The sequence below is a fragment of the Ruditapes philippinarum genome, unplaced genomic scaffold (assembly GCF_026571515.1).
Source record: "Ruditapes philippinarum isolate M1 unplaced genomic scaffold, ASM2657151v2 ctg535_1_1_1_1, whole genome shotgun sequence".
Lineage (NCBI taxonomy): Eukaryota > Metazoa > Mollusca > Bivalvia > Venerida > Veneridae > Ruditapes > Ruditapes philippinarum.
The window spans coordinates 317,571-371,045 of record NW_026852088.1 but is presented as its reverse complement, the minus strand read 5'-3'; the positions used below and the strand labels follow the sequence as shown (position 1 = coordinate 371,045).

Below are 53,475 nucleotides of genomic sequence, written 5' to 3'. Positions count from 1 at the left end.
GGGGTTATTAGGTGGGAAAAGGAAAATCCGTCAGATGCTGATTGGACAAGCTGAATGTAGAATCAGCACACATATTTTGGAGATAATTTACTGGAGACAATGGTACAAAAAAATCACTTAACTGACTTTTAGCAATTTATTTTTATATCCAGGATTTTTATGGTGAGTGGGGAAAGCAGACACAGACAGCAAACAAAGGATCTGCAAGAACAACAACAGGAGAAAGGTCTAATCAACATACTTATTTGGAGACAATTTACTGGAGAAAATGGGACTAAATAATTTCACTATCTGACTTGAAATGCAGTTTATATTTTTATTGATAACTTTTAAAACTATTTCTGGAAGTGGGGAGGGGTGTCACACAAAGTGAAAGTATGTTTATAAAATTTTGCATGATATGTTCATGCAGAACATTTTTTTTCTCTCTTCTTCATTGATGTAATATAAGTTTTCAAAATCCTTTTGTTTATTTAAGAGATTTTGGGTATTATATTATGTCTGTATTTGAAAAGACAGGCCTTTAATTTACTCCAATTTATTTCTTTCAGGTGTCCAAGTTTTGTGTCAGTTTACCCCCAGTGATCTCATGTCTAGCATGGTCTTTTTCCTCCTTTATATTTTGCTAAATAATTACCAATTCTAGGACAAGTATTAGTATACATTTGGCATTATATAGGTCACTAATGAACATAGTAGACATTTGTTATTCAATGAAGCACATTATTTTATTGGAATCTGACAACTGTCTGGTCTTTCCCAAGGGTTATTAAACTTGATCTTTGTTTATCATAGAATTTACAATATTTTATATTTTTAACTGACGGTATTTGAAGACATACCTCAAATGTTTTCATGATCAAATTGACTTTTTATAATTTTTTCTATTCATTATCATTTATATGTTTTTTATAGTTTTTTTTTGGTTTGTTTAGAGAATTATTCTAAAGGACAAGCGCCTGTAAACCAAATTCACTGGTTGCAATGAAATTCACTGGTTACTAAGGAAGTAAATGGTTGTTTAGAGAAGACTAAGGTTGCTATACTATAGAACTCAAAAGTCAACAAGAGCTGTTGGAGAAAAGTGATGGTTGTCATCAAGTTTAATAATGCTTACCTATATGAATACATATCACTGTCCCAAAAAGGTACATAAGCTTGTTATTTAGATGTTTTTAAGTAAAACACTGCTTGATTAATGCATAGCATTGTCAAGCATGTGAAATTTCCAAGCCAAATTAAAATAAGAGTTATAGGCCTTAAGCCAAGCATGTTAGATAATCACAGAGAACATGTGTTCGAAGTTTCAATCCATTAACTTCAGTAGTTATGGAGATACCAGCTTATACCTAAAAACTTAACCACAGGGACGCTGATGCCAACAAATGGGTGACTGCATTAGCTGGAGTATTCTGGGAATAGTAGAGCTAAAAACTGAGCAACAGGTTACGGACTATTAGGCCTAGCCAATGACACACCATCTGAAAAAGATCTTTAACTTTTGTTTCCTAATTTATGTTTCAACTCTTTATTTTTATTCTTTTCCTTACTCCCCAACCTCCACTCTTCTTCAATATTGCTTTTATCTCTGTTATTCTTTTTTGGCATTTTAATATTTTTCTTTCTTTTTTAAAGTTAATACATAATTTAGCACTCACCTATTCTTTATGACAAATGCTTCATGATAGTGATTGCTATAGAAGTATCTGGGTAACAAGGGTAAATCTTAATGCCCGCCACTAAAGTGGGGGCACAAAAAAATGATCCCTCAGAAGCACTAAAAACAGCAAAATTACATGAAAATGAGTGTGGAGTTTGTCACTTGTTGTCAAACAAAGCCAATGGTTGCGTTTAAGAGGAAGTAAATTGTTCTTCTGACACTGACCTCGATTACAGACATAAGTCTTGATCTAAATCATCTGATTGAGTTGATCATTCAACATTTTTCATTATTCATTGTTTGTTCAATTTCTATTTATTTAGTATTTTACTATGTTTTCATTTCTTTTTATATTTCTATTACTCCTACCTCTTTCTCAGCCTCTCTCTCTCTTTCAGAGAATATTGCAGTTTTCGTATCCTGCAGAACAAGTGGCTGCAGGACAATGGTTGCTATAGAAGTCACTTGTTGTTAAAGAGAGCCAATGGCTCAAGTGGAAGTCAGTGGTTGCTAAGGAAAGCCAATAGTTACTATGGAAGTTACTTGTGGAAGTTATTTGGATGAGATATTTTCTATCTAGCTTTAGAAAAGATCAATCAAGGAGTACTATAAAATTTTTATGATCAAACACTCAAAATACACATCAGTTCTTCACTTCCTCAGGTTTCCTAATAAGACTGGCATATAATGTTTGCATTAATATAAAATTGATAAAAATGGTAAATAAAAATATTAATATCCAGCCGACACATTATCAATTTAGTTCAACAATTTATGGGGAAAGTACAAGTATTGGGATTACTGAGATGTAAATGTGAAAAAAAAACAATATCATTTCAGTTCTTAATTACAATCTGGTCATTAAGAAGTTCTGTCACCAGGTTCAAATTTTGTAACTGCTTCATTTTATAACAAGAGAGCCAAGATGGCCCTAGATCACTCACATGACCCATTGAACTCATCAAGCAATTACCTGGACAAGCATCCTGATCAAGTCCCAATATTTGAGCAGTTTGACCTAGTTTTTTTGATCCAAGGTGACCATCTGAGCAATTACCTAGACAAGCATCCTGACCAAGCCTGATGGCAACAGAGTCAAAAATGTGACCACTAGAGCGTTAACAAGGTTTTTCTATATTAGGGCAGTTTGACCTAGTTTTTGACTCCAGGTGACTCATATTCAAACTTGACTTAGAAATCATCAAAACAAACTTTCAAACCAATTTCCAGGATATTTAGATCAAAACAGTAGCCACTAGAGTGTTAACCAAATTTTTCTATTTTTTCGCTCCTGTGACCTAGTTTTTCATCCGAGATAACCCATTTTCAAACTCATCCGAGCAATTACCTAGAAACACATCCTGACAAAATTTGATGATTGAGTCAAAAATGTGACCACTGGAATGTTAACATGGTTTTTTCACATTTGGGCGGTGTGACCTAGTTTTCCATTCCAGATGACCCATGTTCAAATTCATCCAAGCAATTACCTAGACAAGCATACTGACCAAGTTTCATGATGATTGAGTCAAAATTCTGAACACTAGGGTGTAAACAAGGTTTTTCCATATGTGGGCAATATTTGGGCCATATTCAAACTTGACCTAGAAATCTGTCAGACCAATTTCCAGGATAGGATATTTGGATCAAAACAGTAGCCATTAGAGTGTTAACAAGATTTTTCTATTTTTAGCTCCTGTGACCTAGTTTTTCATTCAAGATGACCCATGTTTGAACTCATCCAAGCAATTACCTAGACAAGCACCCTGACCAAGTCAAGACAATTGAGTCAAAAATGTGACCACTAGTGTTAACAAGGATTTTCCATATTAGGGCTTATGACCTAGTTATTGACCCAAGGTAACCCATATTCAAACTTGACCTAGAAATTATCAAAAATAAATTTCAGACCAATTTTCAGGATATTTGGATCAAAACAGTAGACACTAGTCTTAAAAATATTTTTCTATTTTTAGCTCCTGTGACCTAGTTTTTCATCCGAGATGACCCATGTTCGAAATCAACTGAGCAATTACCTAGACAAGCACTCTGACAAAGTCTGAAGACAATTGAGTCAAAATTGTGACCACTAGAGTGTTAACAAGGTTTTTCCATATTAGGGCAGCGTGACATATTTTTTGACCCAAGGTAACCAATATTCAAACCTGACCTAGAAACCATCAAAATAAACTTTCAGACCAATTTTCAGGATATTTGGATCAAAACAGTAGCCACTGAGTGTTCATAATTCTTATTCATTTTTAGCTCCTGTGACCTAGTTTTTCGTCTGAGATGACCTATGTTCAAACTCATCCGAGCTATTACCTAGACAAGCATCCTGACAAAGTTTGATGATGATTGAGTCAAAATTGTGGCTGCTAGAGTGTTAATGAACAAATGTGGATGGACGACATTCAATGATGAGCTAAAAATGTTGCACTTTGTATTGACTGAAGATCCAAAACACCACTCAATTTATTTTATATCTTTATTGCAGCCAGGCACATCAGGCTTGCTTTAATTTCAGATATGTTGTCCACTGTACAATACGGTCAGTAAATTGGTCAGTGTATACTGCATGAATTTCAAACTGAAATATCTCGGTCATTTTATATGCAATTGGATGACACAAACCATTATATTAGCTAAAATTAGCTACTGAACTATTCAATTTGCTATTCAACTGCAATAAGGCATTTTAAAATACTTTGACTAACGAGGATAAAACTATGGAGACCTATAAGTGACATAACTCACTATATCATTACAATGCGATAAAAATGTGCTAGATAATCAAACTCCCAGAAGCTATAAATTCCCTTGATCAAGTGCAGAGTGTTGATGCATAGAAATTTTGTGAGAGTTGGCTTATTGCTTATGCTCACATTAATGACATTAGGTTTCTGGCAGGTTGCTTTGGTATTGAAAAGTAAAGTAGACTGCACAATTTCAAAACAACAATTAGATATGATCTGGTGATATAAATCACCTATCAAAAAAAAAGGAACGTAAATGCAACAGGGTTCTCGGGGACGCTTATTTCGGCGTCCCGGTACACATGTTTATTGCAGCTGGACGCAAATATTTCAGAGCAAGGATTCCACGTACGCTTAATTTTGCCCGGGGACGCATAAACATTACCGATTGTTTACAACCACAAATACACAAATGCGTCAGCGCGTGTCAGTCTATAGGTAGGCGGTCCTATGAAGCAATTAGCCAATCAGCAATTTAGTGATCAGACTAATGTATACACGCGCTGTACAGTACATGTAATTACCAGATATATCACGAGGTGATAATTTTATATCTTTGATCAACAGTTGATTGGAAATTAGCAAATTTTACCGACAAAGGGATAAAATTATCGACTATTTACGCCGCAAGTTTAAAGACTGTTTTCTCAAATTACAATTGAGTGTAATTTTGAATGATTGTCGAATATTTTCGGCAATAATGATTGTCCAATATTTTCGGCATTTTCTAGGCACAATTTTGCTTTAGTTTCATTCTTGCAAAAACTTTCTATAAGAGTAATAAGAATTTAAGATATTGTGCCGAAATGCCAGGTACACATACGCTTTTCTCTATCCGAAAATTGATCCCGAACATCGGCGATTTCACGTTCGCCAGAAACCCTAAAATTTCGCAAAAATTCTCGGTTTCCAAGCCAAACATGCGAATGAATTGTTTCTTTATTATTTAATCAACATTTAATCTTTAAATGCCGATCTTTAATTTGCTCCCTTTTGAAGATATTTGCTAAAATAATCGTTGATCGGATGAATCTCTTACACACTGAGGGAATCTGTACACGATTTTCCTATACATTCCGCTAAACGCTGCCTATATACATTTACGTTTTTTTTTAACAAATACAAACTTTTTGTCTTAAGAGTGGACTTATTTAACCAGAGAAAAATTTGATTTGGTATAAAAGTGAAAAAAAAAAGATTTCCATGGGTTGATGCATTATAATGAAATAATTTCATAATAAATATTACAACAAAACAATAATTATACTATGTAGTTCAGAGTTTCTTTTGAATAACTATTTACTTTGGAAGTCTCTTGAACATTCAAAATATCAGCAATGCTATTGTGAACATTGAATGACTAATCTGTAAACATTAATTGCGACGCGCTTTTGGACTCCAACTTTTCAGGGTTTGGAGTCCATGGACTCCATGTTTTAAAGTCCTAGTGAGAACCCTGTGCATATTGCACAGAATGATATGCCCCTCTTTACCACTAGGTAATACCTTGACCTTTAACTTACTGTCATGAAACTACGTATGTCTCCTAATGGTGAATATTTCTTGTTCAATGCATGCTTCTTTCTCTCTAACCAAGTCAAGGGCAATAACTCTACAAATACTGAATAAATCAAAACTTAAACCCTATGTGCACAACTACAAATTGGTAACCAAGATTTGTGTAAAGTGTCATAACTTAGGTCAATTACTTTAGGACTTCAATCAATAGAAGTAAAAAATAGCAAATTTATACTAAGTCAAGGGCAATATTTCTTGCAAAACTGAAAAAATCCACATGAAATACCAAAAGTGCACAGCTTCACATACCAGTCTTAATCAACATTCCTGATGGACAACTTTACATGCTGACAAACATTTCTGCAAATTAAATATTTTTGGCTAAATGCAACACAAGTTGAAAACTGCAAACATTTACTACATCAAGTGCAATAACTCAAATAATCTATAACTCCACAAACAAAACCCAAGATGACTCCAGGTTAAATCCTTTTTTGCTGCACGCAACACAAGTTGAAAATAACAAATTTGTACTAAGTCAGGTGCAATTACTAAAACAAATTCACAAGAAATCCATAAGTAAATCCCCAAGATGCAAAACTATATTTGCTAACCTAAATTTCTATTTCTATAAAGTTTCATGAATAAGTTAAATGCATTTTGAGCTACGCGCAACATAACTTGAAAATTCTGCAAATTTTTACTAAGTCAAAAGCAATAACTCAAATAACTACAAATTCTATTTAAATCCACAAGCAAACATCAAGGTGCATAACTACATATGCTGGCCAACGTTCCTAAAAGTTTCATGAGCCTTGGCTAAATGCTTTTAGAGCTATGCATGACACAAATTGAAAACATTGATTTAATGCAAATTTTATTCAAAAGATATACCAAGTGAAAATTATAATGTATATGAAGCATGTCACACCAATTCCACTTCCAACTTCTCTTTTATAATAATTTCTGTCACATACATTTACATGTTTCTCCAGCACATTCATACAAAGTTGAGATAAACAATGGGCCATGATGGTCCTGAAATTGCTCACCTGTATATAGGGCCCTGGCAGGGCCAATTTTAACCCAGGGGCTTTTATTTGAACAAACTTGGTAGACAGCCATTAGAAGATGTTTCATGATAAATATCTAAGCTCTAGCTCACTAGACACAAACTCACTAGAAGATATTTCATACTTAGTATTTAAACTCTAGCTCTTAAAACAATATCTTTAAAGTTTTTACTACACACGTATAAGGAAAATCAATGATCCCCCTCGGGTGGGGCCAAGTTTTAACCCCAGGGCCCTTATTTGAACAAACTTGGTAGTCACCCATTAGAAGATGTTTCATGCTAAATATCTTAGCTCTAGCTAGGTTTTATTCGGTTGCCAGGGCAACCAGAGTTCTATATGGAATTAAATTTTTTGAAGAATTTTTGAAGTTGACTACCAAAGGACGTTACATTCCTGTGAAGTTTGGATGAAATTGGCTTAGCAGTTTATGAGGAGATGTCGTTTAAAGTATAAGTTTACAGACAGACGGACGAAAGATGGACGGACCGTTGCCAGAAGAAAAGTGATCACAAAAGCTCAACATGTCACTTTGTGACAGGTGAGCTAAAAAAAGCCTAACAGCATCAATAAATTATTTGGTACATAAAATGCTGTGGTAGTTGGTATTACCATCACATGTTAGCAGTCAGATACGAAACAGAAGTCCTTAAACGGTATAAATCTATATCTTATAAAACATTTTAATAAAATTTATCAAGAGTAAAATTATATTGGTTCCATTATTATATGGTTGATTCCCGAAAAGGTTGTAACATAGAATGTCTCTGTAATTTAATAAACCTGAATATTGTACATAAACAGAATAAAATGTTCCGGAACAAAAAATTATTTTGCTATTTCAAATTGGGTTTTCATCCATTTAATAGCAATGATTTTGTGCATGCACCATTCGCTTTTTAGGCAATAAAATACCATATTTATTTCATTCAAGCATTTTTAAAGTATACTTTTTTAAAATTCAAACAATAATTTTTGCATCAGATACATATCTTTATACACTTTAATATGTGAAATAGAGAAAATAAGAATCCCCAAATACCAAAACAAAAAAAATCGAAAAAATTACAGGCTTGGTTTGCTGAGCCTATTAATGGACAGCACTGTCAAGTGCAAACAACCGTCCACACCCACTAGAACCGTTCTAGGCAAAATTCAACATTTAAACATAAAAACGGTGAAATTTTGAATTTAGAAATGTGTTTATACGACAGTTATCATGGAACCTTCAATGCGACATTTTTGTGCCATTCCATGAAAAGCAGCTTTATAAATGGTCTTCAAGGTGTATGCCCTTAACAAGAAAACAATGGGCAGAACTTAACAAATCGAATTCTGAAAGGAAATCACAGGTTAAAGAGTCTGCATATCGTAGATAGGACGTCAAAATTGTAAGAGATAAAAAAAATACTACCAACACAACAATAATGTCATGTTGAACAATCTGTAAGGATTATAGTTAATAAAATATGTAAGCCTATTCTCCATAAATAACTGTCACAGGGATCGAAAAACGAAAAAACATGAGTCACTTCAACCATTGGTGGAGAAAAAATGAATGGCCTTGGGAATACCATCTTTAATCAAAAACATGTCACAAAAAACCTGCAGCCCAATATTCAAATTCAACACACCCAAACCCAAACCCTTAACCCCATAAAAATCCCTGTTGAGCTTACAGAACAAAGCACATTCCTTATACATATACATAAATATGATACTCAATATTATACATGTATATAAACAATAAAAAATTAGTATAAACTCAAAAATATAAATTCTTGCATAAAAGCTAGCCACTGATATGTACATTAAATGTAAAAAAAAACATGCAATAACAGATAAAATCATGCACTGTTATTGCACGCTTTTTAAAACATTGGTTTGGTAATTTAAACTAGAACTGCCACTATCATGGCGTGAATACCCCCGCATACCACTTTGTCAGAATCAACAGTGGCCATTTAGAGCTCAAGGACAACCTCCCTGCCAAATCTGAGGTTACTAAGCCAGTGCATTGCTAAGTTATGTATTCTACATGCTTCAAATGTGAAAATGTCAAAATCAATACATTGCGGACAGGACATTCTTTAGCAATTGAGAAGAAAAGCTTTTTTTTTTGTCAAGGTCCCTGTGACCTTGACCTTTGACCCAGTGACCTCAAAATCAATAGGGGTCACCTTATAGTCATGATCAACATCCATGCCAAATATGAAGACTGTGGATCAAAGGAATCTTAAGTTAATGGGTGGACAAACTTTTTGAAGTCAAAGTCCCTATGACCTTGACCTTTGATCCAGTGACCTCAAAATCAAAAGGGGTCATCTACTAATCATGATCAACATCCATGCCAAATATGAAGACTGTGGGTCAAAGGAATCTAAAGTTATTGGGCAGACAAACTTTTTGAAGTCAAAGTCCCTGTGACCTTAACCTTTGACCTGGTGACCTCAAAATCAATAGGGGTCATCTACTAATCATGACTAACCTCCATTCCAAATATGAAGACTGTGGGTCAAAGGAATCTTAAGTTATTGGGCGGACAAGCTTTTTGAAGTCAAGGCCCCTGTGACCTTGACCTTTGACCTTTGACCTCAAAATCAATAAGGGTCATCTACTAATCATGACTTACCTCCATGCCAAATATGAAGACTGTGGGTCAAAGGAATCTTAAGTTATTGGGCGGACAAGCTTTTTGAAGTCAAGGCCCCTGTGACCTTGACCTTTGACCTGGTGACCTCAAAATCAATAGGGGTCATCTACTAATCATGACTTACCTCCATGCCAAATATGAAGACTGTGGGTCAATGGAATCTTAAGTTATTGGGCGGACAAGCTTTTTGAAGTCAAGGCCCCTGTGACCTTGACCTTTGACCTAGTGACCTCAAAATCAATAGGGGTCATCTACTAATCATGACTAACCTCCATGCCAAATATGAAGACTAAGGGTCAAAGGAATCTTAAGTTATTGGGCGGACAAGAAAAAACCGACGGACGGCCGGACGGACAAGCTGATTCCAGTATACCCCCCTTACAACTTTGTTGTGCGGGGGTATAAAAAACTCCACTGAGGTTAAACTCCTGAAAACTTGAAAGATGAAATTTATAAATATATAAACTGGTGTACAATATTAACTGCAACTGCCAATGTCATGGCGTGAATACCCCCGCATACCAATTTGTCAGAATCAACAGTAGTCCTTTAGAGCTCAAGGACAACTTTCCAGCCAAATCTGAGGGAAGTAAGACAGTGCATTGCTAAGTTTTGTATTCTACATGTTTTAAGTGGAAAAGATCAAAGTGACCTTTACCTATGACCTACTGACCTCAAAACTGAAACAGCCATTGAATGACTTCAATAACCCCCCACCCCCACCCCATTCATGCAGCCTTGCCTGGAGGTGTTTTATGATGAATTTATGAGACCATTTGAGCAGGCAAGCTTATTCAAATAAAAAGCCCCCCAAGACCTTTGACCCAGTGACCACAAAATCAATAGGGGTCATTTAATAATCTTGACTAACCTCCATGCCAAATATGAAGACTGTGAGTCAGAGGATTTTAAGGTAATTGGGCGGACAAGCTTTGATAAGTGAAGTCTGCTGTGACCTTGACCTTTGAATTGGTGACCTCAAAATATATAGGGGTCATATACTAATCATGACTAACCTCCATGCCAAATATGAAGACTGTGAGTCGAAGGATTCTTAAGTTATTGGGCGGAAAAGCTTTCTTCAGTCAAGGCCTGTGACCATGACCTTTGACCTGGTGACCTCAAAGTCAAAAGGGGTCATCTACTTATCATGACTAATCTCCATGCCAAATATGAAGACTGCGGGTCAAAGGATTCTTAAGTTATTGGGCGGACAATATTTTTCAATCAAGGCCCCTGTGACCTTGACCTTTGACCTGGTGACCTCAAAATCAAAAGGGGTCATCTACTAATCATGACTAATCTCCATGCCAAATATGAAGACTGTGTGTCAAAGGAATCTCAAGTTATTGGACAGATAAGAAAAAAACCGCCGGCCGGCCAGACAGCCGGACGGACAAGCTGATTCTAGTATACAACTTTGTTGTGCGGGGGTATAAAAACATATGGAGTAAAATAAAAAAGAATAGAAAAAAATTATTTAAGTCCTATCCTAAGCCTGATTTGAGTAAAAAAGCACTGGAACAATTTATTTTTAAGTCAATTTTCATAATAAGAATAATTTTCTGGAAAAACAGAGTAATGATCTGAAATGATATCAAATGGAACATTAAATCTCAAAACATTATATCCATTTTTGTTATAAAACCTCAATGGAGTCCCTAAAAAGACGTTAATAGACAAAATTGGAACTATTCAATAGAATTTTTTAAACTTGACATATTGTAACATTAAAAAAATATATGTGATCACCATTTTTGTTTTTGAGTTATGTGCCCCTTGAATTGGCATTTTTTTTCTTACCTAACCTTTTTCTAATTTTCATGTTGCTTAATAACTTCTGTATATCAGTCAAAGTGCAAAATTTCAAGAATGAGGCTGAATTGATTGTATCCCCTTTTTCTTTAAACCTGTGCCTTTTTAGTCCCTTTATTTGAAATAAAAATTGTAACAGAAATGATATAAATTATGGAATGTTATCATGAATTGTCATCAACAATTAAAAGAAAAACATATTCTAGGAGAAACTAGAAATTATCACAAGTCCCGAATACCCCAAACACACACTTGTCAGAAAACATGATTTTTAGTTTATAATTTTGCACACAAGGAGAATGCAGTAGTTTATAGATTTTTTTCAAATGTTTTTGAATAATTTGTCCTACATCAATAAGATAATTTGAAATTTGGATTTTAGGTTTTCAGGACTTCTTTTAAGGGCAAAACCTTTTTCTCCCTGAGATTTCTGCACTTTTACTCATTGAGATCTATCTACTACGAAAGACCGGTAGGGCCATTTCAACTTCATGAATTCACGATTTCATTTTCATGAATTCACAATTTAAACTTCGTGCATTCTCGTTTTCAAAATACAGAATTCACATATTCAGGATTCAGCTTCATGAATTCACGACTTCAACTTCACGAATTCACAATTTCAACTTCACGAATTCACAATTTCAACTTCATGACTTCACGATTTCAACTTCATGAATTTACGATTTCAACTTCACGAATTCACGAATTCAACTTCACGAATTCAACTTCTTGAATTCATGATTTCAACTTCACAATTCACGATTTCAACTTCATGAAGTTGAAATCGTGATTTCGTGAAGTTGAAATAGTGAATTCATGAAGTTGAAATCGAGAATCCATGAAGCTAAAATTGGGAATTCTTGAAGTTGAAATGTCCCCACCGGTCTTTCGTAATCTACCTACATAGTTTCATGTTGATATCATTCATAGTTCTCAAGTTATGTTCTGGACAAAGTTCAAAGCGTAAAAATGAACAAAGGGCAATAACTCCAAAATTAGGGTTAGGAGGGTAACCGTTCTTTTGCACTGCACTTTTACTCAGTACTATCTATCTTCCTGCAAAGTTTCTTATTAATACCCCTTGTCATTTAAAAGTTATGTCTAGGATAAAGTTCAAAGTTTAAAATAAACAAAGAGCAATTACTCCAAAATCAGACAAGGCAGAGTTATGTTTCTTTTGCATTGCACTTTTACTCATTGAGATCTATCTACCTACAAAGTTTCATGTTGATATCCCTTATAGTTTAAGAGTTATGTCCTGAACAATGTTCAAAGAGTTAAATAAACAAAGGGAAATTACTCTAAAATTAGGCAATTCAGAGTTATGGTTCTTTTGCACTGCACTTCTACTCCGTAATATCTATCTACCTACAAAGTTTCAAGTTTATACCTTTTATAGTTCTCAAGTTATGTCCCAGAGATAGTTTAAAGTGTAAAAATGAAATAACTCCAAAATAAGGGAAGATAGCATTATGATTCTTTTGCACTGCACTTTAACTAAATGAGATCTATCTTCCTACAAAGTTTCTTGCTAATACCCCTTGTCATTTAAGAGTTATGTCCCGGACAAAGTTCTAGTCTAAAATAAACAAAGAGCAATTACTCAAAAATTAGATATGGCTGAGTTTAAAATGGTTCTTTTGAACTGCACTATAACTCAATGAGATCAATCTACCTACAAAATTTGAAGTTGATATCTCTTGTACATTTTGAGTAATGTCCTAGACAAGAAATCTGCAACAGACCGACAAACCACCAGCCCCCTTAATTTTTGTTTGTCAGGGAGATAAAAAAAAATTTAATGTACAAAATTATGTGTAACTTATCTGTTTGGAATCAGAATTATTTACTCATTTCAAGGGCAGATACATAATTGTAAGCTTATTACTCAAAAGTGAGATTGGTAACAATTAACTTTTGTTCACTCAAAATGTTTCTATCAACATGCCAAATTTAAAGAAATTCTATGCCCCAGTTGACTAACTACACAAATGTATATGTCTTAATGAAAACTCCCAAAAATGTCTTAAACAATTTTACAAAACTGTTAATCTTTTTCAGACTCACCCATTTAAAGCATTACAAAACAAATGACAAAATGAAATATAAAATATATTCCAATCAATAGCATCCTTTTATGCAAGAATAGTGATAATGCACCTTTTTAGAGCATTAAAATTTGCAGAAGCCCTCAGACTTTTTCAATTCTAACCTTCTTGGGCTTTAAATGCTTCCTTGTGCTTCTGCAGATGTTAATGCAGGATAAAAGGTGTATTAACACTCTTGTAAACAATAAAATTGATGAAACAAGAGCCCGGTTTGAACCGGGTGATGCTCTCCGAATAGGTTTTTGACACAGGAAAGTACACCTCTTGTAGTTTTAGAGTTGTGTCCCTGGACAAAGTTCAAAGTGAGATAGTTCAAGAATTACGCAAGGCAGAGTTACTGTTCTTTGCAATAGACTTCTGATAAAATGTAAAAATGAAGAAAGAGCAATAACTCCAAAATGAGCCACAGTATAAGTTCATTTGTTGTGCACTGCACATCTACCCATTAAGATCTATATTCCTACAAAGTTTCATGTTGATATCTCTTATAGTTTTAGAGTTATGTCCCAGACAAGATTTTTCTAAAAGGGGAGATAATTCAAAAATGGAGCTTAACAGAGTTATGGTTCTTTTGCAATGTATTTCTACCCAATGATGTCTATCTACCTACAAAGCTTCATGTTGATATCTCTAATAATCAAAGAGTTATGTTCCGGACATAGTTCAGTGTTAAAATGAACAAAGGGCAATAACTCCAAAATTAGGCAAAAAGAGTTATGGTCCTTGTGCAAGGCACATCTACCATTTAAGATCTATATACCTACAAAGTTTTATGTTGATATCTCTTATAGTTTTAGAGTTATGTCATGGACAAGATTTTTCTAAAAGGGGAGATAATTCAAAAACGGTGCAAAATTGAGTTATGGTTTTTTGACACTGCACTCCACCTCATGCCCTCTACCACTGTGAAGTTTAAACAAATTATCTCCAAGGGTTTTCAAGTTATGCTACGGACAAGACAATGGATGGACATACGGACAGAAGGACAAGGTGGCGACTATATGCTCTCCCTTTGGGGAGCATAAATTTTTTTTAAGTTTGGTCTCAAATTATCAATAATTACAACTATAGGCGGAAAATATTTCAGTTTTCTGGTTTGGAATGACAATACAGGCTTGTCTATGCTACTAGTATAGAGCCAGGCCAGCCTGTCATTAGTAGCTTCTGACAATATTTTATACTGTTAGCTATTAAAGTTTTATTTACATGAAGAATTCATTGACAGACATAGACCTTCTATCACTATTAAAAAGAAGTCATCAGAAGCTGTATAAGTGATGTATTAAGCTACTTGTATAACAAATAAATATACCGGTAAACAAATAAATCTGCTACAGCTGTTTAAATGTCTAAACAATATTGAAAAAAAAAAATAATCCGCAAAACTTACAGTTCACCTTGAATCTTGAAATCCCAAGCTTATAATTTAATTCATTACTACACAAAAGAAAAAAAACTGATAAAATTTTTTTTTTTAAGTTGAGTATTTAACATAAAAATAGAACAATTGTACAAACAATACCCATCCTTCTATTATCCTCCTGAGAGAAAAATATCTCCTAATAAATTATCCTAATAGAGAAAAATAAAGATACAAGTTCCATGCAAGTATTATAAGGAAAAGAGCTGTCCATAAGACAGCATACTCAACTATTATAAGTTCTTGCCTTGAAGCTGAGGACACTCAGGTCACTAACAAGATTTTAAAGTATCAAAGCAAAATTTACAAAAACATAGGAAATAAGTAGGGTGGTGCAAAAAACTTAGCCAAAATTCTTAGATGAAAAAGGGTCATAATTTTGTCATTACCCTTGATAATGTATGTCTTCTTGTTTGGAAGAATACAAAGTTTTAAAGCAATACCTCAAAGGGTATAAGAAATAAGTGGATGGTAAAAAATTTAACGATGTGTGCCTGAAGCCAATGCCCCGGGGAGTAGGATTATTAAAACTTTCCCTATTATAAAAGTCAAGCTCAAAGGAATGAATATCCAAATATTAAAAATATTTATGATTTAAAGGCACATTATACCTCAGACATGAATTTTTTAATTCTTTAGAAAATTTAATGTCAAATATGTGTTTAGAAATAGATTAAGTGCATGTTAGATGTTTTACAACTAAAAAAAGTGGCGCTCATAACATTCAGTTATGTGTCGTAAATGTAGCAAAATGTCAACAAAGTAGTATTTTGACTTCCATACAAAATACTAATTCACTATAATTCACTATAATTATACCAACTCCCAACAGAACTAAAGATGTGAAAGATAATTCATGTATATTTGCTATGAGAATGCTTTTGTAACTGAAATATGAACAGTTTTTGAGATATAAGATTTGAAAGCATTTCTGAGGCATAATGGGCCTTTAAGTAGGAAATGAAAACCACAAACCTTTTTTGCTGAAGTGCTGTACTGGAATAGTTCAATCTTGCTGTCTAACTAACACTGTGTCTGAAATTAATATAAATTACAAAGCTATTAATTTTATAGCTAAATTATACTACAAAATCACAAGTTTGCTCTGAATGTCTAAATTCTGCAAAAACAGATCAAATAAATGGAAACAGATTATGATAATGTACAACTCATGATAATCTTCTTGTGCATTCAGAAAGTTTTACATTGTGGCTATGAATACTGACATAAGCCATATAAAAAAGTTAATAATACTGCATGTTTGAAACATCTTTTTCATCAGATAATTATAATGTTTATATAGAGGATATTTGTTTAGTTCAGTGCGAGATCAGAGTATATTACCAAAGGTATATTTCACGAGTGGTGCAGCCACAAGTGAAATATGAACTTTTGGTATTCACAAGGTGAAATATATTTCGCTCTTACACTAAACTAAACAAAGTTCCTTTTTATTATAATGCAAAGACACGTTTAAAAAGACATTTTAACCTAATACTAGATTAAAAGCACGCCAAATAATAATACAACATGACGTCATTTACGACATCATGTCATTAAGCTGGTTTCAAGTACTGTTAACGCTGGTTTTTCACTAAATAACGTAAGGGGCTTAAATTCAAAACAGTGAAATTATCAATTGATAATTTCACTGCTTGAAATAGTGAAATTATCAGTTTTATATTTCACTGATATATTTCTATAAACCACCGAAAAGCATGTAATAAATAATCTATATACATGGCTGCAGTGAATTTATTAATTTAATTAATTTCATTTTTTCTCTAATAAAGAAAGTTTGCAGTATTACAAATTTATATATAATGTTATGAAGACTCTTTAACATGTTATATGGTCATTTATAAATTGTCTTTTTTTTTTCAATTTAATCTGAACTGTTAACATATACAAACATTTTTTATAAGTGGCATATGACCTGTAAAAAATCTTTATAGCTAATAAAATAGAAACTGTTGGCAGCATCAAATCTGCATCAAAGAATTAATGTTTACAAGTCAAAACAAGTTACTGGTTGCTATCATAAAATACAGAAGTGATTTGTTGCAATGAAAGCACTTAATATTAAATTCATGATAAAGGTAACAAAATATAAAAATGACTCCATTATACAAAATACTAAACCTGACTGACAGTAAAAACTTATTTCAGTTTTTCTTTCTTTTTTTTCCCCAATTTTCAAAAAACTTGCCATAATGCAGTAGTGTCTAGTGACTGGGTAGTGTCTAGTGACTGGGTTTCAGGGTAATATTTCAGCATTTCAAATAAAATACAATGCACAGATGAGTGGCCATAGTATAGTAATTTATTCAAAATCAAAATTTTCTTCATGTGATGATGATAAAAATTTTGATACTAACTGTATTACATAGCTGTATAAAACTTTGAAATGCAGTGAACAATACTAATAAAGTATTATTTTTCATTGTATTTACTTTGTTTGCCAATATTGACCAGAGAAATTTAAATATTTAATGACCTTTTATCGGTAATTGTCAGATTCCAAAGTAAATCAAACAAATTTTAAAGAATAGCATAATGGTATCACTTATGTATAACATAAAGTTATCGAAACAACACTTGCCTAAATAGCCTCGGTGATAAGGTGTTAATAGACTCTCACTTTAAAATTGAAGGTTGTAAGTTCAAATCTTAATGAAAAATTATTTTTATGTTTGTTTTTCTTTTTTAATTTTTTGTTTTTGCAAAACTTGACTACTACCAAGTTTTTGTCCATGCAAATCACCAATTATAGGACTGTATAAATTGAAATTATAACAAGAGCTGTCGGAGGACAGCGACGCTCGACTATTTGAAAAAGTTGTCACAAGGGTGTTTCATCGAGTATAATAATGCTTACCTATATGAATACATAAATGTGTCCGAAAAGGTACAAGACGTGTTATTAAGATGTTTTATCGAGTCAATCACTGCTTGATTATTATGAATGCATAAAATTGTCACAAGAAAAGGCACAAACCCTCCATTATTATGGAGATACCAGCTTACACGCAACTTAACCAAGAATTTCTAAGTCGAAAAAGGGGCATAAATATAAAAAAAGCAAATCAGAGTTATGGGACTTGTGTCAATCATGTTAGATAATTTCAGAAAACAAGTGTGTGAAATTTCAATCCATTCCCTTCAGTAGTTATGGAGATACCAGCTTACACGCAAAAACTTAACCAAGAATTTCTAAATTGAAAAAAGGGGCATAATTATGCAAAAAGCAAATAAGAGTTATGGGACTTGTGCCAATCATGTAAGATAATCAAAAAGAACAAGTTTGAAGTTTCAATCCATTTCCTTCACGATTTATGGAGATACCAGCTTACACCCAAAACTTAACCACAGGGACGCCAACACCAACAAATGGGTGACAGCATTATCTTGATTATTCTGCGAATAGTCGAGCTAAAAATTTACATCAACATCTAAATATCAAAGTTATGATTTCTTAAAGAAAAGACACAAAAAATTAAAGAAATGATTCATCCACTAATGTTGCATTATAATAAAAAAAAAAATCATTAAAGAAATCTGAAAAAATAGTTTGTTGAAATAGTTTGTTGAGGGTTAAACTTGAGACTTCGCCATTGCTCTGTTATTATACTTACTACTAGGCCATCGGGACATTGATATAAAATAAATTATCGTGAACTTTTCTATCAATAAAAATCAATTTGTAAATCATAATAAATTACGGAAACTGACAAAAAAGCTTCCGAAAATTAATGAGTCTCGACAGGTCAATATTGCCAAACAAAACTTAATACTGTTAACACTGTGACTTACTTTGATCAAATTTTGTGGTATCAACAGCCTCTGTGGAGCAATAACCTGTGGAAACAAAGAGTTTGGTTGTTGCTCAGAGTTGTCTTGTTGTATGTCGTTGGCTTCTCTCTCCAGAGTTGTCTTGTTGTATGTCGTTGGCTTCTCTCTCCAGAGTTGTCTTGTTGTATGTCGTTGGCTTCTCTCTCCAGAGTTGTCTTGTTGTATGCCGTTGGCTTCTCTCTCCAGAGTTGTCTTGTTGTATGTCGTTGGCTTCTCTCTCCAGAGTTGTCTTGTTGTATGTCGTTGGCTTCTCTCTCTTATATTTGTCTTCTGTAGCCACCATCCATCTGAAAATAGCAGAAACTTTGCTATAAATGTTGTGCAGATATAATTTGTGTTTAAAAATTTAACTTTAAATAAACCACTTGGAAATAAAACATTACAGGAACAATACCTAAAATTTACAATAAAGTTGTTTTGATGAACATTCTTATAATGTTTCTCCATGAACAAAATAGGCTACTTACATGTAAAGCATTTGTAAAGAACTAAATTCAAAATGTTTTTGGTCAGTTGTACTTAATATTAAATGTACTTGGCATTAACCGTTATCTTGTGAGTGTGTGAAAAAATAAGATCATGTGACCCTGCATTTTGTCACATTAGGAGAAGTCTGTTGTGATAGGGGCAATACTTTAGATGCGATCCCTTAACAATTATAAATCAATTGACCATCTTTACCAGTCATCTATTGACAGGTAAAAATGGATTAAGGGATTATTGCAAAAACATGACAATAGAGCTAAGACAGTCTGCACAGGTCTGACCAGAATCAATATTTTAATTGCTTTATCAAACTTTAATTTTCATCTTGATATCCCCAAATATTTCAGAAATTTAGCAGCTGCCATAAGATTTAAAGAAATGTTTGATAGAATGGAAACAGTAATTCACTGGTAACACTATGTAACTACAAATAAAGGGGTTGCAAGTTTGAGTCCCTGCTATCCAAACTATAATGAACAAGGGCGATCAGTGATCACATGTGTTGCCTCATGATAGCCAATTGCATGTTGCAGCAACTGTGTAGCAGGAGTCACAAAAATCATTTACAGGGTAAAAAACATGTTTTATATCAGCCAAAAATCATTGAAATAGAAAGCCTGTGTAATATGAGCAAGAACTTGCCAATCAATCCTGTAAAGTCATTAGTAATCCGGACAAACTGTAAAAAAATATTAATTATTCAAGGGCCATAACTTAACGCTACATTTAGTAAATTTCATAAAAACAGAAATAGCAACATTTCATTAACAAATTGGGTTTTATATCGACTCCAATGAGTTTTATAAGCATAAAAAGGTGCAACCTCATTGTGGCGAAATTGGAAGTACAATTTCAGTTTGCATGAGAAACTCCGCCTTCGGATCATCTGTACATCAATATCAAATCAACAAATATGACTGTAAGTAGCAGTCCTAATTTAACGGTAATTTTCAAATTTAACCTTTCTTATGAGATGATTACTTTTTTTCTGAACCCCAGGCCTAGTGCACCGTGAAGCTAAAACGGTTAAAGCATGTTTGCACAAGAAAATCTCATATTCAATGCTGTGTTCCGGATAGCAACTATAACACCGTGACGTAGCGCATACACAAGCTGATTATAATCTTCATTTGCATATTAAAATTCATATACGAACTTTAGTGTTACTGTAGAGTTTTCCATTTAAAATCCTAGTTTATGAATAATATTTGATGAGATTTACAACATTATATAGTTCAAAAGGTTAATGAAACTGTAGAATGCTTGGTTTTTAGCCCGACGGCAAAATAATTTTACATAATTATTTACTTAATGTAGCTTTAATGTAGCCAGATGTGGTGTTTTGTCCATTTTTAAATTTTGAGGTGTGGTGTTTTGACGTGTGGGGTTTTGTCCACTCTATCATAAATATTTTGAGGTGTGGGGTTTTGTCCACTCTAAACTTTTAGGTGTGGTGTTTTGATGTGTGGGATTTTGAAATTGTCTGAGTCAGTGTACCCGGTGTCATACACTTTTTTAATGAAAAATAAGAAAATTATTTTATAGTTAAAAAATTTTCTTTAAATTAATATTAATTTAAAAATTACATCCTTTGCCCATAAAAACTTATGACCAAAACGTTTCTATCTTAAGTAGGTCATACTTCTAGGCGCACTTGATTTTAAGCATCAGGAATGGGGCAAATAGAATAAATAGTGGACTCGGTTCCGCACACAAGGCCATTTTTATACTGGAAGGTTATTATACATCCTAACATGTTTTATAAATTATTAATATCTCTAAGTCCAGATAAGATATGTTTTTTTGCAAATTTTCAGGACTTCAAATAAATTTAATGCACATTCTTACTACAGTATACAAACATTTATTTCCAAGCATAGTAGCACACATGTAACAGGAATGGAAACATACTTTTTTACCACTTGTAGGTAGTAAACACAGACATAAAAAATTATTATTGAAAGATTTTTCATCTATCTAGATGATTAAGAATTTGGTATTATTTTAAACAAAAGAATCAAGGTGAACTGACTTGACATTTGGTAGGGAGAAGTTAATTCATGTGCATATATGTCATAACTAACAGCAAATTTGCCATAACAAAAACATACATATCTATTTTATAATAATCTTAACACTAAAATAGAAATTAGCATGGTTTACTTGCTGAATAAGTTGTTTTTATGTGTGACCTACACGGCCACATACATTTATTTACATTTTCGTCTGCACTCTCCAGGAGAGGCTGGGGTGCAAGATCTCAAATGATGTCATATCCTGTTGAAAACATGCCAGTTAAGTGAAACACAAATGAAAACTGAATAAAATTCATTTGAATTTTCAAAAAAAAATGAAAAATTGGAAAGTGTGCGGGACCGCAGTGTTCAACACTAACGGGATCCCGGGATTCCGAGGATCCCAAAAAGTCGGGAGGAATCTCTGTGATTCCTAGCTGGGGATTCCGTTGGGATCCCTGAAAAATTGCTGTGTAAACTTTTGAAATTGTCTGAATTAATATCATTGAATCACAAATATTTCAAAAAGTGTCAATAAAGACTGGCACAACTGCAAGGTTCAAGAAAGAAAAGAAAAATCCCGCCAGTAAAATCTACGCTCTTGAAATTGAATCATGTACGCTAGTTTTCCTTTGTGCAGTGACTGCTATCAACCTGGAACATACGATACGTATAGTACATCCCAGTATCAACTCATTTGCAATATATAATGAAAAATATTTTGGCTAAAGCAACATTCTTGAATAATTTTATATCATGCATTGACTTCATAATATTAAGTTGTGAAAATTCAAAAAAGAAATTTAATTATCATATAATTATAACACAAGCGGTGTGTACTTCAAATATGTGCTGATCGGCGTTGCCAGCGGTAGCTACAAAGTAAACAAGTGGTTGTTGTTTTTTGGGTTTTTTTGTGCCAAAATTTGGCATTTGCGATCATTGTAAATTTTCGTAAAAAATAGTGGAAAAAAAAGATTACTGATGTATTTTTTTTCTCACTGCAGTACAGCAAAAGTATAACTAATAAACATAATAAAAATAATCAATACTTTTCAGTTTAAAATCCTTTTTGAAACTCTACAGCCTTAAATGCTAAAAAATAGTGTGTAAACTAAAGTCTGAAGTGTTCTAAGGTCATTCAAGGTCACGCATAATTTACCGACAAAAAAAAGAAAAATCCTTAGGTGAAACATACACCAAATGACGTATATTTCATCTGACAGTTCTTTGCTGAAAAAAAAATTTGCTGAACTACATGACTGCTATATGTATGCGGTGAGTGCCTTTGATTTGACAGATGTCAAAACTTAAAAAAGTCAATACACACAGGGAGGAAAAGTGAATCGGACATTTTAGTGTAAAAAAATGAGAATTACAAATCCTGTCATGGATTTGGAGCAACTTTTTACTTTTAAAAATGAAATCATTTAAAGGTACCCTACTTGTAATGCAAACAAAACTTTTTTCTTGATATTTTAGCTTTAGTAAAAAATTATCAAAATATCAGGGATTAAATCTCAGGGATTCCTATGGGATCCCTTGTAAAAACAGTTAGTGTCGAACCCTGCTCGGGTCCTGTGCGGAACCGGGTACACTGACTCTACATGTCAAAATAACCTACCTCTACACGGCAATGTCCACTACAACAACAACAACAAAAGCTGGGACTGTCAAATAAAGAGTTTATAAATACATTGTCAAGATATTAAAGATAAAGACTGATATTATTTAGATTTTTATTTGGATTGTTTAAAGTCATTTTACCGCCATTTTGTAATAGGCTTTAGTCGCCAAATGTTAATTAAATAATTACGAATAAACTATAAAAGAATTGCTATCAACAGTAGATCAAAAACATACCTTATTACAAATATTTAATCCATTAACAATTTGATGAAAAAACTGGAAGAAATAAATTAATCTTTTTCAACGCACTTCAAAACCCTCCAAATCTTAAAACGAGCACAACCAGGTGCCTCAACCAATGAAAAACAGGAATTTAAAAAATATCGATTCAGAATGAGGCAGTTTCTAGGAATGGTAAGATAACGGTGTCACCGTCAAGCTATTTAGTAAAGCGTAACATGAGTGCACGATTATTTCGTGCAGTATATCGGTCTCAGCTTTTTCCTGACTTGAATATATATTTCAAGAGATTGACAGTTATAATGGATGATTTGTTGATTGACCAAAAGGTGATCTTGGTCAATGTTCAGGATAATAAAATGTAAAAAAAACTGCCCCACACTTTTAATAAATTAAACGTTACAGTTACATCTCGATTGCTATTTACATAATTTTCCATGTGCCACGTCACGCCCGGCAAACTGTCGCTCCACTTCAAAATTGTGGTGTACGGTAAAACGAGCGAACGGCATTTCCGAGGTAGAGCGGAAGGCCGATTTAAACGCCTAATTGTAGGTATTGTTTATGTTTTTGTCTCGTTATTCATTTAAGTTGTATTTTTTCGTAAAACGGAAAATGTGGTTCCGTGTAGGATTGACTTAGGCTTCCAATTATCTAAGCTGTTACAAAAAGAAAATTATATTAAGCCCGGGAGAACTTTTCTCCCTGACGAAGCGAACGATGATTTGTAGAATATTGAACTTCCCAACCATAGAAATGCCATACCTTTCGGATTTCTTGAAAAAGTGTATTAGTAAATTATCGACCCGTAATAAGAACTTGTCCTTCGTGCAAAATAAATTACTCCTGAAGGATTTCTTAAATTTGGAAATCGATATTTTTCGAAAGTAGTGGAGCGAAAGGGCAAGAGATGGAGCAAAAGGTTCGATGTTGAGCGCAAGGCGATATTAATTTGACGTATTAGGAGGAGCGTAGGCTATGATTTTTTTACATATAAAAGCTATAGAAGTTAAAATAGACGTAATCGAGTGTTCAGACTGATATATTTATATACCTTTTGAAGACAACTAATAAAGTGTGATATCCTTTCAACGACTATAGCGGACTATAGCGTAATAAATGTAATCGCGAAGGTGTCACCTATGGCTTCTGTGTAGATTTCTTTATTTATGTTCGAATTTTGGACGAGGCCCGACCATTGAATCATACACATGTATGCATGGCATAATACAGGATGCCACTTATTCGAGGTCAATCATGATTTTTGACACGGTTATGTACATTTAAAAACGTGTGTCCGTGCAAATGCGACAAAATCGAATATTTTTATTTCTACCGCGAACACATGTTTCCTAGCAGGTACGTGTAACTCGATTGTTCATGCCAAAATGTTATGTTTTTCGAAAGTTAGATATTCAAGGTGCAGAACAGAAACAAAATTATGCAATGCATGGAACACATTAAATTAAATGGATCACTACTACCGAGTTCAGTTCACAATGACTTTCTGTAATTAATAGCTCTAACGTACCTGTTCTGAGCAAAAACACAAATAAGCCACGTTTTCATGAATTTGTAAGGTGGGGAATCGCTATGAAAATGGTTGACAAGGTGTCAGTCGTTATAAGGATATAACACGTGTTCCAGTTATGTTTCAAGATACTTCCTCCCTTATTTAGCATTGTTGTTTAGTTTATTATTTTCGTCTGAAAGTGTAAATAGAAATTTCTACTATAACTAGGTCTATTATATTATTGATAATTTTAGTCTGTACACCGACTGAGTTCTGCCTCACTTTGAGAGGAAAATAATAAACTAAACCATTTAATTTAATGTGTTCCATGCATTGCATAATTTTGTTTCTGTTCTGCACCTTGAATATCTAACTTTTCGAAAAACATAACATTTTGGCGTAAACAATCGAGTTACACGTACCTGCTCGGAAACATTTGTTCGCGGTAGAACTAAAAATATTCGACTTTGTCGCATTTGCACGGACACACGTTTTTAAATGTAAATAACCGTGTCAAAAATCATGATTGACCTCGAATAAGTGGCATCCTGTATTATGCCATGCATTAATGTGTATGATTAAATGGTCGGGCCTCTCCAAATAATCCAAATTTCGAACATAAATAATGGAATCTACACGGCAGCCATAGGTGACACCTTCGCGATTACATTTATTACGCTACAGTCGTTGAAAGGATATCACACTTTATTAGTTCTCTTTAAAGGTATATATATCTCGTTCTTAACACTTGACCATGTCTATCTTATTGTCTATAGCTTTTATTTATAAAAATCATTGACTACGCTCCTCCTAATACGTCAAATTAATATCGCCTTGCGCTCAACATCGAACCTTTTGCTCCATCTCTCGCCCTTTCGCTCCACTACTTTCGAAAAATATCGATTTCCAAATTTAAGAAATCCTTCAGGAGTAATTTATTTTGCACGAAGGACAAGTTCTTATTACGGGTTGATAATTTACTAATACACTTTTTTAAGAAATCCGAAAGGTATGGCTTTTCTATGGTTGGGAAGTTCAATTTTCTACAAATCATCGTTCGCTTCGTCAGGGAGAAAAGTTCTCCCGGGCTTAATATAATTTTCTTTTTGTAACAGCTTAGATCATTGGAAGCCTAAATCAATCCTACACGGAACTACATTTTCGTTTTTCGAAAAAATACAACTTAAATAAATAACGAGACAAAAACATAAACAATACTTACAATTAGGCGTTTAAATCGGCCTTCCGCTCTATCTCGGAAATGCCGTTCGCTCGTTTTACCGTACACCACAATTTTGAAGTGGAGCGACAGTTTGCCGGGCGTGCACGTGAGTGCCAAGAAAATAATAAAACTGAATGGAATTATGGCACAAAATATAAACTGTTTTTGACATTCGTCATACTCGGAGTCACTATACACCCTTGGATGGACATAATTTCATTTTTTTAAATTTGAAAAATAGAAAGTAAATAATCATGAATAAAGTATGTTTCATTCATATGTTGTGTAAGTTCGATTCCATTTTCAACAGCTTATATAACCATTACAAAATATTGCACAACATTACTCAAGAAGTATAGCATATATAATCTTCATGTATACTATCTGCTTGGTTAATTATCTCGTGCACCCAACTTATTTATCTCGTGGCCACGACATAGTATCTCGTGCGCACGACTTATTTATCTCAGTAACTCGTGGACATGATATAGTATCTCGTGCGCACGAGATAGATTAAAAAACGCACAAATGTCACCTCTGTGCCACCATAAACAAAGGAGGACTTGAGAACTATATGCAACAGACCAAGTTTACAATGCGTTTTCTTCCTCAAATGTTACATGGCGGCATTATATGGAGTAAAACAAGTGCAGCGAGACAGACGTACCTTTCCATGTAAAATTCTAGATTTTTTATAAAAAAAAATAATAAATATATATGAACATCATTTTATAAGCTAAATGTCACGGTTCAGAACTGTTCACTTTATAGGGGAGAAGATGTGTAAGCGGCTGGATAGCTCAGTCGGTAGGGCAGCGGTCCGGTATTCCGAGGGTCCCGGGTTCGAGTCCCCGTCAGACTGCACATTTTTCTCACCCTGTGACATAAATGTTAGAAATGTGCTATATATTGCCTTTAACTTGTGATTGGAATGTTTTAATACAAATGGTTAAGTAATTCTGGGACACTTACAATGTAACAGAGCACACTCATTCGGCCAGGGATCATAGTTTCTGTTTAATTATGTGATATTGTGTACATTTGAGCCACATTATTCTGTATAACTTATCCATTTATTTATTTATTTATTTATTTATTTATTTATTTATTTATTTATTTATTTATTTATTTATTCAGATGTGAGCTTTAGTGAAAAAATGATATTCGCTATAAGTTATTATTCGCAAATTTCATAAGAATGATCCTTAGGTAGCTCTCCACGAAAGTTGTAAATGGATCCAGCTTGGTTAATGGGCCCTGAAAAAGTAAACGTGAGGAAAAATGGTTTATTTGAAAGTCGGTTCAACAGAAACATCAATGCCCTTAGTGTAGATATTTGACATCAAGCATAACCACGTGACCCTTCAATAATTATAGTTATTCGTACACGTAGGCCCACGCTTACATGTATATAAACACACATTGAAATATTTTTGGCCGATAGTTTACATATTGTAATGCAGCATCGTGCTACTATGGCGGCTGATTTGGTACGCTTTTGTGCGTCGCGATGGCGCTAGCGACAACACGACAAAGCGCCAAACGGCGCGCTGTCGTCCTGTCTCTAGCGCGGCACGCCAAACGGCGTGTTGTCGTGCGGCATGTTGTCGCGATGTCACATTGTCGCTCGGTTTAAATTGAAGGATTGGCTTATAAGCCAAGCGACAGGGCGACATCGCGACAACACGCCGTACGACAACTCGCCGCGCCGTTTTGCGTGTAGCGCTAGAGACAGGACGACAAGACGAAAGTCTGACAACGCGAGGTTTGGCGCTTTGTCGTGTTGTCGCTAGCGCCATCTAGACGCACAAAAGCGTACCACATCAGCCGCCATATGCTACAGATTTATGAATCAAAGCTTTATGGTAAAATGACATATCAGTCAAAGTTGTGGTATTTTATAATGTATAACACTACAGTAAAGAAATGGCAATGGATTTTTCGATGCAATGGCTTTGCTTTGTTGCCTGTATCTAGCTTTTATATTTATTTTATTTGTGAACGCTTAAACAGAATGATGTCGTTAAGTACGGAATGCCGTTAGGGCCATTGCCTATGAATGTGTTGATCTGAAACGCGATAGTCGATAGTACGATGGTGAAAACGCGAAATCACGAAACTACGATGGTGAAAATGCGAAAGCACGATGATGAAAACGCGAAAGTACGATGATGAAAACGCGACAGTACGATACTACGATGATGAAAGCGCGACAAACTATCGTGTTTTCACCATCGTACTGTCGCGTTTTCACCATCGTAGTTTCGTGATTTCGCGTTTTCATCATCGTACTGTCGTGTTTTCATCATCGTACTATCGCGTTTTCACCATCGTACTATCGCGTTTTCACCATCGTACTATCGCATTTTCATCATCGTACTGTCGTGTTTTCATCATCGTACTATCGCGTTTTCACCATCGTGCTGTCGTGATTTCATCATCGTACTATCGCGTTTTCATCATCGTACTATCGCGTTTTCACCATCGTAGTTTCGTGATTTCGTGTTTTCACCATCGTACTATCGACTATCGCGTTTCAGATTAACACATTCATAGGCGATGGCCCTAACGGCATTCCGGAATGCCGTTAGGGCCATCGCCTATGAATGGTTTGATCTGAAACGCGATACTCGACAGTACGATGATGAAAACGCGAAATCACGAAACTACGATGGTGAAAACGCGACAGTACGATGGTGAAAACACGATAGTTTATCGCGTTTTCACCATCGTACTATCGTACTGTCGCGATTTCATCATCGTACTATCGCGTTTTCATCATCGTGCTTTCGCGTTTTCACCATCGTAGTTTCGTGATTTCGCGTTTTCACCATCGTACTATCGACTATCGCGTTTTAGATCAACACATTCATAAGCGATGGCCCTAACGGCATTCCGTAGTTAAGACCAGAGCTCAAGTGATGTACCATAACGATTAAGGGGAAGTAACTCAATTTCAAGATTGAAATGATTCTAAATAAATTACCTTTCTTGATAGCATGTTAACTGTTTGTTATTTGACCATATTTGAGACACAGGAGTTCTTCAACAAAAATATTGTCCATAAAATTTGTATTAGATCTGTGTTGGTCATATTTAAATAAAAAAAATATCGTTTTAATTGGCAAATTCGATCCCATCGCCGCATGTAAATGTAAAGTGAAAAAAAACATGAACAGACGCTCATTTATAAGCGAAAAAATGATGTACATGTAGTCTTCTTCGTTATCATTTCGTTATACTACAAATATAAGGTACCGCAATTCACATTTGAGCCGTGTCATGACAAAACCAACATAATTGGTTTGCGACCAGCATGGATCCAGACCAGCTTGCGCATCCGCGCAGTCTGATCAGGATCCATGCTGTTCGCTTACAAACCCTATTACAAGTAGAGAAACTGATAGCGAACAACATGGATCCTGATCAGGCTGGTCTGGATCCATGCTGGTCGCAAACCCATTATGTTGGTTTTGTCGTGACGCGGCTCATTTAATTATTGTATGTCTGTTTTTCATTCGTTATTTGTCGAACTATCATTGCTTGCGTTTAAGTGTTCGCTTGTATCCATATGATTTGCTTTCATGTCGGCGCTGTGATTTTAGATGACTTGGGCTCATCTATATACATGGCACAATATAATAGAACACAAAATATATCATAAGAACACGTATATATAGCCATTCTATACAGAATTACAAGAGACTACAAATGTACAAAGCACATAAAATATATTGCATTTTATAACAAACAAATACATGTATCTTATGACAAAGACATTTACTACTTTATATTGCCTTAAATTATTTGGTGAATATCCAGTAATTGCCTCATTGGTTTAAAAGGAGATGTTGTATAAAGTTTTTGTTGACGACGAACGACGCACGCCGACGAATGTCGAGCAGAGGGGATCACAATAGTCCAATAAGCACGTTGTGCTAATATGATAATATTACGGTAAGGCACGGGATATTATTGTGTTACGAGTTGCAACCCTGGTTGCAACAAATCATTTAGAAAATGAAAAAATATACAAATTAAATAATTAGTGAGATTAAAATATTGAAATTATTCAAGAAACCTTCAAAATTAAATTGTGATTAAGTTTTACTGTAAATGATACATTTTTTAACGATTGATTTTTCTAAAAAAGGATAGAATGGACGAAAATACATTAAAAGAACAAGAAGAATTTAATGGCCCATTAAGCCTGGATAAGTTGATATATTTATTTTTCAAAAACATTTTTTTGTGTGACAGTTTCCTGCACATTACTTATTGACCATAAAGCTGTGCCATCTTTCGCTTGCTTTGTGTACTAGTAATCAGTGCAGTAATAATGATTTAGTAGATTCTATTTTGTATTGAAGTTAAAATATTAACTTTGTTTATATTTTGCTAGATTTCTACTTTTATGATATCACAAAATGTGTCACATTCAGTTTCTTCTTGTGACAAGCATCTCACATGTTCTTAATTCAATATTACAAGATAATAAGATAAAGTACATAAAAATAGGCTAAAAGGCCCATCATAAATTATATGCATCAGAAATGCCAGCATTTTTATTTAAAACAAAAACAAAAACAAAAATTTGTTTCTACATGTTATCATAGTTTTGCCGCTAAACGCCATAACGTTTTTCGCGCGTTTAACGCGTGTTCTGTTATGACGTCGCTTCCGATAATTTTATTATACTGATGAACACAGGGGATGACCATGGCGTGATGTTCGGGAGAGAGTGCCACATATTCTTCTATGGGGATAGCAACCAGACTATAATTAATCTTGTAGAAAAGGGATAACCTAGCGTCTGAGTTCCAGTTTTCGTGAAGCATGTCCGTCACGCTAAACATCTGACCATAATCTATCTTGATTCATCGAGCTGCTCTTCTTTAGACATTTTCAATTTGACTTTTGTATTTTGGTATGGGAAGACTATGCTTCGAAACTATATTCTTACTTTTAAAATACAAACAAAAAATAATTTGATAGCATCCGCTTCAAACATTCACCGGTGTCTAGGGATCGTAGGACAGGGCGGACCGTGAGACAAGTATGTTTGGACGGGGCGGACCATATTTTGAGACAGGCTATTCGTGACTCGAAACGAGGGGGACCGTGCTTAATATTGCTATTTCATTTATCTTTTATCTTTTGATATCATTTACATCGTAAACATGTCATATATTTAAGTATTTTCATATTAAACAGATTATTATTAACATTTTATCATGCAATTATAAGAATAAATATGTAGCGTAAGATAGTGGGAATGGATTAAAACAAATTTCATCTGTAAAATATATTTTCCCTTTGCGATGATATTAAAAAAACTTGACAGAAATACCCTAATTGCCTTTTTTTATATATACCATTCACAACATTTAAGCTGTATAGAGGAATAATGATTATTCATATGAGTTAAGTCGTTACTATAGGAAGACCAAGAAATGTATACATGTATATCATCAAATCGCTAAACAGACAGCATCTTAAATAAGACAAAGTCAAAATAATCGAAATTGAGGAGAAGTCAACCAGGAGCATGCAGTCAAAATTGATGACATTTTAGAAGGACACTTTCCACCAAAAATCTCTTGATAGTTGCGCAAGCCTTAATGGCCGTGTATAATTGTGCATAATATTATGTGTATATATAAATATATGTTAAAATGTAGTTCAATTGGTATACGACACGAGGTTTTTAAGTTTTGTACACGTATATATATACATGTTTGTCTGACTTCGTAATTATGTTTTAGTATATCTATAAAATAAGTAAGTCATCTTTTCTGTGCACGATGTAAATTTTGTGTTCATTTTTGTAATGTTACTCCTCATCATTTTACGCTATTGTTTTGTATTGTGTACTTTTCAAATGTCAGACGTGAATAACAAGCCTTTTCTGTATCGTATTGTTAAATAAAGTTTTACCTTCTTATATTATTTAACAAACAATGACATGTAATTTCCCAATTATCACCTGCATAATGTCCAACTCGATACTGTTTTTGTTTTATAATTTCATGAAACAAATTTATTCTAGATCAAATAACTGCATTAAATTATGTATATGTTTAAAATGATATTAAAAGAAAAAAAGAAGAGGCAATATTTAATATTTTTATTACATTAAATGACGGTCCACCTCGTCTCGGTCCGCCCTGTTACAAAATGTGGTCCGCCCCGTCCAAGCCCTGGTACATGTACGGTCCGCCCTGTCCGTAATTTGCCGGTTGAAAGAGCCCGGTAGAGACCGGACCGGCGAATTGTATATCGAGTAAATTCAAGGGACGTTACTCTGTTGTGTATACAAAGTCCAAACACCGGCAAAATAATGTTGTCCAGGCATCTTTTACGTTTAAAGAAATTGAACAGCTTGTCAAAGATTGTTCCTACTTCATCTTTAAGGTAAATATGAAAAGATTACTTTGCATTTACCTTTTATAAGGCTTCATGTCACAGGACAAGTCAGGTGTCGTTTCAATTTCGCTGTTTTCGGATAGAAAAAGATTGTCTAACAGTATAGATCTAGATGTATTATACACCTGCAAAAATACTCGAAAGTACGGTGGCATAAAGGTGACATGTGTGTGTTTTTATATTTCTCGTGGCCACGAGATACTATGTCGTGGCCACGAGTTACTAAGTCGTGGCCACGAGATAGCTAACTCGTGGCCACGAGATAGCTAACTTGTGGTCACGAGATACTATGTCGTGGCCACGAGTTACTAAGTCATGGCCACGAGTTACTAAGTCGTGGCAACGAGTTTTTAAGTCGTGGTCACAAGTTACTAAGTTGTGGCCACGAGATAGCTAACTTGTGGTCACGAGATACTATGTCGTGGCCACGAGTTACTAAGTCGTGGCCACGAGATACTATGTCATGGCCACGAGTTACTAAGTCGTGGCCGCCAGTTACTAAGTCGTGGCCACGAGATAGCTAACTCGTGGCCACATGATACTATGTCGTGGCCACGATTTACTATAACCAATCAGATTACACCATTTATATGAATTTCCCAAATTAACTAGACATGTGCTATAGTACAAGGATTCCCCTATTTTACCAGCCTGTAAAAGTGCCATTTATACAATTTTGTGTAAATAATTTTTTGGTAGGACCTTTTCCTGACTGAAATATGTGTTTTTTGGGTTAAATCTTTCATATACAATGCACCTTCTATTACATCAGAGAAGGGGTATTTATTAGGCTATCATTTCCAGGGCAATGCCCTTCAAATAATGGCTTATTCTTTGCTTTTACGTATGGAACAAGCGAAAGGCGAGCGACAAACTGACCCAATATCAGAAATGTTCCCACAAAGGTATAGCATTTTTGGGGCCGGGGTTTCTAATTGATAAAAACAACAAGTAAATATCTTGTTATTTTAGTTGATAAAAAAGTTGTAAGAAAAACAAAAATATCGGTATTCTGTTTGAAATTTATCGGGGCCCCTACGCTACTCGTGCAAATTCAGAATAGCCACTAGTTTTCTCGTGCCACTTTGCTTTTCTTTTGGACGAACTAGATTTTGACGATTAGTCACTGTGACCTGATTTTCGACCACACATGACCTAGCAGACTTAGCTATGTTTCACACTGAATCAGGCAAGCATAGTATTTCTGGCCCTATAATAAAACAAATGGCCAGTACGTGTGTACAAATTATATTCATTAACAAGAAGAGTATACTTATGGCGTATCCGTCCATGGCAAAAAATGTCCCTTAGTAAAACTGACACATGTACTTATTCCCTTCGATTTTTAGTCAGTTATGAATCAAGGAGAACAGTATATTATTTATGTCAAAACATGAACAGTTCAGTCTCACAAATTAATTTCAAAATAAGAGCTATGTGAAAATTAATGTCTATGGCAATTCTTTCAAAAATTATAACAAAGTGACAATTTCACAAGTATTATCTTCAGTAGTTTTAGTTGCATAATTTTGCGAAAAGTCAAAAATTTTTTTCAGCCAAAGGAAAAACTGGGATCCTAGCATTTATTTCTTGATGATTTCTTTTGCAGGTGATTTGATGAGAGTATTTTGTGGTGGGGGTGTTGCCAGAATATAATCAAAAAATTCCAAATAGAATAATAGACTATTTAAGATAATGGAAAAAAAAATCGAAACTTAATAAATATAACAGTTTACATATTTTAGGCCAAAAAATTGTTTCAAACTGGTGATTTTAATCGGACATGAGGACTGACTGTATCAAAATTTTCTCGGCCCCTCCTGATTTTTAGTTTGGCGAGGTCCGAGGATTGACAGACTTTCGCGCAGACTGCAGTTGCATGTAAAAGTAAGTTGTTTAGTTTAAAAAAATCATAATATAATATGTGTATTCTGATTGGTTAATTATCTGGTGGCCACTACATAGCTATCTCGTGGCACGACTTAGTAACTTGTGGCCACGACATAGTATCTCGTGGCCAACGACTTAGCTATCTCGTGGCCACGACTTAGTAATCGTGACCATGACTTAGTAACTCGTGCATGACATAGTATCTCGTGGCCACGACTTAGCTATTCTCGTGGCCACGACTTAGTAACTCGTGGCCACGACATAGTATCTCGTGGCCACGAGATACTATGTCGTGGCCACGAGTTAGCTATCTCGTGGCTATGATTTAGTAACTCGTGGCCAAACAATAGTATTCGTGTGGCCACGAGTTAGCTATCTCGTGGCCACAAACTTAGTAACTCGTGGCCAAGACATAGTATCTAGTGGCCACTAGATAAATAAAAACACACACATGTCACCTTTGTGCCACCGTACGAACGGGTGTGATACAGAAGCGGCTGTAGCTATTCATTAATAAGATAAATGTAGTTTATACTTAATTGGGGTCCATCCGCCCGTTAAGGCACAAAAATGAGCTTTTAGTGTCGAAAACTGACACATGTCACCACTCCTGCCCCTCAAGATATAGATAGAGGATATTGAATGAGTGTCAGTTTAATACTGAATTCAGTGAGCATACAGTAATATTATTTTATTCAAAAATTTCAATGAATTCAGTTAGAACTTACACAAATTTAATATTCAATAATTAATTGCAGATATGTGAACTAATATCAAGTACTATTTGGCAATTCTTTAAAAGCTGAAAATTAAATAAGAACAGTGCACTATAGTTTCTATCTTCAAGTTTTTTATTTCTTGTAGTTTTATTGAAATAATTCTAGCTTGATATAATGAAGAGCTTTAACCATTTAGTATAATTTTTGTATTAATCACGTTGTTTCCCATGAATTGATAGAACATACATGTACTGAAAGTTATCATCTACATTATATTCTTATGAAATTCTTATTATGCATATAATATTAAGATGTATTGAGATAGTTTATGGTGTTGTGTGTGATCTTCAATGAGGTAACAGTTGATAGAGTTATAGATTTGTTTATTTTCTTTCTACTCTCATTTATAGAAACTATTCTGATAGAGTAGAAGTTCAGCAAAGCTCTAAGTTAACAGATATTGGCACAAGAAAGATTTTTTCTGAAGAACATGATATCTTTAGACAGAGTGTAAGACGATTCTTTGAGGAAGAAGTTGCGCCACATCATGCACAGTAAGTTTTAGTAGTATGCAGTGATCTAAATATGTAGTCATTGAATTAAACTTTTAAATGTAGCAGTTAGGCAATGATCTGAATATGTGTTAGACAATGATGTGAATTTATAGGTGTTAAAAGTTAGGCAATAACCTGGCTAAAATAAATAGTTTTGTTTCTAGTATTCTGCCAAAAAAAAATAAAGGAATAAGAATTTCTTATTTTCTACAATAACATGCTTTTATAGAAGGTTATCATAGATATTGAACCAAAAAAATTTTGAAAAATCAAAAGGGCAAAAAAGTCTATGGTTGGCAGGTAAATGGTAGGGTAGGGGTAGGTGTGTGTGTGTGGGGGGGTCCTGAAACTGAACTTTATTTTGCCATTGATTATGTATGGTGAGTGTTGTAGTCAGGCAGTTAAAAGGCTGTGTTTACACAGTGGAAATAATTTTGTTTGCATCCCCATTCAATCTCAATATTAAAGGGTATAAAAGCTCTATCTTATAACAGAAGGAGTTGTAACAAAGAATGTCTCAGTTATTTAACACACATGGATATTGTATGAAACAAAACCAGTATTCTGCTATCTTAAGAAGGGTTTTATCCATTTAGCAATAACTTTGTGCATGTGTCATTCGCTTTGTAGGCAATTTACCTACCATATTTCTTTTATGCAAGCATTTTGGTATTAATTTTTTTTTTTGAAATTCAAACAATAAACAATAATTTTTGCAGCAGATATTTAGCTTTATACACTTTAAGGCTTCTTTTTAATAATGATTTTGTTTTATTATGCATTTACCTATTTTTTCATACCCCCAAAAACGAAGTTTGGGGGGGGTATATAGGAGTCACCCGGTGGTCGGTCGGTCGGTCCAGACGTCCGTTGCATTTTCCTTGTCCGGAGCATAACTTGAATACTAATTGTTGGAATTCAATACAACTTCATACAATGGTTAAGCACAATAAGGGGAAGTGCAGTGTACAAGAATCATAACTCTATCTAAAGTAATTTCAGAGTTCTTGCCCTTTGTTACTTTTCCATTGTTTTCTTTTGTCCGGACCATAACTTGAAGACTAATGGTTGGAATTCAATATAACTTCATACAATGGTCAAACACATTGAGAGAAAGTGCAGTGCATAAGAACCATAACTCCATCATGACTCATTATAGAGTTATTGCCCTTTGTTATTTTCCTTGTCCGGGGCATAACTTGAAAACTACTGTTTGGAATTCAAAACAACTTCATACAATGGTCAAGCACAATAAGAGGAAGTGCAGAACACAAGAACCATAACTTAATCTAAAGTAATTACAGAGTTATTGCCCTTTGTTACTTTTCCATTGCTTATTTTTGTCCGGAGCATAACTGGAAGACTAATGGTTGGAATTCAATACAACTTTATACAATGATCAAGCACATTGAGAGGAAATGCATTGCACAAGAACCATAACTCCATCTTGACTAATTACAGAGTTATTGCCCTTTGTTACATTTCCTTGTCCGGAGCAAAACTACTAGTTGGAATTCAATATAACTTCAAACGATCATCAAGCACATTAAGCACAAGAACCATAACTCTGTCTAGAGTAATTATTGAGTTACTGCCCTTTTGTTACTTTTCCATTGCTTTTTTCTTGTCCAGAGCATAACTTGAAAAGTACTATTTTGAATTCAATACAATTTCATACAATGGTCAAGTATATTGAGAGGAAGCGCAGTGCACAGAAACCATAACTCTTTCTTGACTCATTTAAGAGTTTTTGCCCTTTGTTACTTTTTAATGTCCAGTACTTAAAAATTAATGTTTGGAATTCAATGAAACTTCATACAATGGTGAAGGGCTGTGAGATGAAGTGCAGTGCAGAAGAAGCATGACTCATTACAGTTATTGCCCTTTGTTACTTTTTTGTCCAGTGCATAACTTGAAAACTAGTTGTTGGAATTCAATACAACTTCATACAATGGTCAAGCAAAATGAGAGGAAGTGCAGTGTACAATAACCATAACTCCATCTTCAGTATTTGTAGTGTTATTGCCCTTTGTTCCTTTTCCTTGTTCGGTTCATCACTTAAAACTAATGTTTAAAATTCAATGCAACTTCATACAATGGTCAAGCGCAATAAGAGGAAGTGCAGTGCTCAAGAAGCGTAACTCTTTCTGGATTTATTACAGAGTAATTCAATAAAACTCCATCAATGGTCAACCATATTGTTAGGAAATGCAACATACAAAAACCATAACTATCTTTAATTGCCCACAACCATAACTCTATCTCAATTCTTTAACACTAGTAACTTCCTCATTTTCGAAGCAGTCTTGCGGTGGTATTAATCTCATTTATTGATAGTTCTAGTTGTATTTAATTCTAATATATTTTGAGTCCTTAGCCTAATCTATAGTGAGGACATCACATTTAATGATAACTATAATTTGTTTTTGTCGGAAAGATGTTTGGTCAATATGTAAACCTTTCCAATGGGCTATGTGCGATTTGTGTAAATAAATGAAGCATTTTTTTAAAGCATTTTGTTTGTGAACATTGCTTGAAAAACTTTATGTCCTTTATAATTACCAAATTTTATGTTCATTTATTATATATAATTTAACAATCTCTACATAAGATATTCTCTGTTGACAGATGGGAAAAAGATGGTCAAGTGAGCCGTGAGGTAAGCTAACATTAATGTTAAAAATTAAGTCATTGCAAATCTAATTGGTAGATTCAACATACTTTTATGGAACTTTCTAACAAGATTAAAGAATATTTGTCTCAAGGGCTATTGTCCAAGTGAGCTATTTTCCTAATTGGCTATTGCTTTAGTGGGCTATTGTCTTAGTGGGCTATTGTCCCCTAATAGGCTATTGCTTTAGTGAATTCATGTCTCAGTAGGCTATTGTCCCTGAAGACTAATGTCCTAATAGGCTATTGCTTTAGTGGGCTATTGTCTCAGTGGGCTATTGTCCCTAAAGACTAATATCCTAATAGGCTATTGCTTTAGTGGGCTATTGTCCCTGAAGACTAAATTAATGTCCTAATATGCTATTGCTTTAGTGGGTTATTTTCCCAGTGGGCTATTGTCCCTGAAGACTAATGTCCTAATAGGCTATTGCTTTGGTGGGCTATTGTCTCAGTGGGCTATTGTCCCTGACGTCTAATGTCCTAATAGGCTATTGCTTTAGTGGATTCATGTCTCAGTGGGCTGTTGTCCCTGAAGACTAATGTCCTAATAGGCTATTGTTTTGGTGGGCTATTGCCTTGTCCCTGAAGACTAATGTCCTAATAGGTATTGCTTTAGTGGGCTATTGTCCCTGAAGACTAATGTCCTAATATGCTATTGCTTTAGTGGGTTATTATCCCAGTAGGCTATTGTCCCTGAAGACTTATGTCCTAATAGGCTATTGCTTTAGTGGGCTATTGTCTCAGTGGGCTAATGTCCCTGATGTCTAATGTCCTAATAGGCTATTGCTTTAGTGGATTCATGTCTCAGTGGGCTATTGTCCCTGAAGACTAATGTCCTAATAGGCTATTGCTTTAGTGGGCTATTGTCTCAGTGGGCTATTGTCCCTGAAGACTACATGTAATGTCCTAATAGGCTATTGTTTTGGTGGGCTATTGTCTCAGTGGGCTATTGTCCCTGAAGACTACATGTAATGTCCTAATAGGCTATTGCTTTGGTTGGCTATTGTCTCAGTGGGCTATTGTCCCTGAAGACTACATGTAATGTCCTAAAAGGCTATTGCTTTGGTGGGCTATTGTCTCAGTGGGCTATTGTCCCTGAAGACTAATGACCTAATAGGCTATTTTCTGGGTGGGCTATTGTCTCAGTGGGCTCTTGTCTAAATGGGCTATTATTCCCTGTAAAAAGGCTATATGTTATACAATGTAAAATATACAGCAGTTTTAAGTGATATGAGTCTCAAAAATGGTGTGAATGTTATGAAGAAATAGTTAATAGTAACCATTATGAATGTTGTATTTAATGTACCGGTATGTTTAATTTGTGTAACTGTAATGTTTGAAGGTATGGGAGAAGGCAGGTGAACATGGTTTGCTAGGTGTGAACACACCAGCCGAGTTAGGTGGCATTGGTGGTGATGTCCTATCAACAGCTATCACTTGGGAGGAACAGTAATATTGTTTACTTTTTATTTGAGACTAAAGCTGAATATATATTTTCTAGGAATATGAATCATAGGGCTGAGATAGTTTTGTTCTCTAACATAAAAAGTAAATGTTAAAATGATCACATTGCATTTTGCTATGTTGATACTGTCAGCATTGTATAATATCCATCAGAAATGTGAAAGGAATGATAAATTATAACAGTGTTAAAGATGAAGTAATAGTGTGATGCTTCATAAAACAATAAATGGGAAATGTTTAATTTTCAGAATGTATGCTAACTGTTCCGGTCCTGGCTTTGCTCTTCATTCTGATATTGTGATGCCTTACATTAGCCATTATGGAACGAGAGAGCAAATAGAGAAATTTATACCAGCCATGACAGCTGGCAAATGTATAGGAGCCATTGCCATGACAGAACCAGGCGCAGGAAGGTAATCTTACATTCGTTAAAAATAATCAAACATGTTGAAATCAGAAGAGTCCATAGCTTGCATGAATAAAACATTAAGCTTGTATTCTAGTCACTCATGGTGAATATATCAGTACATGTATATAAAACTGTTGTTAACCAAGTTGTATACTTTTGAAATTAATATACAAACAAAAAAGGATTAGACTGGCAGCAAACTGAGGCTTATTTAAATATTTTCCCAATTCATAGTATTCATTAGTACAAGGTAAGGCAAGTAATTTTGTTTAAAGATTAGTGGATTTGAATGAATTTCTTACTTAATGTGCAAAACAGGATTATTCATAAGGTATATTTTCATGTATGCATACATGCCATATCAACTATTGGGGGGGGGGGGGATAAAATCCCTCATCTATCCCTAGATTTTAAACCTTACCTACGGCCTCCAATGAATTTTGAGGTTGAAAGCCTCCCTCCCCAATCTATGTTTATAATATATTTATACCCTCACTGCATAATGTGGAGGGGTTATACTTGAATCACTTTGTTGTGTTGTTAGTCATTTGATCGGTCTGTCAGTTTCCATCCTGTTCACTCTATAAATCCTATACCTCTTGAAGGATTTTCTTCAAACTTTGCTCAAATGTTCTCCTCAACAAGGCAATGTGCAAAGCCCATGCCATCACTGTGTCAACTCAATGTCAAGGTCACCCTAGAAGGTCAAAGGTTAAATATCAGACAATTTAGTGTCTGCTCTATAAATCTTATACCCCCTGGAGGATTTTCTTCCAACTTGACTCAAATATTCAACACAAAAAGAAGGGCTGATAATTCTACATTTCATTTTTGCAAACTTATGCCCCATTCCACTTTATATTTGTTTTCTTAGGTCAATTTATCAAAGAGTGTCCAAGTTAATCTATATACTTTTTCATTATTCAGTTTTTAAATTTAAATGCAATTCTTAAGGGCAGGTAATTTTTAAATTTATTTTCTCATATACCGGTACCCCCTTTTGACTTTGAATTTCATGGTTAACTTTTTCGATAAGGTACATTTTCAAAAAGTATCAATGATATTGTCTTTAAACTTAGAGTTCTTGTTCACTATCAAATTTGTATTTCTGCATTTTGAGGGGTGGGAGGGGCATAATCCCAAAAGCCATTTTTGTTTTATTATTTCCCTTATTTTACTTAGACTATTTGCCTGTTTCTCAAAAACAGTCGAAGGTATTAACTTCAAACTTATCAAGGGCATGTAAGTCTGATAAGCATGTTTGCAGAGTAATGTTGCAGACAGGTCTTGTTATAATTGTGTAGTTTTAGTAAAACATATATGTAGTTTTATTATATCTTATACAGTCGAGACTGTCATATGTGACTTTCCAAGGGATCTTCAGAAAAAGGTCACATATGACAGGGAGTCTCTAAATACAGTCTCAAAGAAAATTAAATTTAAGTATCATCTAGCTGTCTATATACCATTGTGACTTAAAGATCCTTTATGTTTTGCCACACTTGCAAAAAAAATATATATGGATATAATTATGCAAATAAAACAACTTTCAAACATCAAAGAATATGTAAAATGTGTACTGAAAATATTTGTGCACATTATATTTAATCAATAAATTACATGCTTTGATTACTTATTGGAAAATTTAACTTAGAATTTATAGAAAATAAAGTTCTAATTACCTCCCTTTAATGGCCTTTATTTATATTAAATGTTAAATTGGGTGATATCTTTATAAATAATGCTTATTTGAACTTACAATATTGACAAATCTTAATTTGAGCATCATATTTATGAAATAAAACCATGAAAAATTGTGTTACAGGATCTTTCAACATATCCATATCCAAAGCTTTTTCTGGTTTAGTATCAATATTTTTTCCGTATTAATTATGCAGTCATAGAAAGGTAAATAAAAAAAATATGCTGCCTAAAAAATCTTCCGTGGGCACTCTATAATTAAAAAAAAATCTAACACAAGTCTTAACCAGTTTACTCAGGCCATAATGTACATTACACACACATCGATTGCGTCATGCTTCCCATAAACAGACGCTACGTCACTTGATACCTGCATTTATACATGTCAACTGTGTAATTGAGATAGAGGTGTGTAGACTTTGTTTGCTACTGGATTATAATTGGACTTAATTATTTTGGCCCTCTGGGTGTTATAATAGGTATTATTTATCTGATTTAACGGACAATTAAAAGGTGTGAAAGTCGTTTAAATCAGACCAAACATTGCATTGGGACCTGACAATTAGGGTCGCTTGTCACATATGACAGGGAGTCGTTTAATTCAGACCATTTATATAGGAAAATACGTTGGGAGTACTGAAACAAGGTCGGATAAGACAGGGAGTCGTTTAAATCAGGGGGTCGCTAAGGCAGTCTCGACTGTATATAGCTTTAATGTAATTATGCTCCCCGAAGGGTCAGCATATAGTCGCCGCTTTGTCTGTCCATCCGTCCGTACAACCGAATAGGAATAGGGGGCCATCTAACTGCAAACAGAACAAAAGAGAACAATAGAATATATTCCATAACAATAGAATAAGGGGCCAGGGCCCTCTATTAAACAAAAGAAAATAACAATAGAAATGGCCCTTTATCCCTTTTCAGTCAGATGTCCGTCTGTCTGCTATTCTTGTCCGAGACATAATTCTGAAACAACAAGAGCTTTGTGGGTAGATAAATCTCATTGAGTAAATGTGCATTGCACAAGAACTGTAACTCTGTCTTGCCTAATTTTGAAGTTATTGCCCATTGTTCATTTTTTGTGCCCCCACTATAGGGGGGTACAAATGTATTTAGATTTATCCTTGTCGGTCCATCCGTCCGTCCATATGTTCCCTTATTGTGTCGCACGTAGCTCAAAAAGTAATTGACCTAGAGTCATGAAACCTTACAGGACTGTTGATTAGTATGTGAAGTTTTGCACCTGGGTATTTTCATGTGGATATATTTAGTATTTTTAGAGTTATTGCCCTTGAATTAGTAAAAATTTCTAATTTTCAACTTGTGTCTCACGTTACTCAAAAAATATTTGACCCAGAGTCATGAAACCTTTTTGGAATGTTGATCAGCATGTGTAGTTATGCAACTGGGTATTTTTGTGTGGATATATTTAGTATTTTTAGAGTAATTGCCCTTGAATTAGTAAAAATTTCCAATTTTCAACTTGTGTCGCACGTAACTCAAAAAATATTTGACCTAGAGACATGAAGCGTTACTGGAATGTTGCTCAGAATGTGTAGTTGTGCACCTGGGTATTTTCGTGTGGATATATTTAGTATTTTTAGAGTTATTGCCCTTGACTTAGTAAAAATTTCCAATTTTCAACTTGTGTCACACGTAACTAAAAAAGTATTTGACCTAGAGTCATGAATTAAACCTTACAAGAATGTTGCTCAGCATGTGTATTTGTGCACCTGTGTATTTTCATGTGGATATTTTTAGTATTTTTTTGAGTTATTGCTCTTGACTAGTGGCTCGGGTTATATTTACGAACAGCCATTTATATAGGGCCATATAACCTGTCAACAATCTTTGTAACTAATAGTATAATAGATATGAACAAGACATTTTATAGGTAGATAGATCTCATTGGGTAGATGTGCAGTGCAAAAGAACCATTACTCTGTCTTGCCTAATTTTAGAGTTATTGCCCTTTGTTCATTTTTACACTTTGAACTTTGTCTGGAACATAACTGACACTTCAAGAGGTATACTTTTCTGTGTCCAAAACCTATTCAGGGAGCATCACCCGGTTCAATTTAATAAACTGTTACAGTATTTTACTTCCTTTAACAGTGATCTTCAGGGTATCAGAACCAATGCTAAACAAGATGGTGATGACTGGATCCTTAATGGAAGTAAGGTGTTTATAACAAATGGATATATGGCAGATCTAGTACTGGTTGTGGCAATAACAAATTCTCAGGCAAAATCTGCAGCTCATGGCATCACTCTCTTCTTGGTGGAACAAGGAATGAAAGGGTTTATCAAAGGGAAAAAGCTCCATAAAATAGGGATGAAAGCTCAGGTTTGTACTTGCATGCATTTATTGTTTTTGTCATACAAAAGATCATTATTATGATTGTATGGTTGTCACTGTATGAAGTTAGACATTTTTATGTTCCCTGAAAGACGCTTTGTCCGTGCTATCTAAGAGAAGTAGGGGGCCATGTAACTGTAAACAGAACAAAAGAGAACAATAGAGTTCATTTCGTAACAATAGAATAAGTGGCCATGGCCCTGTATTAAACAAAAGAAAATAAGAAAAGAAATGGCCCCTTAGTCCATTTAATTCGAACATCCGTCCGTCCGTCCGCTATTCTTGTCAGGGACATAACTCTGAAACAACAAGAGGTATCAACATGAAACTTTGTAAGTAGATAGATGTCATTGGGTAGAGGTGCAATGCAAAAGAACCATAACTTTGTCTTGCCTAATTCTGGAGTTATTGCCCTTTGTACATTTTTAAACTTTGTACCTTGTCCATGACATAACTCTAAAATTATAAGAGATTTTAATATGAAACTTTGTAGGTAGATAGATCTTATTAAGTAGTACTGCAGTGCAAAGAAACCATGACTTTGCCCTGCTTATGTAGGAGTGATTGCCCTTTGTTCATTTTTTCACTTTGAACTTTGTCCAGGACCTGACTCTGAAACTATAAAAGATATCAACACGGAACTTTGTAAGTACATTGTATATAGATCTCACCTTGTCTAATTTTGTAGTCATTGCCCTTTGTTCATTTTTTCACTTTGAACTTTGTCTGGGACATAGCTCTGAAACCATAAGAGGTATCAACAAGAAACATGTAGGTAGATAGAGCTCATTAAATAGAGTGCAGTGCAAAAGAACAGTAACTCTGTTCATTCTTACACTTTGAACATAGTCCAGGACATAGTTCTGCAAGTATAATAGATATGAACAAGACACTTTGTAAACAGATAGATCTTATTAGGTAGATGTGCAGTGCAAAAGAACTATAACTCTGCTTTGCCTAATTTTGGAGTTATTGCCCTTTTTCATTTTTACACTGAACTTTGTACAGGACATAACTGACACTATAAGCGGTATTCTTTTCTGTGTCCAAAACCTTTTTGGGGAGCATTACCCGGTTCAACCGGTTCTTGTATCTGAAGGATGGGGAACAGACAATGGTTCACTGGGACAATAGCCTACTAAAACAGTAGCTCTCTGCTAACTTTGGCACTTAGAACAAAAGCCCACTGCTCAGCAAAAAGTTTTTAACATCAGATTTGAACATTTTTATGAAAACTTTAAATTGTTTATTGTATTTTTTTTATCTTGAAAACTAATGAAGTATTAGATAGAATAGATGTACATATTTGTGGTAAATTGTACTTGTTTCATTTTATATGGACCACAAAAGACTTTGACACCTCGAAAAATTTGACACACAAAATTTCCGCTTGTATATAGAGTTCTATAAAGAATATAGAGGGGAAAAATCAGGATTTTCATTTTACTTCAACACGTCGAGAAATTAAACAAATCGAAGTTTAACTGACCAAGTTGGCTATCTCATTTGGGCTAATGACATGATTGGTATTGTCAGTTGAGCTGTTGACCAAAAAATAAAATTAATCACATTGTTATCTATCATAATCTATTGAAGGACACAGCAGAGTTGTTTTTTGAGGATGTTCGGCTGCCATCAAGTGCTATATTAGGTGAGGCAAACAAAGGTTTCTACTACCTCATGCAGGAACTTCCTCAAGAAAGGCTTATCATTGCTGACATGGCACAAGCTTCAATGGAATGGATGTTTGAAGAAACGAGAAGCTATGTTAAACAAAGAAAAGCTTTTGGAAAAACAATCTCTAACTTACCTGTAAGCTTGTTAATTTATTTTTCATCTTTTGTGTAATTTTAATCTGCCATTTATTACCTCAGATACACTAAGATTACCGTTGCCGTTCAGAAACTTTAATGCCATTGTTTTTAGCTCGACTATACGAAGTATATGGAGAGCTGTCCTACTCGCCCCGGCGTCCGCGTCCAGATTTCAGATTAAAGTTTTGGTGCAGTAAAATATTTTTCACTATAACTTTGTCATTTCTTAGAGTATCAACTTTAAACTTCAAATATATGTTCCTTATCATCAACCACATCTTATGTAACAAGGTTCATAACTCTAGCACCAATATTTTCAGATTTATCTCCCCTTGAACTTAGAATTTTCCTTAAAAAATACAATTTTTTATTGTTACTTCTTTATTTCATAAGGGATCACCCTCTTTCTTCAAATATATGTACCTTATCATCATCCCCATCTTATGTGACAAGGTTCATAACTCTAGCACCAATATTTTTAGATTTATCTCCCCTTGAACTTAGAATTTTCCTTAAAAAATATTATTTTTTACTGTTACTTCTTTATTTCTTAAGGGATCACCCTCATACTTCAAATATATGTACCTTATCATCATCCACATCTTATGTGACAAGGTTCATAACTCTAGCACCAATATTTTCAGATTTATCTCCCTTTGAACTTAGAATTTTCCTTAAGGTTCATAACTCTAGCACCAATATTGCAAGAATTATCTCCCCATAAACTTAGATTTTTTTTACTAGAAAAATGTTATTTTTTACTGTAACTTTTTTAGTTTAAAAGGTATCTACCTCAAACTTCAAATACTTATTCCTTATCATCAATTACATTTTGTGTGACAATGTTCATAACTCTTGAAGCAATTTTCACAGATTTATCTCTCTTTGAACTTAGGATTTTCTGTAAGAAATATTATAACTTCTTTACCTTTTAAGGTATCTACTTCAAACTTCAAATATATATTTCTTATCAAAACACACATGTTGTGTGACAAGGTTCATAACTCTAGTGTGACTATTTCTAGAATTATTCCCTTGATCTTGGAATTTATGTTAACAAATGTTATTTTTTTACTATAACTGAAAACATAATTATACATAATTTATTTTTCTTTCATAGTTTTGTCCTCCTTACTGCATCCAGTATTTTATTAGTCGGGCTTGGCTGTCTCCTGTGACAGCTCTTGTTTTGTTTCAAAATGGACAAGACCTTCAAGTAGACCAGACTGAACTTTACCAGGACTCATAAATGATATTGACCTTCAAGGTCATGTTATTGTAATTTCAGGATTTGTTTTTTCTCAATATTTGGCTATAACTTTATTATTAATGAATGTATTACCTTCATAATTGTATACAACACTCCTTGGGACAAGACCTTCAAGAAGACCAAATTGATTATGATATTCACTTGTACCAGTAAGTCCCATACCTTAACTGAAGTTATACAATACCAGTAAGTCTCTTCCCTTAACTGGTTTTATACCATACCAGTAAGTCCCATACCTTAACTGAAGTTATATCATACCAGTAAGTCCCATTCCTTAACTGAAGTTATATCATACCAGTAAGTCCCATGCCTTAACTGAAGTTATATCATACCAGTAAGTCCCATGCCTTAACTGAAGTTATATCATACCAGTAAGTCCCATGCCTTAACTGAAGTTATACAAGTAAGTGCCTTGCCTTAACTGAAGTTATATCATACCAGTAAGTCCCATGCCTTAACTGAAGTTATATCATACCAGTAAGTCCCATGCCTTAAGTTATATCATACCAGTAAGTCCCATGCCTTAACTGAAGTTATATCATACCAGAAAGTCCCATGCCTTAACTGAAGTTATATCATACCAGTAAGTCCCATGCCTTAACTGAAGTTATATCATACCAGTTAGTCTCTTGTCTATACTGAAGTTGTATCATACCAGTTAGTCCCTTGTCTATACTGAAGTTATACCATACCAGTAAGTCCCATACCTTAACTGAAGTTATATCATACCAGTAAGTGCCATGCCTTAACTGAAGTTATATCATACCAAGTAAGTGCCTTGCCTTAACTGAAGTTGTATCATACCAGTTAGTCTCTTGTCTATACTGAAGTTATATCATACCAGTTAGTCCCTTGTCTATACTGAAGTTATATCATACCAGTAAGTCCCATGCCTTAACTGAAGTTATATCATACCAAGTAAGTGCCTTGTCTTAACTGAAGTTATATCATACCAGTAAGTCCCATGCCTTAACTGAAGTTATATCATACCAAGTAAGTGCCTTGCCTTAACTGAAGTTATATCATACCAGTAAGTCCCATGCCTTAACTGAAGTTATATCATACCAGTAAGTCCCATGCCTTAACTGAAGTTTTATCATACCAGTAAGTCCCATGCCTTAACTGAAGTTATATCATACCAGTAAGTCCCTTGTCTATACTGAAGTTGTATCATACCAGTTAGTCCCATGCCTTAACTGAAGTTATATCATACAAGTAAGTCTCGTTATATCATACAAGTAAGTCTCGTAATATCATACCAGTAAGTGGTAATTCAGTTAATTTATGTGTCTCCTGCTACATAACAGCGGATCACTTCTCTGTTGTCCATCTGTCTGTCTTAGCATACATTTGGGTGGCTACAGGAATAATAGGTAACAGAACTTTTTCTTTGATGTCATTCATTCCATAAGCTCTTATGTGGCTATGTTTTCTTTGACAAAAGACAATATAGTAGCCACTGAATTATCTAAATGTTAGTATGTCCATCTGTCCATCCATCATAAAACTTGTTCCCTATAAACTTATTGTGCAATTTCATCCAAACTTTACAGGGATGATCAGTACCAAGTCTAATTGTTCATATTGTCAGCATTTCCCAGATCAATGATTTTTGTCAGAGTTGTGGCCCTTTAACTTTTATTTTTTTAATTTTTGTCCAGACTATTTCTCTTTTTCTTCTGATGCAAATTTGACTGAAATTTGACAATATTGATCAGTAACTCATTTACTTGTGCATTTGTACCCAGTTTTCCGGTTAATAATTTTTGGCTGAGTTATGGCTCTTCCTTAAAAATTGACCAGTGAGTCAAGTGATCCTATGTTTGTGTTAAATACCTTAAAATTGTATGTGTTATTCCTTCCTAGTTATTTGTTTTAATCTGAGACATATTCTTTGAAGTCAAATTATGTTTATGGGGAAAGGCATTTCTACACTTGTTTCAGATTTATGATAAAAATAGTTATTGCATTGAAATTAGTCCTTTATTTTCATTGTCATGTATTACATTTTTTTTTTTTAAAAAAAACTGTGTAAATGTTCCTTATTTTAGACAATTCAACACAAGCTTGCTGAGATTAAGACATCTGTTGCTGTATCACGCGCATTTACAGACAGATGTCTTGAGGTACACAATGAAAAAGGTCTAGATTCAGAATCTGCTTCAATGGCCAAATACTGGTAAATTTTGCTTTTATCATACAGGAATAATTAGACCCCTTGTAGTTCACGAAACAATGCTTTGTGTCAAATATCTAAGCTCTGGGCTTTATAGTTGTGTCGCCTCTACGTAGTAGTGGCGACATATAGGGATCACTTCTCCGTCGTCTGTCTGTCCGTCTGTCTGTCCGTCCGTCACAAAACTTGTCCGGACTACTCCTCATAAACTACTGGTGCAATTTCATCCAAACTTTACAGGAATGATCAGTACCAAGTCTAGTTGTGCATATTGTCAGGATTTTCCGGTTCAATGATTTTTGTCAGAGTTATGGCCCTTTAATAATTTTTAATTTTAAAGTTTGTCAGGACTACTTCTCTTATACCACTAATGCAATTTCAATGAAACTTTACAGGATTGATCTGTAGCTCAAGTCCTTGCGCATATTGCACGGGTTTTCCGGTTGAATGATTTTTGGCCGAGTTATGGCCCTTTGATAAAAAGGTTTCTTTTTCTGTGTGTTGCCAGATACACAAAAGCTTGTCCGGACTAGGCTCCTCATAAACTACTGGTGCAATTTCATCCAAACTTTACAGGAATGATCAGTACCAAGTCTAGTTGTGCATATTGTCAGCATTTTCCGGTTCAATGATTTTGTTTGAGTTATGGCCCTTTAATAATTTTTATTTTTAAAGTTTGTCCAGACTACTTCTCTTATACCACTAATGCAATTTCAGTGAAACTTTACAGGATTGATCTGTAGCTCAAGTCCTTGCGCATATTGCATGGGTTTTCCGGTTGAATGATTTTTGGCCGAGTTATGGCCCTTTGATAAAAAGGTTTCTTTTTCTGTGTGTTGCCAGATACGCAAAAGCTTGTCCGGACTACTCCTCATAAACAACTGGTGCAATTTTATCCAAACTTTACAGGAATGATCAGTACAAAGTCTAGTTGTGCACTGTCTGTCTGTCTGTCCGTCTGTCACAAAATTTGTCCCAACATGAAATTGGCCATCATGAGGCGACACATGTGATTACTGATCGCTCTTGTTTTACTCAAGTGAGACTTAAATTTGTTTCCGTTACATGCATAAGTTTATTCAAACTAGATGACCCAGTTTAAACTAGATGACCCAGGCCAGGGCAGGATCAAATAATACTTAAGGGGCTATGATTTATTTATTTTTTCTAGAGAATCAGAAAGTGATGCATTGTAAAATACCTATACTCTGCATGGCAGTAAAGGTTAGGAGAAGATTTTTAAGATAGGTTTGGTGTACAACAAGAGAAGTTTAAAGCAATTCTAATTATATGTTTTTAAGACGAAATTAATAGCCACTATTATTAATATTATAAGTTTCTACTTTCAGGTGCTCAGATTTACAAAACAAAATTGTTACAGAATGTTTACAGATGCATGGAGGTTGGGGTTATATGTGGGAATATCCAATTGCACGTGCGTTTGTTGATGCACGTGTACAGCCAATCTATGGAGGGAGCAATGAAATCATGAAATCCTTGATAGCAAGAAATATTGTTGCAGATAATTAAACATTGTTGATGCAGTTCCTCTACAGAACTTATGACTTTATTTATTATAAAATTAATTTTTTACTTGTTAAATTTTCAGGAAGCTTATATCATTTCTATGTGATTGATTGTTGTTTTTTTTTGTTTTGTTTTTTTTCATGCAAAACATTGTAAAAAATAATTTTACCTTGCTAATCTTTTTGGCCATCTGGCTTATGTTTTCATGAATAGATAATATTTTTGTTTAAACATAAAGACACATGACTTTTTCTTATTCTAATAATTGATATTGTTACCTGATCAATCATGTGTCCTTCTGTATAACATTGCAGGTCCATACTTTATACTAAACCTGGGGTTTTGACTTATTGCCCTTTGTTACTTGAAAAGGGCATTTATAAGGTGCCTCAGAGCACTTGTTTTTCAAAAAAATTAAGGTGGCAGGTAGGGGTATGAACCAATGAATCACCTATAGTTCTGCTTGTTATATAAAAATGCACTGCAAAATTGTTTTTCATTATAACCTACATCACAAATGACAAGGATCTTAAAACCTTGCTAATATATCCTAAGAACTAGCAACTCCACTGAGGTTTTTTGACAACAAAGGAACTGGAAATAATTTTGAGATTTGTGTACCATTTTGTATTGGTCAAATTTACCAAATGACCTAAACTGAAAATGTTTAAACTCTTTTAACTCAATAAAGTTAAGAATCACACTAAAAATTAATTTTCAGTTTATTTCTGAGTATATTTCTTTTTACCTTTTGCATAATTTTCTGATTCAAGAGCTCCATATGATCTATGTAAGAATTTTAAATTTGTTGTGACTAGGTTTCAGACCTCAGTGGAGCTCCTTTACACTGAAATTTAATCATAAGCCAGATATGGCAAACTTTAAATACACACCTTGATGTTCATCATTAATTATCATGAAAGTTCATAATAATGACACCTTTATTTCTAAAATTTGATTTAAAATCTGTTATTTTATTTAACTTTATTTTTTCTCATATAATTTACTCCAGTATATTTTACTTTCAGACTATATGTATTACATATCTATATTTCATTATTTTTATTTTAATCAGCATAATCAGCGGATGTTTTGATGGATTGCTATCTTTTTAACAAATATTTCAATTTGGACCAACAAATTAATGTCCATGTGTACAAATGTTTATTTATTGAATACACAAGAGAACTTACTTACTTTTATAAATTATTGAATATAGTGCTATTTATTTATCCAATATTAAATAAATTTATATTTTGAATGACTTATATTGTTTAATTACATTTCAAGGATGATATGCCCCTCACCTCTGTGGGTTCGAATCCCCGACAGGGACTTTGGATTATTTCATGTGAGGAAGCTATCCAGCTTACGGGACGACGGTGGTTCTACCCAGGTGCCCGTTCGTGTCTGAAATAATGTACGGAATGACAGCCGAGGTCTTCCTCCAACAGTAAAGCATATGACCTATACTGTGTTGGTGTGACGTAAAATCAAAACAAGGATGATATGGTGGTTTACCTGTATTAACTGCTGGTATTTACCCAGATGTACCTATTGCATTATTTCAGGCATCTGATCAGATCAACTGAAACATTCACAAGTTTCTCGTGAAATCGCCTTTATTTACGTTTGAATGTAAATAAGTAACTTTATTTAATGAGGCTTACACATTTGGCTTTTAACGTTTCAATGTGGGCCTCAACATTAACAAAATTAACATTTTCCAACTATTCGAAGAAAAGAGTTCCTAGTCACGAAGGCGTTTAATGTATGTGCTTGTAACTTCTCACAATTATTTATTTAAGATCATTGAATAATAAAATAATATTGGTTAACGTTTTGCATGCATCATCAATCTTCAAAGCTATTGAAGGTATCCACTTGAGACTTGTAATACTAATTCATTATCTCCACGTCCACTTCTTTCCTCTCGCGTTGAAAAACGCAGAATCCGGCAAAGTAGTTCAGTAACGATCAATCATTTATTTTCTTTTAAAGTTTTATGAGTGGGACTTACATGTATAAATAGATTTCTCACTTCGATATCTCTAAAATGTCTTTTTTGGTCGACATCAACTTACAAGTGGTTACAAGTGCCGATTTCAAAAGTTGAAATCTAATAATCCAGCGAAACGTTTGGCTCCTTGAAGTACAATTATCTAAGTACCAGAAAATTAGAGGATATCTCTTTCGAACACATCCGTTAAAAAATATTGACACTGAAATCCCCACCAGTGAAGCTTCCTCATTTAATGGTTGCCAGCATAATCTGAAGAAGCAAAACCCACAGTGGTCCGGTTTGTACGGCTGCTTTGAAATATCGTATGCTTATCAGAATCATAGTTAAGAGTTCAGAGTTCATTTAGGTCACTCATTTAAGCTAAGAAAAATTTTGACACATGATATGAGCAATATACAGAGTTACATGATGTAAAAAGAAGTTTGAAGGGTTGGATGAACCACCCCTCGTTGCATATACTATGCGACGACGTCACATTTGCCCTGATGATCATAAGAGAAACCGGTTGGC

At 34.3% G+C, this 53,475-nt stretch overlaps 1 protein-coding gene across 1 annotated transcript; it reads left to right on the top strand.

Annotated features, from left to right (window-relative positions):
- Positions 1-32,238: 32,238 nt before the first annotated feature.
- Positions 32,239-52,206, top strand: LOC132748953 (long-chain specific acyl-CoA dehydrogenase, mitochondrial-like). Its single transcript, XM_060738620.1, has 9 exons — positions 32,239-32,377; positions 35,409-35,552; positions 38,181-38,211; positions 39,565-39,671; positions 39,935-40,099; positions 43,912-44,143; positions 45,752-45,967; positions 49,291-49,418; positions 50,765-52,206. The coding sequence occupies exons 1-9, from the start codon at positions 32,304-32,306 to the stop codon at positions 50,943-50,945; spliced, it is 1,278 nt and encodes a 425-aa protein (XP_060594603.1). The 5' UTR covers positions 32,239-32,303; the 3' UTR covers positions 50,946-52,206.
- Positions 52,207-53,475: the final 1,269 nt, after the last annotated feature.

Bases quoted from the DNA above. Each gene is read 5' to 3' on its own strand.
- LOC132748953 (XM_060738620.1), top strand. From the start codon at position 32,304: ATGTTGTCCAGGCATCTTTTACGTTTAAAGAAATTGAACAGCTTGTCA. The intron at 44,144-45,751 runs GTTTGTACTTGC...AATCTATTGAAG, and splicing joins AAATAGGGATGAAAGCTCAG to GACACAGCAGAGTTGTTTTT. The intron at 45,968-49,290 runs GTAAGCTTGTTA...TCCTTATTTTAG, and splicing joins AAACAATCTCTAACTTACCT to ACAATTCAACACAAGCTTGC.